The sequence below is a fragment of the Amia ocellicauda genome, chromosome 3 (genome assembly GCF_036373705.1).
Source record: "Amia ocellicauda isolate fAmiCal2 chromosome 3, fAmiCal2.hap1, whole genome shotgun sequence".
Taxonomy (NCBI): Eukaryota; Metazoa; Chordata; class Actinopteri; order Amiiformes; family Amiidae; genus Amia; species Amia ocellicauda.
In genome coordinates, this window is record NC_089852.1 from 45,313,126 (window position 1) to 45,385,214 (window position 72,089).

At 38.6% G+C, this 72,089-nt stretch overlaps 4 protein-coding genes across 4 annotated transcripts; all 4 read right to left on the reverse strand.

The window, feature by feature from the left end:
* Positions 1 to 13,669: 13,669 nt before the first annotated feature.
* On the reverse strand, positions 13,670 to 14,641 carry LOC136747184 (olfactory receptor 1E16-like). Its single transcript, XM_066700138.1, has one exon. It carries the CDS (start codon positions 14,639 to 14,641, stop codon positions 13,670 to 13,672), a length of 972 nt encoding a protein of 323 aa, XP_066556235.1.
* An 8,532-nt stretch (positions 14,642 to 23,173) lies between these two features.
* LOC136746860 (olfactory receptor 1M1-like) lies at positions 23,174 to 24,151 on the reverse strand. The gene has a single exon (XM_066699693.1). The coding sequence runs from the start codon at positions 24,149 to 24,151 to the stop codon at positions 23,174 to 23,176; it is 978 nt and encodes a 325-aa protein (XP_066555790.1).
* A 12,534-nt stretch (positions 24,152 to 36,685) lies between these two features.
* On the reverse strand, positions 36,686 to 37,663 carry LOC136747185 (olfactory receptor 1E16-like). The gene has a single exon (XM_066700139.1). The coding sequence runs from the start codon at positions 37,661 to 37,663 to the stop codon at positions 36,686 to 36,688; it is 978 nt and encodes a 325-aa protein (XP_066556236.1).
* Positions 37,664 to 58,555: 20,892 nt separating this feature from the next.
* On the reverse strand, positions 58,556 to 59,533 carry LOC136746857 (olfactory receptor 1E16-like). Its single transcript, XM_066699691.1, has one exon. It carries the CDS (start codon positions 59,531 to 59,533, stop codon positions 58,556 to 58,558), a length of 978 nt encoding a protein of 325 aa, XP_066555788.1.
* Positions 59,534 to 72,089: the final 12,556 nt, after the last annotated feature.

Here is a 72,089-nt window from a genome sequence, read left to right on the forward strand (position 1 = left end):
CCTCTTCACAGTCTTTCTGTAGCTGATCGAGGTCAGTAGTTTCTGGTTCTAGGATACTCGCAAGTTTACTAGAGCAGGCGAATCCTGCTAATGTCACATGACTGCCTGTCTCTGCTGCCTTTTTCGCAGCTAGGTCTGCAAAGTGATTCCCACGGCTGCGCGGGCATCCATCATCAGAAAGACTCTGATGAGCTTTCACTTTAACTACTGCTACCTTTTCTGGAAGGTGTGCTGCCTCAGCTAGGGCTATAACATACTCATAATTTTTTATTACTTCTCCTGCTGTTGTTATAAACCCTCTACGTTCCCAGGTTGCCTTATAGTCGTGTACTACTCCAAATGCATAGCGACTGTCAGTGAAAATGTTAACTTTAATGTCTTTCGCTATTTTTAATGACTCAGTTAGCGCCACGAGTTCTGCCACATGTGCTGAACAGTGTCCTGGCAAGGATCCAGATTTTACGACGGTGCTATCATCCAATACCACCGCCCACCCAGTGTGGGGGACTCCATCTATTATTTTCCTGGATCCATCAACATATAGTTCCAAGTCAGGGTCTGTGAGGGGGTTTTCTAGGAAGCGACTGTGGTCCTCCTGGAGCACCAGCTCAGAGCATGTATGCTCTTCTCCCTCCCCTAACATCCCATCTGCTGGGTTTACTCGTGTGTCTTTTATTATTTGTATGGAATTATCTCTGGGGAGCAAAACAGCTTCCCATCTAGCTCGTCTACTATCGGAGACTGAACACAATTTGCCTCTGTGTAATAACTCCACTAACGTGTGTCCTGTATGCAGAATCAACTGTGTGTTCATTACAATCGGCTCGCATGCCTGCACTGCCCAAGAGGCGCAGTCTACTGCTGCCATACAGCGATGCATGCCTGCTGCTACTGTAGGTTGCTTTGTGGAGTAATAGGCGACTGGACGTTGCCTATCCCCATGTTCCTGTGTCAGGACTGCTGTATAATAGATCCCATCTTGGGAACAGTAGAGGTGAAATGGTTTACAATGATCTGGTAACCCGAGGGCGGGGCCATTGCTGAGAGCCTGTTTTATTACACGATAGGCTATTTCCTGTTCATGTCCCCAGTCTATGGGGTCCAAGGGAGACGGGCTCCCTTTGATTAGCGCCTGTATCGGACCTGTGCCCCATAACTTTACGCACAGCCCTAACATTATGTGGTTTTGGCATATTTAGAATGGCTTCTTGCCTATTATGCGTCATAGATTTTTGTCCTTGTGAAATGTTGTGTCCGAGATATTGAACCTTAGTTAAGCCTATTTGTGCTTTCTTAGGGCTTGCTTTAAATCCTGCCTTTTGTAAGACACCGAGGACTGTAATTAATTCGCCTAAGTGTGCGGTCTCATCAGGAGATGCAATCAAAAGATCATCCACATACTGGATGATTAAACTATTCCAGGGTGTCAGATCTATTCCTTCTAAAGTCTTGGCCATTGCCTGGTGAAAGAGTGTCGGGCTGTTGTGAAATCCCTGTGGCACTCTAGTCCATGTGTACTGCTTGTCGCATACAGTAAATGCAAATTTATCTTGGGAATCTGAGTGGAGTGGCAGGCTCCAAAATCCATTGCTAATATCCAGGACCATAAAAATAGAGTGTTCGGGTTTCAAATAATTTAATATAGTGTTGGGATTGGCTACAATCAGGTGTAACCAAGGTGTAACTTTATTCAATTGTGTGTAATCAATTGTAAGTCGCCATGAGCCGTCTGGTTTTGCCACTGGCCAATTTGGAGAATTAGTGGTTGAATGCGTTTCGCGTAAAATTCCTTCATTTTGCAATGTTTGAATAATTGTCTGAACTGCCGTAAAAGCTTCTGGTTTAATAGGATACTGTTTATGTGCTTTGTGTACTGGACCTGGGATAACTATAGGTTCAATTTGTGCCAGACCACAATCTTGTTTGTGTGTTGCCCAAACATCAGGAAATGCCTGACACACATGTCCAAATGGTGTGTCTGGCCATATATGAGGTGCTGACGGTGTGAGTGAGATACTAGTGCAATTTGTTGCGTATCTTTGTGTATCCTTTTTATTCCCGTGTGTATTGGTCCATATTATGCGATTATTATTAGCATCCACTAGTGCGCCGGCTTCTCTAAGGATATCTATACCTAATATTGTCCCCTCTGGGCTTTTACAAACCCAAAAAGACACTGGTATTAGGAGATCGCCTATTTCTAGAAGTTGAGGTGTGCTGAGTGTGGCTGTGATACATGCGCCGCCTACACCTGAGATCTGTAGTCTGCGTTTAGTCAGTGGGAGGGGGAGATCGGTTATCGAGACAGAGGCGCCTGTATCCACCAACATTGAACACAGCCGACCCCCTAACAGTGCGGTTATGTGGAGGCGGGGATCTTCCCCTGTACCGACCTCGGGGGCCGAGGCGACCTATTTCCTATTGAGTTTCTCTGTCAGATCTCGGATGATCTGCAGAAGCTCCGCATTTCCTCTGGGCTGATCGGAGTTTGTTTTTGTCTGATTCCAGGGCGCTTGGTGTTCACCCAGAGCGCCTGCCTTCCAGCACTTGTCCCCCGTGTGCCCTGTCCTCCCACAGAAAGTGCACTTAGGGCGGGTTGATTTAGACCGACAGTCTTTAGCAATATGTCCTATTTTTCCGCAATTGTAACATTTACCTCCGTTTTGTGTTATGGCAGATATAGTTGCCACAGCATTTATTTTAGCTTTTGACTGCTTGTTTTCTACATCTGAAGCCCATTGTACAATCTGCTGATATGTATTTCCTACAGGCACACCCATATTTAGGATATCTTGGTGTGCTTTACTAAACCCTTCCTTTAATAATTTTAAAAAGATCACATTATCACGTTCGGCGTCCGGAGTGTTCTCTAAAAGCAGTGTACTTTCGTTCCCCATAATCGTAGCAAGTCTCTCCTGGCTTCTGTACGAGGCCACAGACTATACTCCAATTTCCCTGTCCTGCTCCGAGAGCTGTCTTTACAGCCGCGATGAAGTTAGTGATCCTTAGATTATTATTATCATTTCCAACTGTTGTCCAGGTACCATCCTGCTAGGCGGCGGTTAACCCGTCCCAGATCGGCCTTGGACATTTAGTTTTAATTATTATGTGTATGTCTTTAGCGTGCATTTGGTGTACATCTAACATCTCATTTAGTTTTTCCCAAAACTCTAGATTCCCATGATTGGGTTTAAGTTTTGGAAGGTCGCTTAATATTGTGTGTTTCTCTCCGGGTGTAAAGGGGCGATGCACCGATGTTGTTAATGCATGAAATTGTCTGTCGGCAGAGAGATGTTGTCTAGTGCGCGTCTCTATAGGTGCTAATTTTACTTTCTCTGACTTGAATGAACTCAAATCTGGGTAAAGTTTAGACTCTGTTCTATTATCAGTGGGGTTATCGGAGTGTTTATATGGTGGAGGGACAGAAGCACCAATTCCATATCCCCCATATTTTTTGCATTCATGTTCCCAGGCTTTTCGGTCTAAATCATCCCAGTCGGGTTCATTGCCGTCTATTTGTGCCCCTAAGGTGCTTGCACATCGTTTCCCTACATTATTAGTTTGTTCTTTATTTTTCTCTTCCTCATTTCTAATTCTTTTCTCATTATCTATCTCTATTTGCATCTCAGCGACTTTCTCTTTTAATTCTTTTATTGTTGCTGTATTTTCCTCATCCATTGCGATTAGTTTCTTCTCTAATTTCGCACTATATTGACAAAGGATTACGGAAGCTTTATTGGTTTTCTCCCTCTTTTCCTTATTCCACCATTCTCTATGCTGCTTAGGAACCCAGTTAGGATCCCATCCTGCCTTTTCCATCTTAAATTGAAGTTTTTTAAACTTCTCTTGTAGGTATTCACATATAGACACGTCTTGTAATGCCATAATGCCAACCCTATCTTTGCCAACGATGGGGCTATATCGTTGGACTTTACAGTACCTCCGGTTCCATCTGTTTATTGACTGCCACTAACTCTGGCCCTGGCGTACAAGGGTTTCCTTGCTTAACCTGGGGCTCAGTAGGCCTCGTCGTACCTTTCGGTTCCTTTGGTATCTCTCCCCGCAGATCTGTCTTACCTGGAGTTCACCCTACTGTGAACCTCTGCTGTACAGTCAACCTTTCTGTTTGTTTTACCTCAACCTCTCCACAGGTTCTCTTTAAATTACAATCTGAGAGCGTCACACAATCCCGAGATCAAATCTAAATATACAGGGTGGTCATTTTAAAGGTACTCACCCTTGCTTTGGTCCCGGGAGTGGAGGCAAGTTCAGATCCTGTTCGTGACGCCAAGTTGTAGAACCGTGTCGGAAATAAGTGGAGAAGTCGCAGAGACAAAGCAAACAGATCCAGGTCCGTTTTACGATCTGTCCTCCCGTGAAGAGGTGATGGATACAAAAAGCAGATGTCCGTCTTTGATGTGCACTAGGAAGATGCGATCCCACGGTGGTCATTTACCTAGTGTCAATCGCTCATTAACAGAAACATTCCTGCCTTATCTGGAGAAACGATTAAGCCATAAACAAATTCACAGCAGACATCTGTAGGCTATTTCGGTACTGCATAATCTTTCATTACTGACGGGAGTTTCTAACAAATCGACCTTGTTGACCCTTTACTTGTCCTGCTAAATCAAATCTGGTACCAATGCTAGTATCAATACAAAACATTAAATAATTATCACAAAACACTTTCTTCAACTTCATATACAGAGTCTTCAGGGAACAATTAACACAGACAAGAAAGTAGCACCTTTAAAAGCAAAATCTCACAAAGAATGTTTGTAAATGATCTCTATATTTCCATTAGAAATCAAATGTTGTACCCCCTGTTGAACTGTTTAGTGATAGATTTTTTTTAGTTTGAGAAGAATTATATCAGAAAGTTTCTATAAATTAATAAAACCTTCGTCTTCAACAGGTTTCAGGATCTCTGCAAACATAGCCGGCAACATGGGTGCAAGATTGAAGTCTTACGGAATATAAGGCAAGGTCAGATCACCAATCGTAACTGCACTTGAACACAGAAAGTGGAGTTAGTTATTCAACATTCCAAATTATTGTACAAATAAGAACGGTCTGTTGTAATGCACCATGTGTGATTGCCTACTGGTCGTGCTTGCAAATATCCTATTTTATCCACAGGTACAGCATGTAAGGTTGATAACGTGGTAATGTTATTAACCCTAAACTGTAATTAATTTGATCCCCTGCTGATTTTGTACGTTTGCCCACTGACAAAGAAATGATCAGTCTATAATTTTAATGGTAGGTGTATTTTAACAGTGAGAGACAGAATAGCAACAAAAAAAATTCAGAAAAACGCATTTCAAAAAAGTTATAAATTGATTTGCATGTTAATGAGGGAAATAAGTATTTGACCCCTTCGACTTCGTACTTGGTGGCAAAACCCTTGTTGGCAATCACAGAGGTCAGACGTTTCTTGTAGTTGGCCACCAGGTTTGCACACATCTCAGGAGGGATTTTGTCCCACTCCTCTTTGCAGATCCTCTCCAAGTCATTAAGGTTTCGAGGCTGATGTTTGGCAACTCGAACCTTCAGCTCCCTCCACAGATTTTCTATGGGATTAAGGTCTGGAGACTGGCTAGGCCACTCCAGGACCTTAATGTGCTTCTTCTTGAGCCACTCCTTTGTTGCCTTGGCTGTGTGTTTTGGGTCATTGTCATGCTGGAATACCCATCCACGACCCATTTTCAATGCCCTGGCTGAGGGAAGGAGGTTCTCACCCAAGATTTGATGGTACATGGCCCCGGTCCATCGTCCCTTTGATGCGGTGCAGTTGTCCTGTCCCCTTAGCAGAAAAACACCCCCAAAGCATAATGTTTCCACCTCCATGTTTGACGGTGGGGATGGTGTTCTTGGGGTCATTCCTCTTCCTCCAAACACGGCGAGTTGAGTTGATGCCAAAGAGCTTGATTTGGTCTCATCTGACCACAACACTTTCACCCAGTTCTCCTCTGAATCATTCAGATGTTCATTGGCAAACTTCAGACGGGCCTGTACATGTGCTTTCTTGAGCAGGGGGACCTTGCGGGCGCTGCAGGATTTCAGTCCTTCACGGCGTAGTGTGTTATCAATTGTTTTCTTGGTGACTATGGTCCCAGCTGCCTTGAGATCATTAACAAGATCCTCCCATGTAGTTCTGGACTGATTCCTCACCGTTCTCATGATCATTGAAACTCCACAAGGTGAGATCTTGCATGGAGCCCATTCCAGCCTTGTGTAGGTCTACAATCTTGTCCATGACATCCTTGGACAGCTCTTTGGTCTTGGCCATGGTGGAGAGTTTGGAATCTGATTGATTGATTGCTTCTGTGGACAGGTGTCTTTTATACAGGTAATGAGCTGAGATTAGGAGCACTCTCTTAAAGGGAGTGCTCCTAATCTCAGCTTGTTACCTGTATAAAAGACACCTGGGAGCCAGAAATCTTGCTGATTGATAGGGGATCAAATACTTATTTCCCTCATTAACATGCAAATAAATTTATAACTTTTTTGAAATGCGTTTTTCTGGATTTTTTTTGTTGCTATTCTGTCTCTCACTGTTAAAATACACCTACCATTAAAATTATAGACTGATCATTTCTTTGTCAGTGGACAAACATACAAAATCAGCAGGGGATCAAATACTTTTTTCCCTCACTGTATCTGGAGGTTGGACTTCTGCCTCCTGACTGCTTTCGGAGTCCTCCAATCCCCCTTTAAATTGCACCAAGTTTTCAAAACCTGGGAAGTCTCTACCAAGGATTATGGGGTGGGGCAGACTGGGGATGACTCCCACACGTAAAACCAGCTCAGTGTTATTACAGCAAAGTCTGGCTTCTGTGATGGGATAATAATGTACATCCCCATGAATGCATGTTATTCCAGTTATGAAACCTTCTTCCAGTTTACTGGTTTCTACCAAGTTTGGGCATACCAATGTAACTGAGCTGCCCGAATCAGCGATAGCTTTGGCTTCCTTTCCATTTACTGCTATGTCTACAAGGTATGGGGTATTACTAATAGCCACTCCTGTCACAGAAACACAGCCAGAATAACTATGCCCCACGTTACACTCCATAGGCTCCTCATTACATTGTATTGCAATATGTGGTTTTACTAGGTCTTCCAAAGTTGTCTTTTTTTTTTTTTTTTTTTTTTTTTTAAGAATGGTATGTGACTGATGTTATTTCAGCTGTTGATATCCCACTACTGACAGCATATGTGACAAGATGACCGTAGTGGTAGCTTGGGCAGCCACTTTTCCCCAAACTCAGTAACCTCAAACAAAATAAAGCTAAACTCAGAACTTGCAAACTCAAACAAAACAAAACAAAACCTTCTTGAACTATTTGCACTACTAAACACTTCTCCAACCACCATTTCAACTCCACACTTCCTTCCCCCCCCCTGTGCTACCCCAACCACTGGCCTTTTATAGATGACCACCTTCCAGTTCCGGGTCAGAGGGCAACTGCCACTGTTATTTACGCTTCTAGAGTGCCTGGTTCAGAGCTCTGACCAGGACAGTGAACAGCGCCACCTCCCTGTAGTGTTCACACAATGTAAATACATAGCCTCATCATCCATAGCACCCAAACACAACACTAACCCTGCGATACAGTCAATGTACCCCCACTGTACCCTGACTGTATCGAACTCTTACAGCAGAAGTAGTACTATCTGCTACAACTGGTTACCCTGTGATGTTTTGGCTAAAGGACCAATGAAATCAATTTGAATATGAGTCCAAGGATCTTCCAGTGGAGTTGATAGTCTGAGTTTGGATTTGTGTGTGAAAGGTGCAGGACAGTGGTTACATACAGTGGTCATGTCAGCTTTCATATTCGGCCACCAGTAGTACTGTGTAATCTTCTCTAGTGTCTTTTCTACAGAAAAATGATCTCCTACTGGTGAGTTGTGAAATAGGTCAAAAATATCTGGAGCTAATTGTGAGGGAACACAGACTACAGGGTATTCAGATTGTGGAATGTTTACCATGAGGACTTTGTCAGAATCACCTGCACCCACTAGAGTAGTTTTGTGAGACCAAAATGTAGGTTGTGGAAGTGGTTTCTCCTGCAAATGCCAGTGAATATTAGTCTGGATATTTGAATCAAATTTTTGAATCTCAAAAAGAGACTGCGAGTTCACCAAGGCAGAGACATTTTCATTGGTAGGCAATGGGTCTGGCAAATGCCACAGACCACAGTGTCTAGCAGCAAATTTAGCACACGATCAGCTTAATCATTTCTGATATGATGTTCATCTCTATGATCCTTTCTCACATGGGCCTTAACTTTCAAAACAGCAATTTTGCCTGGTCTAGACTAAATAGAAGACCAGATATGTTGTAGTAAGGTAGCATGTTTCAAGAGGCAATCATCGGATGATCGGAAATTGTTTTTGGCATAGAGAGGTAGCAAGGTACATGCAGTAACAACATAAGCAATATCTGTATAAATTTCTGCAGAATCATCAGTTATCCTAAGGGCTTCTAGCAAAGCTGCCAATTCAGAATATTGTGACAATTGTCCTGGACAAGAAAATTTAACAGTGTACTCAGGGAACAATACTGCAAAACCTGAGAGTTCTTACATATGTATGCTGATCCATCAATATACACATTCGGAACCTGTGAACACGGCTCAAAAACAAAACGATTAGGCAAGATATCAGTGTCAGGCAATGGAGACTCATGTGGTTAGTTTACAATCAAGGTCTAAGTCATGTTGCAACCAAAGTCCAATGCGAAAGTCTCTGTGATGAAACTAAAGTATCTGGACTTCAATAACAAGTTCAGTGGTGTATGCGGTGTGTGCAGCACCACTTTGTTCAGTCCTGTAATATAAGTGAAATGTTTCACTGCCCAAAAAGTCACTAACAAGTGTCTCAACACCCTGAAGACACCGGGAAGTGAAGGTTACTGGTTTCAGCACACCATGGCGTTCTTGACAAAGCATGGTAGTCAGTGCTTCTTTGGAGGAGCCCACCTCTAGGTGAAAAGGTAGTGTAGGGTTTGGAGTTAGCAGCACAGTAGCTTGCACCAATGCTTGTTTTAACTGTTCAACAGCTTTAGTGTGGTTCTCTGTCCAAATTTCATTAGTGTAGAAATCTTTAGGCACCTCTTTTCGTAAAAGTTCGTATAGTGGCTTTGCAAAAGTAGCAAACTCTGGAATAAAATCTCTTTGGTATCCCATCAAACCTAGGAAAGAACGCAATGCAGTTCTAGTGACAGGCAAAGACAACATTATGATTAGCTGAACTTTGGCATTGTCAGGTGATTTCCCCTCTGGAGTGAGAGTAACACCTATATATGAAACAGAGTCTCGAAACAATTGCACTTTCTTTGGGTTGATTTTCAAACCTGCTTGTAAAAGGAGACTTAAGTGTTCATCAAAGAGCTGAAGATGTTCTTCTTCTGTAGTTGTAGCAAGCAGTAGATCATCGATGTATTGGACAAGGCACTCAGGTCTGGAAAAACCTTTTATAGCCTCAGCCATCCGCTTGTGAAAAATGGTTGGAGAATTATGCAAACCTTGCGGTAAGCGAGTCCATGTGTATTGTTGATTGTCAAAAGTGAAACCAAATTTTTATTGGCAATTTTGAGCAAGTGGAACGCTCCAGAAACCATTGGAAATGTCCAGCACTGTGAAGACCTTACTGTCAGTTGGGACACGGGACAATAGAGTGGCAGTGTCTCTTCCAATTGGTGCACAAGTAGGTGTCACAGCGTTGAGTCGCTTGTAGTCCACAGTCAGTCTCCAGGATCCATCTGGCTTCCACACAGGCCAAATAGGAGAGTTTGTTGTAGAAGTACAATGTCTTATGACTCCTTGCTGTAACAGAGAACTAATAACAGTTGCAACAGATTCATGACTTTCAGTAGGGATCCCATATTGTTTTTGAAATTTGTGAGGACCATTAATGTCTTCCTCCTGACCCACATTACCACAATCATGCTTATGCCTGGCAAACACATCAGAGTATTTTGCTATTATTTGCCTCACTGCATAATTTTCATTGAATGGAAGCGGTAATTCACCTGGTGACTTAATAGTACATACTGCATGTGAATCGCTAACAGTGTACACATTTCTGCCTTTGTTAAACCAAATCTGATTATTAGCGTAATCAAGTATTATACCTTCTCTTCTCAAGACATCCGAACCAATAATTGACTCACCCTCAGGTAATTATTGTTTGATAATCCCCTATTTTCAAATTACATTTAATACCCTTCATAGCAGTAGTCATGTCTCCCTTAAACCCAGATACTTTAGCTGTAATACCTGTAGATAATGTGTGTGTGTGTGTGTGGAGATTGAGCATGTAGGACAGATACAGAAACACCAGTGTCTAAGAGCATGCATTGCTGTGGGCCTCCATCAACAGCTGCTCTTAAGATCGGCCTATTCCATCTGTCCCGGTAGGGCTTTGTTTCTACCTGCAGGTAGTTTGTTAACTTCGCTAAACAGGACTCTAAGTTCTGTAATGAAGTGCTAGGACACTTTTCTATCGTGTTTTTAATTCGGTCTTTATGTACACACCCGCTTGCCTTCTGACACAGATGCTCCATGTTTGTCTCTGTTTACAGAAGGTGACTTTTCAATCACTCACCCACAATTTATGTGGCTTTCCTCCTTGGAGTTGAAATTACTACCCACTCCTAAGGTTAATGATACAGTTCATACAATCCTGGCTATGCTGACGACACACGCAAGGTTCGTCTTTCAGGCAAGAGTCGGATATACAGCGCTATTCTGTCTAATGCATGCACATTAATACACTCAGAGCAATCCGTGACTTGTAGCAAATATCCGTCATCTCCCCGTACTGGCCACCACTATGTACGAGAATGTGATATGCTTGGTTTTTCAGTCAATCTAAAAAAATAGTTGAACTGAAAACTCATGGTCAATTGGTTTCTCTTTTAAGATTATTTTTAGAGGGAAGATGCGGTCAAGTCACATATGTGCAATAATCATTTATTTCGACAAAAATAGGAAACTAATATAATTCAATTCTATTACTGAAAATAAGTAATATTAAGCTTCTGCTGGATTACAGTAAGAAACAGATAATACCCATTTTCTCCTGTGTCCTCTCACAGGGCAGCTCTAGGTCAGTCTGGTCTGGCAGAAAGGCATCAATCATTACAAATTCAACTTAGCTAAAACATAGCAATTCAAAATACATTTTACAAATTCCAATTACAATTTACACAAGTACAGTAAGAGACTTCCTACATCCTGGACGGTGAAAGCTAAGTGCTGTCAAGATGTAGGGTTACAGACTAGGGCTACGGGAAAGGGGGCAAGGAGGAAAACAATCAAGAATGCGAGGAGCATAATAAGCTGAAGTGATATCTAGCAGGGATAGAGGACTAATATTACAAGTGCTGTTGGAATTTAGAAGTGTGGGGTTCCTTTGGTCTTCTGAACTATCAGAAAAATACATTCTAACAAATAATATCTTACAGTATAATACAGAGAAGACATGTCTTTCCTTCTTAATACAAGCCTGACTAATATGACTTGAGTTGAGGTTCTTTCATTTACCTCTTCAAATTACAGTCCATCATTAGATCCCAAAAGCCTCTCATCACTTTTCATCAACTTCAAGTTATTAAAAACAGAACTGTCATCACTCAGAATTGGTTTTTCCAACAACTCTCCAATGTTCTAACACACATTTGGACACAGCTAATTTTTTGGGTCATTCCTTCCAGATCAGAGCAGCATCCTCTGTGGCTCACCAGGGAATTACAGACAAGATCATCAAAAGTCTAGTCCATGTGGCTAACTGATGGGTGATGCGGTGACACAGTGGTTAACACTGCTCCCATGTAATTCCTGGGACCCAGGTTCAATTCCACCCTTGGTTTCTGCTCCCTCCCTCAAGATTTGATTAGGTGTAGGTTGATTGGCTGCTCTAAATTGCCCTGTAGTCATGTGAGTGTGGTGTATGCAATGAACTGGCATCTTGACCAAGGTGTACCCTGCCTTGTGCCCTGTGGCCCCCAGGTAAGGCTCAGGCTCACTGTGGCCCAGCACTGGTTGAAGTAGGTATAGATTGGTGTTTAATTGATAATGTCATTTTTCTTACTGTTTTGGATCACATTAAAAGTTACCAAGCAGTTTACTGCTCCAAATAATTTGCCCCACACAGCAATGAAAATGCCTGGTTTGTTTTACTTTATTCTTATAACATCAAATGGCAGATACATTTATTGTATCATTTAAATGCATTATTACAATTTTTACATTAGATATAGATAGAAGTATAGGAAATTAGTATAATCAGCAGAGAGTTTATATGTAATCCTGACAGGGACCAGATTATGTCACACACCTGATGCAGCTGCTCTACAGTCCTGCAGAAACTAAACTTTAGCGTAACACAAATATGTTTATGCTTAAGTGTAGCCCGTGGTATTGTCATGTTGTCTTTAATTAAAATTCTGTGAAACCTAAGATGGACTGGTTTGTAACTTAAATGTATTATTTAATATTTGTGTTTTTATGATCAGTAAATGTGACTTGGGATGGAATAACTAGATTCTAAATTAGATCATATATATATATATATATATATATATATATAGAGAGAGAGAGAGAGAGAGAGAGAGTGAGAGCGAGAGAGAGAGAGAGAGAGACACACATCTGCCAAAGGTCTCATTCTTTCTGAATATGTGCATGTATCTTGTTTCTTCTGTAAAGCTTCTTAATTGCTTCCATAATCTCTTCTGTGTATAAACAATAGGATTAATCATTGGAGGAATAACAGCCTTGGCTCAAAGTACATGAAAGACTACAGTTTGCATAGGAAATAGTTCATTCCAATAGGGATCATTCAGTGCCATTAACGTCAGGATTCTGAGTAGGATGACTATCAAGGGAAGCATTGGGGTGTCATGATTACATTAAATTATTTAACAATATGTAAAGAAGCTAGCTAATCTATACCACTAGCACCTCTGATTTCTTGCACAGTACACTGCAAAGTTATATGCAAAGAGGGGTAAGGTCATTTTAATTTAGTACAGGTACTCCTACATTTTCATGTTGCCATTCCTTCCAGAACATAATGTATGTATTACAAAGTTTTCACTCTCAATAATACAGGAAACGATACGTATGCAAAAATCAATACATTAACATCTAAAATGACAGTGTGAGTAAGAGGTTAGATTACATCACAAAAGCATGTTTTTTTATGTTATTACAAATCTTTTGAGTCATAGTTTATCTGTTTTCTGTTTGTTATTTTTGAAAATGTCTTAGAACTACTAAGAATTAAGGGATGGGAAAGATAATTAAATACATGTATGTTTGTTTATTTTTTTTTAGTTGAGTCCATACTGATGTTTAGCAATATACAGTATTTTGTTTTATGAATGTATTTATCTATTTCTCATTTCAATGCTCTCCACCACTGTGGTTCCTATTACACATACATACACCTAACATACACCTAACGACATACACCTAACTTATGTAAATTTGACTTTATGTAAAATGTTCCAATACGCACCCATTATGAAAATTTCAGAGTTACAAAATGTATACATTAGATTTTTCCCTTTGAGTACATGTAACCAGTTGCCAGAGTTTTAGGATGCACTATGAAGATTTAAAACCACATACAAAAAATAAAATTAAATAGCTTACTTTTCCATTGCGTGTAACTTTCTTCTTTGATAAAACATTTTAATGGCTTCCATAATCTCCTGGGTTTTTAATGTATAAATTATAGGATTCAGCATAGGTGGAATAACAGCTGCCAAAGATGTATTTATGATCCTGGCATTGGGATGAACATAGCTGGTAAGTGAGGCAAGATATGTGCCACACAATGGGAAATAAAACAGTGCCACCAAGATGAGATGAGAGGTGCAGGTTTTAAGAGCTTTCCAGCAGCCACTTGTTGAGGCAATTTTTAGCAGAGCAGATATTATGCACACGTAAGATAATACAATTACCAACAATGGGACATAAAACAGCGCTGCAATTGAAATCATTGCAAAGACCAAATTTGGAGAAAAGTCATTACAGGCCAACCGAATCACAATTCCATGATCACAAAAATAGCCATTTATCACGATGGATTTACAAAATGACAGTCTGGTAAAGAAAACAACACCCCCAATTAATAACACAGCTGTGAAAGCCCATGCTACTATTATCATCATAACCATCAAAGTGTTAGTAACAAAGACGTGAAATTTCAGGGGAAAGCATATAGCAACAAACCTGTCATAGGCTAGTAAAACAAGGGTAAATGATTGCATTAAAGAAAAGAAGTGTACAAAAAACATACTGGTCAAGCAGGCTTCATATGTGATCAATGGAGAATCAAAGAGAAATGTCTCAATTATCTTAGGAATTAGTGCTGTGCTGCCACACAGGTCAACTACAGCTAAATGGAAAACAGCCACATACTTAGGGGTATGAAGACTTTGTGCCATGTAAATAATTAACATGATGAATGAATTCCCTATTATAGTTACTGCATAAACAAGGCTCAAAAAACCATAATAATATTTCACATATGGAATATTGGAAAACCCATTGATATGAAAAAAAGAGGGTCGAACAAATGTTCCATTTAGAGAAACTGATGAATCCAATGAGCTCATAGCTTACTTGTTTCTTCTGGTGTTGTTTTTCTCGGATCTGTAATTATAAAAAATACATAAAAATGATTACCTCATTTAATTACTCATCTTGAAAAAGAATGTGTATCTGAAAAAGTTGAAAATAATTCCCTTACTCTACATGCATATAAAATAAAATCCTAAAACATAAACACACTTCTCTCTTTTGAGGATTTTTAATTCTGCCCTTCAGAGGAGTAATATTAAGCAACAAGTCCATGTGCCTTGACATGAAAAGCACTTTGTTACATAGTTATTACATATTTGTAATATAGTTGTAACTTGGTTACAAAAGCAGTTCAATGTTTTCTAATGGTGTCTAGTTTTGACCTTAGTAAAAGAACAACAGCTATAGATTAACATAGAAGATACAGATATTATCAGTGTCTTGTTTAAAGCTCCCACTTTATTTTTAGATTTAAAAATGTAACCTAAAAATGAATGTGATAAAGTAAACATTCACCTCAAAATGAATAATCTCCCTTGATTGATGTTATATGCAGTTCAACAAATGTTTGAGTTGTCTTTATAAATTATAATTCACTGCTTTTTAGTAGTGCTAACATACATTTTAAAATTATGTATTCAACAGTCAAACTGTAGTATATGCAGACTACAGATATGTTCTGAAGGTAATTTGTATTGTACCTATAAGGATACTTCTTGGCTGTATGCATTTCTGAATAAATAATATAAAGCATGAAGTAAAGCCTTGAGTATGCATACTGACACTGAGAGGAGGTGGGAGGAGAGCATAGTTCTGTGACAAGTGTATGTTAAAGTGCACTATACTTTGGGTAATGGTTTCCCACAATATTCTTAGGAACATGTATTATTTTACTTACCTGACTTTAATGGCAGGATTGTGCAGTGCAGGAAAATGTCACAAAATAAAATAAACACATATTACAAAATGTTGTTTCATACAGCTGCAGTTAATGCTTCCTTCTGAATGTTGTAATTTAAAATAAAATTCTACAGCAGCCTGTTTTTGTTGGTCCTGTAATTGCCTCCATCATTTGGATTGTATGTGTTTCTGTAACAACAGACTAGGGCTTTTTATATAGGTCGCAGTGTGATGCTACAATTGACATGAGGGTTGCAGTGCAGAAATCTATTCCAGAGAGACATAAAGATGTTTTTCTGGTACCGTTGTGTGTGGTTGTATCTAAGAATAAGAGAAAAGGTTTTGAGGAGAAACAGTGTCTTAATTATTATTATATTTTTCTTAAGTATGGCCAAAGTTCTTTTAATGATCATTCATTCACATATTGTTTGCTTCAGCAAATCATAGGATAATGAATGGGGGCAATTACATTTGACTAATGGCAGTGTGAAAATGATATTTTGAAGTTGCATATATATTTTCTATGTTTAGACAAAGATACAGTGTGTATTGACACAGTAAAAAATATATTGTACTGTTATATAGAGTATATATTATATATGTTTTACTATAATTACTTTGATTTTAAAATGATAAAATGCCTAAACATTACAAGAAAAAAGCTCTATACCCTTCTAATGTATAGTTTCCCATCTACCACCCAACATTCTCCACCTCCTGCCCCTTGCTCCCTTGATTTTCTCAACTCACTGGACTTCCATTATTATAATTATAATTATAATTATTATTATTATTGTTAATATTTATTTCTTAGCCGACATCCTTACCCAGTGCAACATTACAAAGTGCAGTATATACAATTAGCACAAAATACAGTAAGCATACATCCTAGTTTCAAATCAGCTAAGAAGTACAGACGTAATACAGTTAAGTCCCGGTTTAGATGAAGGAGACATTACAGTAAAATTACAGAAGTGCTAACAGTACATAAGTAAATCAGCAGCATACTCCCTGAAGAGCCGTTATAATGTTTTATATTAATAATAGTATGCAGACTGAGCAAATTAGATTTATCGAGCTAGCGACAGACACAAAGGCAGTTGTTCAGGGCATACCCTCTAGACATTCCTCTCTCCACCTTGACTTCTGTTTATTATGATAAGAGGAACACCCAAACAGATAAATAGCCCACAGTTTCCAGTTTGCTTAGTATCTGTTTGTAGATTTGTTGTTTCTCCAGAGAGGCAGGAGCTGTCTTTGATAATGATTGATTGACAGTTGTTAATGATGACTGTGGGACCAGAGTTCATGGAGTATATCAAAGGAAGCCATCTGGTTTCTGCATCCCACACCTTCCCCCAGGAAGACAACCATGAACAATCCGAAGGCGAGAGACCTGACCTTAAGCAACACTTCTTGGATGCATGTGACTGACCCTGCCCACAGAACCACATCATGCTTTCTATAAAGGCTGTTACATTTTGTTGTTCAGAGAGACTCTGCTCAAGTGGAGAGCTTCCATGTCGGGGCCTTCCAGGCCGGGCATGTTAAATAAATACATTATCCTCTGTGCTTCAAAGACTTCAATTCTTTACTGGGTTCTTCACTTCCATACTTCATTGACAGGTTTCAGTTGCTGCAGCCAATTAGGTTTTGAATCACATCAAGATTTTTCTGCTAACCCACTAAGACCACCATTAATTTGGACCAGATTATCACTTTAATGTACTAACCCTCTTTCTTTGCAACAGAGATCCACAAATGCTGGCACACAGTTACACTCAGTGTGACTGAAACTAATGTAACTAAGGACACCTACACTCTGCAACTTTCTCCTGAACTTTCTGTATGTATCCTCTGGGATGTTTATTCTCAAACAAATGTGTGTCTACACTTGGTATTGTTTTCTCTACCTGTAAATCAATCGCCAGGTTCTGTATGATTTGTGAGCTGTATGTGATTGAATTGGTGTAAAATCTATACATATATATTTTCAGCTTATGTTTGCTTTGATGGTACTTTGTGTTACATTTCTATTGTACTTTAACTATGAGCTAATACAGCTCTGGAAAAAATAACAAGACCACTGCAACATTATCAGTTTATTCTGGTTTTACTATTTATAGGTATGTGTTTGGGTAAATTGAACATTTTTGTTTTATTCTATAAACTACTGACAACAGTTCTCACGAATTCCAAATAAACATATGAATGGAATGGAATGGCTGCCATACATGTAGAGATGCTGATTTAAGAAAAAAGTTGCAGTTGTCTCTTAATTTTTTCCAGAGCTGTCTATAATGGAAAGCTTAGACACTTCCATACCTATAGAAGACAAAGCTAAGGAAATAAATAGGAATAGGTGACAATCCTAAAATAGAGAAAAAGTCCAATAGGTTCCTGACTTTTGAATAATTTAGCTTCATCTTATCACACATACACACACACACACACACACACATATTCCTGACGCATGGAGTTGCATGAATTTAAAAGCTGGCAGTGTTGTTTGTCAAACCACCAGAGAGATAATTCACTGTACCCTTCAGATACAAGTCTCATTATAGCACCGCTGCACCTACTACTACTACTATGGCATTCAAAACCTGCCAATTTCCTTGTCACAGGAACATGACATGAAAAATAAAACTGAGAATAAAGCATTTGGCAAAACAATATAAAAAGAGAGACATAATATTTACAATGATCAACTTTTATTTGATAATATAAAGGAAGGGAGTAGCTTGACTCATAACAATTTGGCCTACTGCACCCAGCAGCAATGCACTCCTTAGACAACAATAGTATTGTGCTATTCTATTGTTATAATGCAATGTTTTGAGACTGGAGATTATTGAGAGTCATCCTTGAGTTGTTGAATGCTAAACAGTTGTCTGTACATTTTGCTCAGTAAACCAGGTAATTGAGAACTGCAAATATGGCTATGCTTCTGTTGCCTTTGTTTGAGCAATTGTGAGCCCTTCTGGCTGTTTCGAGATCCCCCCCTTTTTGGTCTAGGGGTAGAAAGTGTGGGGGGGGAACACGCTACATAAACGTGCCTGCACAAGTGACTGGGGACAGTGTGGTGAGAGGAGCGATCAGTGGGAGACAGATGGGGCCACAGACAATGGTGTATAATAATCAATATTTATTGTTGGGACAACAATAACTGAAGCATGACAAATACCCCGGATAAAACACAATCATTAACAAATACACAGATCCAAAGGGAGAATGAACACAGGGGTGCCAAATCAAATAAATAAACAAAACCCCAACCTACTTAAGTCCTTACGGCAGCACCCACATAGTACACCCAAAAATACACATTGCGCATCCTGCGATGGACTAGCCTGGTGTGTTTCAACAAATGAATATGTAAGCCCTGGGTCTTACCTACCTACCTCACCCTCCCCAGGCTTACTACAGGGATGGGTGACAGTGGGATTGACACAGATAAGATGTACACAAATCAATACAAATTAAACCCACAGGTATAACAATAGCAAATGCACAAAGCACTGAACAGCACAGACAACACATTCAGAATGACGAGCCTCCTGCGGGATGAAATGGGAGGGTTCAAGTAGTCATGGAGCCTCCTCTGATTGGATGACCAATCCACTAAGAATTAAATGTGGTGTCAATGATTATACATTTTTTGTTGAATTTGTTTCTTCCTAAATACAGTGTGCTAACATAATTTTTCTCTCTCTATGTCTGATTATTAGCACAAAACCCCAACCTTGCTCCAATGTGTACTTTTGTTGTTTTTGTTGTAATTAAATATATACACCATATACAAACAATTATAAAAAAAAACTAAAAACTGTGGAAGTTATATTTGTATGAAAGCATTTATTTGTACTGTGTTGTAATCGAGGGGCAAAGGAGGACACTATGGGGAAAGATTGCTTTACTAATTTGAACAGAAGAAAAGAAGTGGCCCCTAAATCTACATTATGTGCACAGTAGTGTTTGTGTGTTGTTTAATTATCACAATAATCATATGGATTCTCACACTATCTCACTAAGAGCTTCTAAGTAACACATTTGATGGGTAAAGACACTGCCTTCCAACCACCAAGCTTCCATTTGTCTAGTGTAGAAACAAGAAAGACACCAACATATAGAAGGATGTAAAATGGTCTATTTTTATTCAAGCTGGCAGGAAACTTTGGACAGGACATTAAACTCTGGCAGCATCACATATCCTTTAACTTGACTTAGTGGAAAGCAGATAGCAACAAACCTGTCATAGGCCAGAATGACAAGGGTAAGTGACTGCAGGGAGGTAAAGAAAAGTACAAAGAACATGTTGGCCAAGCAGGTTTCATATGTGATGAACTGAGAATCAAAGATAAAGGTGTGAATTAATTTAGGAATAAGTGCTGTGCTGCCACAGATGTCAACTACAGCTAAATTAAAAACAGCAATGTACTTAGGGGTATGCAGACTTCCCTCTATGTATATAATTAACATTATGAATGAGTTAGCTAACAGAGTAACAACATACACAAGGCACAAGAAGATATAATAGTACTTCACATAAGTAATGCTGGAAAACCCATTGATATAAAACCAATGTGGATGAACAAATGTTGAATTTTGAGTAATTACCAAGCCAGTTAATATTAATCTATAGCAGGTGTGGAAAATCTTATTTCATTCTGAGGGAAACTAAGTGTAATTAAGTAGGAGTTCAAAGATGGTAACAAATATATAATATTATATGGAAGTTTTTATATAACTATGTTAATATAGGACAATAAACTAATACATTAAAAACTGCTTATTAAGTAGCAGATTCAATTGATATGTAAGACATTCTCCTCAGCTGTACTTCTTTTACTTATATCTTTATACATTCCCCCTTTGTTGACCTATTTTTAATAAGTCAATCATATCTCACCTGTGACATTAAATTATCATAAAAAAGTAATTTCTAGGAATTGTGACCACTGAAAGAATATATTTCAAATACTCACCTTAAATTGATGCTTCATACTTGTCTACAAAAACCTTCTCAGTACTGAGTGATGATTAAAAGAGAGGAGAGCCTTTTATAAAGTGATTTATTACTCCATGGTGCTCTGAGTTGCTGACATTGGGGGACATATAGCTGGGAATCATCTCTACAGTGACACTCACTGTACTCTAAAGAAGGGGATTTGCTAATGGAGATGCTCGTACTTGAAACATATAGAATGTAAATCAAACAAACAAAAACAAAGAGTTGTCATCTCACTCCAGGTCTATTGAAATTGCAATTTAAATTTAGGCTGAGATTAAATTAACACTTTAATCACTGTGCACATTAATGCTATTTAAAACATGGCAAACTATGATCACAACATGGTTAGCTTTGAGGTATACTTTCAAAAATCAAGGACAAAACAATGGCCTACAATTTAAGAAAAGCAAACCTTGAAGGTATGAGGTGGCACTTAGAAGAGGTAGACTGGAGCACACTGGATACCGATTCAGTTGAAAATGGATGGTTATATTTTAAGAACATACCACTTGAGGCTCAGGAGAAATTTAACTAATTGAGGACCAACAAACATTGGCCAAAATGGTTAAATAAAACTATGCAAAAACATATCAAGAGAATGAAAATGTTATATAGCACATACAAAAGGGATAGAGATTAAACTAAATACAAAGAATATGTTGAACTGCAAAGAGATCTTAAGAAAGGGATTAGGAAAGCAAAGAGGCAAATAGAAAGAAACATAGCTCTTGGATGTAAAACTAATGCAAAGAGCTTTTTTCAATACTACAACAGCAAGAGGTCAATAAAGGAGGAAATGAAACAGATAAAGGGCAAAAACGGAAGTATCTTGGAAAATGAACAAGATGTGGAAAATGTTCTAACACATCACCTGGGCCAGATGGTACATTTCCAACAGTACTTAAAGAAATTAGGGAAATTATTTATATGCCGCTAACTCAAATATTCCAAATGACACTTAGAACAAGGGATGTGCCAACTGACTGGATGATGGCAAATGTCAAACCAATCCACAAGAAAGGGGACAAAACTGAGCCAGGAAATTACAGACCAATCAGTCTCAACTGCATTACTTGTAAATTTTTTGAACAAAATTGTTAAACAGAAGCTTTTGATAAGGTTCCACACCAAAGACTGATCCTCAAATTGGAAGCTGTTGGCATTCAGGGTAATGTAAGTAGATGGATTGTGAACTGGTTGATGTATAGGAAACAGAGGGTGTCGATTAGAGGAGTCGTTTCTAACTGGAGTGAGGTTGTTAGTGGAGTTCCACAGGGATCAGTACTAGGGCCTGTGCTTTTTCTAATCTATATTAATGATCTGGACTCTGGGATAGTTAGCAAACTTTTCACATTTGCAGATGATACTAAAATAGGTGGCTCAGCAGATACAATCTCGGCAGCACAGGCTATTCAAAGGGACTTAGTTAATAAATTCAATGTGGACAAGTGCAAGGTATTTACATGCAGGCAACAAAAATGTCCACTATAATAAAAAATACACAAGTAAATGTGATAAAGTGATTGACCTTACATTTTAAAGATGTACTGTCTGTAGGATGTGATTTTGCTTTATCAAGAGGAAAGTGTGCACTACATTGCAAAGTCATGAGTGTGGAGGTAATTTACAAGAGCTTGTTAACTCAGCTGCATTTGTCCTCCTCCTCCTCCTCTAGTACAGGGGTGTCAAACTCAAGGCCTGCGGGCCAAATATGCCCCCCCAATGGTTTTAATCCGGCCCCTGTATAGGTGGTGTATCATTACGTAATTAGGCCCGCGACAGCTTGTGAATTAGGAAATTGTGTGTGAAAACTACAATTCCCTTCAGCCATTTCGAATGTCATTGGCGTGAGGTAGGGTTTTAACAGCCAATCATAGGCTGAGCTACTGTACACATTCTTGTTCTTTCGGTAATCTGCAATAAACTCAACTCACAATGGCCAAGAAAATAAAAATCTACAAGGAAGGTAGAGTGTTTCAGGAAAGGTGGGAGTGGGAATATCTCTTTGTGAAGTAGAATTTAAAACCTGTATGCCTCGTTTGTAAGGAGAGTTTAGCAGTGATGAAAGAATGAAATATACGGCGGCACTACGAGATTAAACACAAAGAGAATTATGGGTGTTTGGAGAGAGAGCAAAGGCTGCACAAAGTGGCTGAATTAAAAAATGGAGGGGACTCTGTCAATATTGGGGAGATGCTGTCAATATTGGTGGGGACGTGTCCCCCAAGCCTATGAGCCAGGCATACAATGTTGCTGGGGACAATTTAAAGTTCTCGCAACACTGGGGGGGGGAGGTTTCGCCCATGTCCCCCCTATACCTGTGTCTATGATACCTGGTATTGCTCCAAACTCATCCTTACCAGACAAATGTGTACTTACATATACTGTTAATCATTATTTCACATTAAGTACATGTTAATAAATGCATAACTGCACTTAAGAGTAACTAAGATGTAGTTACTGAATACCTACCATGTTAAAACATTGTAACTAGGCAGACCTATTGTATAGTGTTACCATTATACTTATCTTTCATCTAACTTTTCACTGGATCAGCAAAATTACTTAAACAAATTTTTTTACATACTTTGTAGTATCGTCATTATGTTCACATTATACTATGTTCTTGTATTTGATCTTTAGCTACATATATTTATTGATTAACTACAGCTGTGATTATTGTATTTCTTTTGTAAAGCTTTCTAATTGCTCCTATAATCTCCTCTGTTTTTAAGGTATAAATGATAGGATTCAGCATTGGAGGAATGGTGGAGGACAAGGATGTACATATTATCCTGGTATTTGGATGAATAACAGACATTAATGCAGAAATGTATGTGATGAAAAATGGCACATAATACACTATCACTAACATAAGATGGGAGGTGCAGGTTTTCATTGCTTTTAACCGTTCCTCACCTGATGCTATTTTTAACAGTGCCGATATTATACACACATAAGACAGCACAATCAGAGAGAAAGGTACAAAGCTAAATACTGCAATACAGATTTTTGCATGAATCGAATTTGGGGAATTGTCATTACAGGCCATATGATACATAGGTCCATGATCACAGAAATAGCTCTCTATGATAATGGATCTGCAAAATGTTAGTCTGGTGATTAAAAGTACAAGTGTTATGATTATGGTTGCTGTGAAAACCCAGATGCATGCTATAATCACAAGCATTGAAGAATTTGTCATAATGACGTGATATCTTAGTGGAAAGCATATAGCAACAAACCTGTCATAGGCTAGTACAACAAGAGTGAGTGACTGCATGGCAGTAAATAAATGCACAAAGAACATATTTGCCAAGCAGGCTTCATAGGTGATGAACTGAGAATCAAAGAGAAAGGTATCAATTAACTTAGGAATAAGAGCTGTGCTTTCACAGATGTCAATTACAGCTAAATTTAAAACAGCAATGTATTTAGGTGTGTGAAGAAATTTTTCCTCGTATATAATGAATATGATGAAAAAGTTTGCAAACACAGTTACAGCATAAACAAAGCACAGAAAAATGTAATAGTACTTCACATGTGGGATGTTGGAAAAGCCATTGATGTAAAAGAACTGAGGCTGCACAAAGGCAACATTGGGAGAAACTGTTGAATTCAAGGAGCTCATGACTGTTTTGGCTTTTCTTTGACCTGCAAACAAAAAAGTTAACAGATTTAGCGCTAAACTGAAAAAAAGAAGTAAAATTTTATAGCAATCGCTTGCTTTATAGCATTCTATAGCTCTACTTTTAATGATTTATAAAATATACTGTATATACTGTATACCCTGTGACCCTGTGAAGGATCCGCTCTCATTTCTAACCAATTGGGCACACTGTGTATGTCCAACCCAATATCTCCACCACGGGACTTTGATATATATTTTTTGTGCAACGTGAACTATTTTTTCTGGTATATGATATATCCACTTTGGTATACGATTAGTTTTTCTCTACTATATGAAATATCCACTTGGGTATATGATTTATATTTTTGTGCCCTATGATTCAAACATTTTGGTATATGATTTTTTTGTTTTTCTGCTATATGCTATATCCACTTTGGTATATGAATTATTTTTTCTACTATATGATATATCCACTTTGGTATATGATATATCCATTTTGGTATATGATACAAATTTTCTGGTATATGACATATCCATTTTGGTATATGACTTATTTTTTCTGTTAATTTTGAACTGAATGGCCCCTCATAGTTCTTACTTTAAATACAAGTTTAAGTCAAACTTAGGGCAAGATTAAATCAAAAATGTGCAAGCGTGAAAAGTCGCAGAAGAGTCTCAGGAGGGGATCTCGCAGCTCAGCTCCTCGCTGAATTAAATCTGAAATGTGCGGACCTGCGCACTGGGAGGAGTCTGTGTTTCTGGCGGGGCTTCTGGGGTGGGCGGGCAGCACGAGAGAAACTGTGAGCCAATCACAGTGTCTGAAACTGGAGAGACAGCGGAGCCAATCACAGTGTCTGCAATTTGAGTGACAGCGGGGGGCGTGAGAGCAGGATGTGCTGCGAGAAGAGTGACGCGTCAATAAAGCATAGAAATCAAAACTGTGACGCCCGCGAATAGCAAATTACACAACTGTACTGAGCTGCGGCTACCTGCCGAAACACAATTACAAACCTGTACTTTGTAGCGGCTACAATTATGAGTAGAATAAAAAATAATACAATAATAAAAACAAAAGCCGCCCTTGATGACAGCTGTGTATTTTCATTTTTGTATGTCTTCGCAGACAACCTTATCCAGGCGTTATCTATTAGATATGGATATGGATCAATGCTGATGTATTCGGTTATATGTGAACAAGAACAATGCAAGTCTCTTATTCAGGGTCGCTTTACATCAGCATTTACTTGTCTTGTGCACTTTGTATTGCTCTGTTTTGTAAGACGCCCTGGATAAGGGTGTTTGCCAATAAATAAATAAATAAACAAATAACATAGTAATAATAATAATAATAATAATAATAATAATAATATGTGCTGCGGTGCATTCAATAAAAACTGACCCACTGGCTAATACAAAACAAAATGAACATCATAGTGGTTACATTAATTAATAAACAATCAACTGAAGAATGAAGCCACAACTGTAGTTTTGTATTATCGGGGGGTCAAAGATTTGATTCAGTCCGGCCCCTAGTTTGCCTGCATAATGTCGGTTGATGTGTGATTGTTCACTGGATGTGTCCCATTGTGATATGTGGTTGTGAAGCAAATACACTCACCTAAAGGATTATTAGGAACACCATACTAATACTGTGTTTGACCCCCTTTTGCCTTCAGAACTGCCTTAATTCTACGTGGCATTGATTCAACAAGGTGCTAAAAGCATTCTTTAGAAATGTTGGCCCATATTGATAGGATAGCATCGTGCAGTTGATGGAGATTTGTGGGATGTACATCTAGGGCACGAAGCTCCCGTTCCACCACATCCCAAAGATGCTCTATTGGGTTGAGATCTGGTGACTATGGGGGCCAGTTTAGTACAGTGAACTCATTGTCATGTTCAAGAAACCAATTTGAAATGATTCGACCTTTGTGACATGGTGCATTATCCTGCTGGAAGTAGCCATCAGAGGATGGGTACATGGTGGTCGTAAAGGGATGGACATGGTCAGAAACAATGCTCAGGTAGGCCGTGGCATTTAAACGATGCCCAATTGGCACTAAGGGGCCCCAAGAAAACATCCCCCACACCATTACACCACCACTACCACCAGCCTGCACAGTGGTAACAAGGCATGATGGATCCATGTTCTCATTCTGTTTACGCCAAATTCTGACTCTACCATCTGAATGTCTCAACAGAAATCGAGACTCATCAGACCAGGCAACATTTTTCCAGTCTTCAACTGTCCAATTTTGGTGAGCTTGTGCAAATTGTAGCCTCTTTTTCCTATTTGTAGTGGAGATGAGTGGTACCCGGTGGGGTCTTTTGCTGTTGTAGCCCATCCGCCTCAAGGTTGTACGTGTTGTGGCTTCACAAATGCTTTGCTGCATACCTCGGTTTTAACGAGTGGTTATTTCAGTCAAAGTTGCTCTTCTATCAGCTTGAATCAGTCGGCCCATTCTCCTCTGACCTCTAGCATCAACAAGGCATTTTCGCCCACAGGACTCCGCATACTGGATGTTTTTCCCTTTTCACACCATTCTTTGTAAACCCTAGAAATGGTTGTGCGTGAAAATCCCAGTAACTGAGCAGATTGTGAAATACTCAGACCGGCCCGTCTGGCACCAACAACCATGCCACGCTCAAAATTGCTTAAATCACCTTTCTTTCCCATTCAGACATTCAGTTTGGAGTTCAGGAGATTGTCTTGACCAGGACCACACCCCTAAATGCATTGAAGCAACTGTCATGTGATTGGTTGGTTAGATAATTGCATTAATGAGAAATTGAACAGGTGTTCCTAATAATCCTTTAGGTGAGTGTATATATTTCATGGAGATATTGATATAAGTTGTTCAACTCCGAAATGACTCAGAATCGCTCATTTCAGGTATTTAATTTTCTACATTTTCTGGTGGAGGACCCCCAGACCCCCGCCGTGAATCCATCATTATGCCTCGCCCTCATTTTCCTGGCTATGCCACTGATCCATATAAATACTCTTTACAGTACACGTTGTAATATGACAATGTAATATAATTGTGTATATGTCAGTTGTATATATGTCAATCTACATCATTGATTTTCCACAGTGCCAGTTGTGATAGCGGTGCTGATAGTGGCTTGGCGCTCCCACAACGTCCCCTACTGTAGTTTGAAAGGAGCCTGTAGCATTATAGGTTAATGCGGCACATAATTGTCTCTACAGTGAGAGGATGGTTGCGTGTAAATCTATTATTACATTTATCCTTCAGCATGTGACACAAGAACTCTATGCTGTGTCTATCAAACCGATAACGTCTTATTAAAAGGTGATCAGAAGGTCTGGAAAGTTCCGATGGATCTGACAGTGTAGGGCTGGCATCGTCTTCGACACCTTCGGGCATCGATATCTACCATTATAATTGTAACTGTCATAATAGTCCACTTTCTCTTGTATAGATGGCGATATGGTGCGCATTCAATCCAATTGCGTCATGCGTGTGTGATCTGTGATTAGTAATGAATGATTGACTGATGCTACATTATTACAGGTTTCGTTATGCTGTTGCGTAAATGTTATATATACAGTGAGGGAAAAAATTATTTGATCACCTGCTGATTTTGTACGTTTGCCCACTGACAAAGAAATGATCATTATTTTAATGGTAGGTGTATTTTAACAGTGAGAGACAGAATAACAACCAAAAAATCCAGAAAAACGCATTTCAAAACAGTTATAAATTGATTTGCATGTTAATGAGGGAAATAAGTATTTGATCCACTATCAATCAGCAAGATTTCTGACTCCCAGGTGTCTTTTATACAGGTAGCGAGCTGAGATTAGGAGCACTCTCTTAAAGGGAGTACTCCTAATCTCAGCTCGTTACCTGTATAAAAGACACCTGTCCACAGAAGCAATCAATCAATCGGATTCCAAACTCTCCACCATGGCCAAGACCAAAGAGCTGTCCAAGGATGTCAGGGACAAGATTGTAGACCTACTCAAGGCTGGAATGGGCTACAAGACCATCGCCAAGCAGCTTGGTGAGAAGGTGACAACAGTTTGTGCGATTATTCGCAAATGGAAGAAACACAAAATAACTGTCAGTCTCCCTCGGTCTGGGGCTCCATGCAAAATCTCACCTCGTGGAGTTTCAATGATCATGAGAACAGTGAGGAATCGGCCCAGAACTACACGGGAGGATCTTGTTAATGATCTCAAGGCAGCTGGGACCATAGTCACCAAGAAAACAATTGGTAACACACTACGCCATGAAGGACTGAAATCCTGCAGCGCCCGCAAGGTCCCTCTGCTCAAGAAAGCACGTGTACAGGCCCGTCTGAAGTTTGCCAATGAACATCTGAATGATTCAGAGGAGAACTGGGTGAAAGTGTTGTGGTCAGATGAGACCAAAATCGAGCTCTTTGGCATCAACTCAACTCGCCGTGTTGGGAGGAGGAGGAATGACCCCAAGAACACCATCCCCACCGTCAAACATGGAGGTGGAAACATTATGCTTTGGGGGTGTTTTTCTGCTAAGGGGACAGGACAACTGCACCACATCAAAGGGACGATGGATAGGGCCACGTACCATCAAATCTTGGGTGAGAACCTCCTTCCCTCAGCCAGGGCATTGAAAATGGGCCGTGGATGGGTATTCCAGCATGACAATGACCCAAAACACACAGCCAAGGCAACAAAGGAGTGGCTCAAGAAGAAGCACATTAAGGTCCTGGAGTGGCCTAGCCTGTCTCCAGACCTTAATCCCATAGAAGGGAGCTGAAGGTTCGAGATGCCAAACGTCAGCCTCGAAACCTTAATGACTTGGAGAGGAGTGGGACAAAATCCCTCCTGAGATGTGTGCAAACCTGGTGGCCAACTACAAGAAACGTCTGACCTCTGTGATTGCCAACAAGGGTTTTGCCACCAAGTACTAAGTCGAAGGGGTCAAATACTTATTTCCCTCATTAACATGCAAATCAATTTATAACTTTATTGAAATGCGTTTTTCTGGATTTTTTTTGTTGCAAAACACGTCGAACCACTCTCTCCCCCACAGTCCTTTGTGCATCCCAGAATGCTTTGCAGAGGAAACGGTGACGTCACCCCTGGTGATTGGTAACCCTACACTCCAGAGGAAGTAGAGAAGCAAGGACCGAGCCAATCGACATGTACATCCGGGACACTGCCCTCTGCTGATTGGACATTATTCACCTTTTGTTTAGAACTGTATAAAAATGCAAACCCGGAAGATATCTGTAAGAAAATCTGTTTGAACCCAAGTCCGCCTCGTGTTCGCTCTGTTTTCCTTCCGGGCCGGCCTGATTAAAGATTTCTTTACCATTTGCAACACAACTCCTGCACTGCCGTTTTCGACAATTCAAGAGGGTTTCTTCAATATATATATACACTCACCTAAAGGATTATTAGGAACACCATACTAATACTGTGTTTGACCCCCTTTCGCCTTCAGAACTGCCTTAATTCTACGTGGCATTGATTCAACAAGGTGCTGAAAGCATTCTTTAGAAATGTTGGCCCATATTGATAGGATAGCATCTTGCAGTTGATGGAGATTTGTGGGATGCACATCCAGGGCACGAAGCTCCCGTTCCACCACATCCCAAAGATGCTCTATTGGGTTGAGATCTGGTGACTGTGGGGGCCAGTTTAGTACAGTGAACTCATTGTCATGGTCAAGAAACCAATTTGAAATGATTCGACCTTTGTGACATGGTGCATTATCCTGCTGGAAGTAGCCATCAGAGGATGGGTACATGGTGGTCATAAAGGGAAGGACATGGTCAGAAACAATGCTCAGGTAGGCCGTGGCATTTAAACGATGCCCAATTGGCACTAAGGGGCCTAAAGTGTGCCAAGAAAACATCCCCCACACCATTACACCACCACCACCAGCCTGCAAAGTGGTAACAAGGCATGATGGATCCATGTTCTCATTCTGTTTACGCCAAATTCTGACTCTACCATCTGAATGTCTCAACAGAAATCGAGACTCATCAGACCAGGCAACATTTTTCCAGTCTTCAACTGTCCAATTTTGGTGAGCTTGTGCAAATTGTAGCCTCTTTTTCCTATTTGTAGTGGAGATGAGTGGTACCCGGTGGGGTCTTCTGCTGTTGTAGCCCATCCGCCTCAAGGTTGTACGTGTTGTAACTTCACAAATGCTTTGCTGCATAGCTCGGTTTTAACGAGTGGTTATTTCAGTCAAAGTTGCTCTTCTATCAGCTTGAATCAGTCGGCCCATTCTCCTCTGACCTCTAGCATCAACAAGGCATTTTCGCCCACAGGACTGCCGCATACTGGATGTTTTTCCCTTTTCACACCATTCTTTGTAAACCCTAGAAATGGTTGTGCGTGAAAATCCCAGTAACTGAGCAGATTGTGAAATACTCAGACCGGCCCGTCTGGCACCAACAACCATGCCACGCTCAAAATTGCTTAAATCACCTTTCTTTCCCATTCAGACATTCAGTTTGGAGTTCAGGAGATTGTCTTGACCAGGACCACACCCCTAAATGCATTGAAGCAACTGCCATGTGATTGGTTGATTAGATAATTGCATTAATGAGAAATTGAACAGGTGTTCCTAATAATCCTTTAGGTGAGTGTATATATACTTATTTATATATGAAATTGGACATATCTCCCCTTCGAAAACCTAGGAAACATTACATTCAATTGTTTTGCGGTTCTTGTGGCAATTAAATTGACCAATTAGCGGCAATTGCTATTAACATTGCAACCTTCTTTCTATATTGTGTGTCAATGTAACGGTGCAGAACAGTACAGTAGTGTATCGTTTTCATTTCAATGTTACATAGGCTACTGTGTCTAGGATAAAGGCATAACGTTGGCCACCTGCTACTAATTGATTGTTCAGACAGTTCATATATATATATATATATATATATATATATATATTGTGTTTTTGCACCCAACGTGCAGTGCACAAACATCACACACTTGTATGTGTACTGGCTTGCAAGTTATACAACCATATATGCCTATAACAAAATTCTATAAATGTCATCCAGAGTCTCCAGATGCTTTACCTTTTTGTGTACATATTCATCATAGGAATTATACATTTGCTGACAGTGTAATTCGATGTAGTGTTCGTGCCTTAAAAGTCGCCTTCATTCCCAAATATACATATAGCCCCTGGGCATCGCTAGACCCTATTCTGTGGGGCTTCAGCCCCCCTATATTTTCTGTCAGCCCCCCTAAAAATATTACGATCAAAGACGTACGAAGCAACGGAGAACCCATTACGCGACTGTAGAAATACCGTTTTCCAGCCCCTATAACTGTCAGACGAGAAACATCCCCGAGCCGCCTATAGAGAGAGATGAACTGTAGAAATACTGTACTGTCCAACATCGGCTACAACATGATCCATAAAAATCCACATTCAATCCGTGTGAGTGCGCTGTATCCAAATGTATCAAGCATGGAAACATCACCTTTATATAGGGTATAGGCTGAATATACATCATTGTAGTACGAGTGAGGTGTAATATGCACTCGATAGTAGCACTTTTCCCACGACAGAAGGATAAGAAGGAATCAATTGTTAAGACATGAGAGGAAGAAAGCAAGAGCAGAATAAACGACTTAAGTCATGAAACCGAAACGAAACGAACACTGACACATTGCTGAACAAAACACAATATAAAATGACATTCAATATCAAAATATTTTCTCTCTGTGCACGAAAAATAAGCAACATCTAATGTATGTTGAACATCTGGCTGTGAATGAAGCCGGAGCTTCGCTTTCTCTCCAACTGCGCCTCAACCGCACAGGCTTCAGACAATCCGCAGTGTCTAAAGCTAGAGCAGCGCAGCGCATTGTCAGCGGGTTTTCTCGCAGATATTTTCTTGATTTAATGCAGCGAAAATGTAACCACTCCCACTGTATTGTTGGGTGGGATAAACTACAACTTTAACCAGCCGCTAATAGCAAACGACACAACTGTACATCATGGGATTTACTTTAAAAAGAAGCATGTAACTAAAAATGAAAGCGCTGAGTACAGTGGTGTAGTGTTGTAGTAGTGGCTGTGAAAGCTGTGTTTTATTCTCTCGCACTGTGCAGGAAAGGAGCTGCGAGAAGGTGGTTTTGCAGCGCAAATCATGTCAGATTTAATACCGCGATAGTTTAGCAGCGGGATTTCCATTCGCAGACATGCGCTAATGCTTCTGCGAGCGACTCGCAGCGCCAACACTTTTGATTTAATCCTGCCCTTAGTTTAGCAAATAGGCTACATTATGTTTATTCATGAGAAATCCATTCACATTACATGAACAACAATAACCTTGGGTCATGCACCCAAAAAACTAAAAACCCACAAAAAACATATTAAACAAAATTGGATATTGCGGGCATATCCAATTGCATCTCTCCATACATCCCCTCCAGACCACTGCACTCTTCCAGTGCCAGAAGACTAACTCTACCTCCTCTCCACTCTCCTTCCTCCAGAGTTGCTCCTTCTCATCCCTGGCCCCTAAATGGTGGAACGACCTGCCCACCGAAGTCAAAACAGCAGAGTCCTTGACCTCCTTACGGCGCTTAGTCAAGACACAACGTTTCAGACAGTACTTGTAATATTAGTCCTTTTAATCCCCATTATATAGCACTTCACAGCATTTTATCATGCTTCTTGTGTTACTAATACTTGTATTATTGATTTCCCCCTTGCTCCCTTTCCCGTAGCCCTTGACTGTGACCTACCATCTTGACAGCAATTAGCTTTTACTTTCCAGGATGAATGACCTCACTTATTGTATTTACTTGTGTAAATTGGAAGTTGTAAAATGTATTATGCTTTGAATTGCTTTGTATAATGTAAATTTGAATTTGTAATGTTTGATGCCTTGTACTTAACTGTATTCTTGCACTTTGTTTTGAACTTATGTTATTCTCAATAACTGAACTCTGCTGGTGTTGCATCACTCTCAGGGAGCAGACCACCCCATTTAATCGCTATCTTCCTGAAGCAACAGTAAACTGAACTAATAAATAAATATATATATATATATATATATATATATATATATATATATATATATATATACACTCACCTAAAGGATTATTAGGAACACCTGTTCAATTTCTCATTAATGCAATTATCTAACCAACCAATCACATGGCAGTTGCTTCAATGCATTTAGGGGTGTGGTCCTGGTCAAGACAATCTCCTGAACTCCAAACTGAATGTCTGAATGGGAAAGAAAGGTGATTTAAGCAATTTTGAGCGTGGCATGGTTGTTGGTGCCAGACGGGCCGGTCTGAGTATTTCACAATCTGCTCAGTTACTGGGATTTTCACGCACAACCATTTCTAGGGTTTACAAGGAATGGTGTGAAAAGGGAAAAACATCCAGTATGCGGCAGTCCTGTGGGCGAAAATGCCTTGTTGATGCTAGAGGTCAGAGGAGAATGGGCCGACTGATTCAAGCTGATAGAAGAGCAACTTTGACTGAAATAACCACTCGATACAACCGAGGTATGCAGCAAAGCATTTGTGAAGCCACAACACGTACAACCTTGAGGCGGATGGGCTACAACAGCAGAAGACCCCACCGGGTACCACTCATCTCCACTACAAATAGGAAAAAGAGGCTACAATTTGCACAAGCTCACCAAAATTGGACAGTTGAAGACTGGAAAAATGTTTTCGATTTCTGTTGAGACATTCAGATGGTAGAGTCAGAATTTGGCGTAAACAGAATGAGAACATGGATCCATCATGCCTTGTTACCACTGTGCAGGCTGGTGGTGGTGGTGAAATGGTGTGGGGGATGTTTTCTTGGCACACTTTAGGCCCCTTAGTGCCAATTGGGCATCGTTTAAATGCCACGGCCTACCTGAGCATTGTTTCTGACCATGTCCATCCCTTTATGACCACCATGTACCCATCCTCTGATGGCTACTTCCAGCAGGATAATGCACCATGTCACAAAGGTCGAATCATTTCAAATTGGTTTCTTGAACATGACAATGAGTTCACTGTACTAAAATGGCCCCCACAGTCACCAGATCTCAACCCAATAGAGCATCTTTGGGATGTGGTGGAACGGGAGCTTCGTGCCCTGGATGTGCATCCCACAAATCTCCATCAACTGCAAGATGCTATCCTATCAATATGGGCCAACATTTCTAAAGAATGCTTTCAGCACCTTGTTGAATCAATGCCACGTAGAATTAAGGCAGTTCTGAAAGCGAAAGGGGGTCAAACACAGTATTAGTATGGTGTTCCTAATAATCCTTTAGGTGAGTGTATATATATATATATCTGTCTTTGCCAACAGCATTACATCAGTAGCATCAGAAACCACTTGCTACTGCAACACCAGCTTATATACAATAATAAAGAAAAATGTATATAATACAATTTGCAAATAAACATTAATTATACAGCTCTGGAAATAAATCAGAGAACACTCCAAGTTCAGAAATCAATCTTAATTGGTTTCTTATTTTTTTCCAGAGCTGTAAGTATGTTGCTGCACTGAAAAGGTTTTTCTAATTTTAGCCTTTAGAAACAAACAAGCAAAATCATTAGTCCTGATTCAAAAGACAGCCAAATCATGTAAGAATCTTTGTGTGATACTCACCAGGCTGTAACAAGAGGGTTATGACAATGCAGGTACAATAATAAAAATGAATCTAATTAAACACAATTATCTTTAAAAGCTGCCCATTTGTTTTCTTTGTAACGCAAATAAAAAGTCCTGTCAGATCAGCAAAGTGAATGTATTTGTATCAGCAGACCAGAACCTATTTTAAAAACATCACTTGATGACACATCACATTGCAATCCTGCAGGGAAACAGTGTGGAATTCTCTGGTCTCTTTGACCTGTACTCCTGAGACATTAGTTTGTTGATTCAGATGTGTGTAGGTGTAAAAGGGGAAATTAGAATGTGACTCAACTAGACATTTAACAGATACAGGATACAAGTCTTGTGAAGCTTTTCCCTGTTGTGTGAGACTCTCTATGGAACCAGGATTTATTGAGCACAACACAACTCTCTTCAGGAGTGTCGTATGTTGTAAATCTCATAATTTCTGTTTCTCCACAGTATTCTGACTGATCTGTCAGAGCTTTGATCTGCCCTCAGAACTGGTAACAGGCACATTCTCTGCTGTCCTTGTTCTTGAGCTGAGTTGAGTTACTGGTTCACTTTAGCTTGAAATGTCAATTCAAAAATAAATTTCCTCTGAGTATAATCAATGCGTTTCTGGCAAACAGGGAGCCATCATCAAGTAGCTTGATTATGATTTCTGATTGGCAGATGCTTGTGTAAGAGAATTTGGAATGCTTGGTTTTTCAGTCAATCTAAATAAATAGTTGAACTGAAAACTCATAGGTCAAATGGTTTCTCTTTTAAGATTCTTTTTAGAGGGAAGATGCGGTCAAGTCACATATGTGCAATAATCATTTATTTTGACAAAAATAGGAAACTAATATCATTCAATTATATTACTGAAAATAAGTAATATTAAGCTTGTGCTGGATTACAGTAAGAAACAGATAATACCCATTTTCTTCTTTCTCCTCACAGTACAGCTTATAGGCAAGTCTGGTCAGGCAGGAAGCGGTGTGTCTCTCTCTGTCTCTCCTCTCCAGCTCTGTCTTGTGTCTCGTTGCAGGATGAAGAAGTTAAGATAACTCAAATTCTCTTTGTTTTCCCTTTTATAAGGTTTCCTTCCAACCAATAGCATTTTGCCACCACCATGACTTGGGTGTCTTATGCTAAAGTAATCTAGAAGTGGGGGTCATTTCGAATTTGGCTAGGAGACAATCAGAGGACAGGTCCCTTTTGGTCTCTGGTCATAAAGATAGGGTTACCAGGGCTACCATGGGCTACCAGGGGCTACAAGGAGGAGATCTGTTTCCTCTAACAAACCAGATGGTATAGAATTTCCCATAGAAAAATACATTCTAACAAATAATATCTTACACTTGGAAGTTGTGATGTAAGGCATGTTCTCAAATGTACTTGGCATGGTCTCACCAGCACTGAAGTAGATCAGGTATGAGTGAGAAAATGTACTCCTTCCAATTGTATTAAATCTTTTGGAAAATCACCAACAGTTGATAGCAATGCCCTGACTGTATTTTTAACAATAAAAACAACATCTTTATTATCAGTAACATTTTATTTAATCTCAAACAATGTCCTTAAATCTTAAATCTTCACCATTTAATTTTGATCTCTAGGATCTTGATCATTAGTTTCTGCAGTGAGGGCCAGAAACCAGGTGGCTGGGGACAGCCCTCTTTCCCCTTTCCCCCCAGTGCAGTGGGATGGACTGGAGGAGTCCAAGGATTGCTGCCAGGTGTTCCCCACTTACTGGATTAGATGCCACTCCTTTAGCTCTTTGAGGCACTGGGATGTGGTGCCAGAATGAATTAGCAACTGTCTGGAGAAGAAACCAAATCACTTGAACTGCAAAGGGATTAATTCTGTAATTGTACTTTACATTTCATCAAACTTAGCACAGGATCAGTAGTATTTATTGATTTACTACAGCTGTAATTCTGTTGTTTATTTTGTAAATCTTTCTTATTGTCCCTATAATCTCCTCTGTTTTCAATGTATAAATGATAGGGTTCAGCATTGGAGGAATGGTGGAGGACAAGGAAGTACATAATATATTGGTATTTGAATTAAAAATGGACATGAATGCAGCAATGTATGTGATGAAAAATGGCACATAATACACTACCACTAACATAAGATGGGATGTGCAGGTTTTCATTGCTGTTAACCGTTCCTCACCTGATGCTATTTTTAACAGTGCAGATATTATACACACATAAGACAGCACAATCAGAATGAAAGGTATAAAGTTAAATACTGTGATACAGATTTTTGCATAAATGTAATTTGGGAAAATGTCATTACAGGCGATAAGATACATAGGTCCATGATCACAGAAATAGCTCTCTATGACAATGGATCTGCAATATGATAGTCTGGTGATTAAAAGTACAAGAATTATGTGTAGGGTTGCTGTGAAAACCCAGACGCATGCTATAATCACAAGCATTGAAGAATTTGTCATAATGACGTGATATCTTAGTGGAAAGCATATAGCAACAAACCTGTCATAGGCGAGTACAACAAGAGTGAGTGACTGCATGGCAATAAAGAATTGCACAAAGAACATATTTGCCAAGCAAGCTTCATATGCGATGAACTGAGAGTCAAAGAGAAAGGTATCAATTAACTTAGGAATTAGCGCTGTGCTTTCACAGATGTCAATTACAGCTAAACTGAAAACAGCACTGTACTTAGGTGTGTGAAGACTTCGTTCTGTGTATATAATGAATATGATGAAAAAGTTTGCAAACACAGTTACAGCATAAACAAAGCACAGGAAAATGTAATAGTACTTCACATGTGGGATGTTGGAAAAGCCTTTGATGTAAAAGAACTGAGGTCGAACAAATGCAGCATTCGGAGAAACTGTTGAATTCAAGGAGCTCATGGCAGACTGTTTTGGCTTTCCTTTTATCTGCAATCAAAAAGTTATCAAACAGTTCTAAAGGTAATCTGAATTAAAGCATTTTTAGAAGTAATAAGATTATATAGCAATTGTTTACTTTATTGCATTCTACTTTTAATGATCAATAATGTGTATATAAAATAATGTAATATATATATATATATAGGGCAGTCAATTGATTAATTATTTTAATTGTGATTAAATTGTGATCTCAAATATTCACTAATTAATCAAGATTAATCACATTTTTGTCACATTTTAAAATGGTATAAAAGATTTACTTGTGTGAGTGTAATTCTAGCAGATTTGATGTACGATAATCCTGGGAATTCTTCATTCAGATCTTGATTTAATAATTCCAGCAATTCAGTATGAAATAAAATAAAGAATAATAATAATAAAAAAAATATTACAAGAAGTTACCATATTCTCGAGTTTTCTGCTTATTCATTTTAAATGTACAGGGAGGTTGTGCTTAACATGGTTACAGAACAGCATAATAGATTAATTAAGAAACTAATTCAGTTAGCATGATCAAGTATTTTAAAGGTAAATGATCATACAACATTTGTATATTATTAATTAATTTAACCATTTTACATGGTTTCAGTTAGCATGATAATTTTCAGAAATGTATTGACTGTGTTAAGTGAGACTTGTACCCTGTAAATGCAGTAAGATAATCAGATTAATGTAACTGAACTGAAAATCTAAACTGACTTTTATAGACATTTAAAGGCATTGACTTAATATAGAAACTAAAACCATAGTACTGCAGGTCACATATTTCTTCTCACTAAGACAAACTAATCTGTTCACATTTGCAGAAGATAATGTTGCTCTTTTATATTATTATAATTGATGCTGTAGACCGCCCTGACTAGCACTTTCAACATTAACATGTTTGGCATTTAGGTGATAGCTCAAACCTGATGTGCTTCTATGATACTGAAATTCACCTTCACAGAGACTACATATCACTTTGTTTCTGTCCATTGAACCATCCAAAAGTGTTTTAAAAGGGAAACAGCCATTCATTAAACCACCTTTCTTCTCCATCACAATCACACCTGTGCTTCAACACGATTAATTGTATTAAAACATATTAAGAGTGCTATTAATTTTAATGCTGACAGCCCTAATAATATATGTATACAGGAGAGTTACTCTCAGTGAGCAGAACACTATCTTCCTGAAACAACAGCAAACTGAATGAACAAATAAATACATATAAAGATCTGTCTTTGTCAACAGCATTGCATCAGTAGCATCAGAAACCACTTATATATATATATATATAATAATATATATATATATATATAATAATAATAAAGTAAAATGTATACAATAAACTTTGCAAATATACATATAATGTAAAAAATCTGCCTCCCTGTAGGTTTATTTACTGTATTAAGCCTGTAGAGTCAGACATATTTGTAAGTTTATTTTAAGAACATTCAGATAAATTATTGCTTTCAACTATTGAAATATCTCAAAAGATAAAGCTGTTTTGAAGAAGAAAATATTTATTAAGGTAGATGATTGATATGATTTTTGTCTTCATAACCAAAAACTATTGCTTTATTTTGTCATTTATTTTGTTTAGATAAAACATGTTATGTTAACATTGACCCCATTACTAATTGCAAATTACAACCCAATACTGCATATTCCTTTAAAACAAATAAAGCAAAATCCCTAGTCCTAATTAAAAAGACATCCAAATAATTAAAGAATCTCTGTCTGATACTCACCAGGCTGTAATAAGAGGGTTATGACAAGCAGGTACAATGATACAAATTAATCTAATCCAACACAACTATCTTTAAAAGCTGCCAATTTGTTTTCCTTACAAAGCAAAAGCAAAAGTCCCGTCAGATCAGAAATGTGTATGTGTTTGTATCTGCAGACCAGAAGCTTTTATAGAAAATGACTTTATGATGAAGCACCACATTATAATCCTTCAGGGAAACAGTGTGGAATTCTCTGGTCTCTTTGACCTGTACTCCTGAGACATTAGTTTGTTGATTCAGATGTGTGTAGGTGTAAAAGGAAAAAATAGACTGTGACTCAACTAGAAACTTAAGATACAGGATAAAAGTATTGTGCAGCTTTTCCCTGTTGTGTGAGACTCTCTATGGAACCAGGAAGTATTGAGCATAAACCCAGCACAACACAACTCTTTTGAAGAGTGTCCTGTGTTGTAAACCAGATCATTTCAGCTGCTCCACGGTGCTCTGATTGAACTTTCAGAGTTTTGAACTGACCTCAGAATTGATAAAAGGCACATACTCTGCTGTTCTTGTTGTGAGTTACTGGTTCACTTTAGCTTGAAAAGTCAATACACAAATACATGACTTCTGAGTAGAATCCATATGTTTCTGACAAATAGGGAGCCATCATCAAGTACCTAAATTGTGATTTCTGATTGGCAGATGCTTGGAAGATGTGAGCTACGGCATGTTCTCAAATTTACTTTTTCCTATATTTATTGATACTTTTGGTTTTACTATAGTTTTAGGGGGGGTGTTATTTAATTGTGGGCTAGTTATATAATACTTTTCATATAGGAAGTGATTTTTATATTTTAGTGTAGGTTAATATAGAAATTTTTGTAGTGATGTGTTTTGTAATTAGCGACCCCCCCCACACACACACATCTCCATCCATGCGGATGAAAGGAGGGAAGATTTTCTTTCCCTGTGTGTCTTAATTGTTTGATGTATAATAAATGCAACTGATTGAATGACACTTCTGTAATTACAATTGGTGTAGTCGGCAGGATTTTGGTTACAACCACTTTAACAGACTGGGTTCAATTTGAAAATGTACAGTCGTTGGGACAACAATGGACACATTAGGAGGTAGTGTCACAAACATTGTAATAATTGCATTGAAAGCCCTTATGACAACTACGATACCTATCATTGACTAATAATTAAATGATCTTTCAGTGGAAACCATATGGCAACAGATGTGTAATGGGCTAAATCAACAAGAAGAAGTGACTGCAGGGAGGTTAAGAAATGCACAAAACATATATTGGCCAGGCAGGCTTCATAGGTAATGAATTGAGAATCAAAGAGAAAGGTGTTAATCAATTTAGGAATAAGTGCTGTGCTGCCACACACGTTAACTACAGGTAAATTAAACACAGCAATGTACTCTGTGCATATAATAAATAGGATGAAAGTGTTTCAAAATACAGTTATAGCATAAATGAAGACCAAGAAAATATAATAGTATTTCATGTGTGGAACCCTGATGAAAGCAAATATGTGTCAAAATGTCTGCTTTTTCTTTAAATACATATTTAATTTTTGGAATTGCAAATTGAGTGAGTGGATATCATTTTATGATAAAGTGATTTGTTGTCACTGGCCTGCACCTCATCTACACTATTGGTGTGCATACTTTCTTTCATTATGTGGAACATTAGAAAAGCTATAAACTTAAACAAATTTGGTTGAAGAATATGGGGCGCTAAATATAAAACAGTGCACATGTTGTTATCTACAGAAAACAGAAGTATTTACAAGTTGCCACAGACAGAGACAGGAAAGTACATGTGACTGGCAGTCATCTTGTTGTTTGACTAGTTTCAGACCAGTCTTAGCATTGCTCATTTTGTTTTAAGTTTGCCTTAATTGAAATAAGCATTGTCTGTAGTTTGCCTAAATTGAAGTCAATTCAGTTCAACTGCTGAGTTGGTGAAAGTAAACAGGTTGTAGAAGGGAGTTTCTGTCTAGGACTAGCAGGAATTCTGTTGCAGGAGGAGCCAGGTGGGGCCAGTTAGGTGTGAATTGGGGGTAGGTAGACAAAAGCTACTTAAAGCAGCTGTTGAGAAAGAGCTGCGTTGTTTCTCGGTCACAAAAAGTTGAGCAGTTGTCTGGGGATCTGAAACCAAGAGACTTAGGGGAATAAAAAGTAAATTTAGAAGCATGTGGCCACTACAGTGTCAGCTTTGCAGAAAGATTGCCTTCCTGGATGAACTCATCCAAGAAGGTTTCGTTTGTGATTGTTGTTGGTAGGCTGAAATACTAGAGATCAAGGTTCGTGACCTTGAGGCTGAGCTTGTTGATCTGCGGTGTATTAAGAAAATAAAATAATTGTTCAATCAGCGCATGAGAGAGATGGTGTGCATGACAAAACCTAGGAGAGTTGAGACTGTAGAGCAGGAAAGTGGACAGAACTGCTGGGTTACAGTAGGTTGTAACTGCAGAAAAGGGCGTGCACAACCCCTAGAGACACCCCAAGAGCTTGAATTGCCCAACAGGTTCCAACTGCTGGACACAGAGTTGGACAGTGACAGCTCAGAGGGTGATGGGAGGGCAGCTGAGCACCAGAGCACCATGGTGCCCACTCCCACCCAGAAGCGGGAGGTAGTTATAGTGGGAGACTCAATTCTTAGAGGTGTAGATCACATAGTGTGTTCTAGTGATAAGGATACCTGCTTGGTATCTTGCCTGCCTGGTGCTCAGGCCAAAACCGGGGGAAATCCACTGGTTATGGTCCACATTGGAACCAATGACATAGGAAAAGGTAGAACAGAGGTTCTGCAAGACAAATTTAAAGAATTAGGAACAAAACTAAAGAGCAGAACCTCCACGGAAGTTTTCTCTGAAATACTCCCGGTACCACGTGCCAGGCCAGGGAGACAGGCAGAGATTAGAAAGTTTAACACGTGGTTGAAATCTTGGTGTAGGGAAGAGGGTTTTAGGTTTATGGAGCATTGGACTTTCTTCTGGGATAGATGGGACCTATACAAACTGGACAGTCTACATCTAAACAGAAGGGGAGATAATGCATTGGGAGAGCATATGTGCAGTGAAATTGAGAATAATTTAAACTAGGGACCAGGGGGGCAGGGAGCTCTGACAAAGGGAAACTGCTAGTAGGAAAGTCCTGAGATTATTATTATTATTATTATTATTATTATTATTATTATTATTATTATTATTATTATTATGTATTGGCAGACACCCTTATCCAGGGCAACTTACAACATAAGTGCAAAACAAAGTGCAAGAAATGTTTGTACCTCAATGCCAGGAGTATAAGGAACAAGATGTTAGACATAGAAACCACAGTGCTGGCATGTGACTATGATGTTGTAGGAGTGACAGGAACATGGCTTACACATAATGATGGGGATAAATACAAGTTGAAAGGATTTACACAGTTTAGAAGAGACAGGCGGTGGGGTAGCATTATATGTGAAAATGACATTGAGGCAGATGAACTCAAATTAGATCACATTAATGGAATAGAATCTTTGTGGGTCAAACTTTTGAATAAAAGATCCGGATGATTAGTGGTAGGAGTGTGTTACAGACCACCCAACTCAGATATTCAGCAAGATATTGCATTGTACAGTGTAATCAGGACTGCATGTAGCAAGGATGTGGATGTTGTAATGGGGGATTTCAATTTCCCAAACATAGACTGGGAAAGCCCAGTTGGGACTACATAAGCAGAAATAAAAAATTGTTGAGATGGTAAATGACTGGTTTCTAACTCAATTTGTCAGGGAACCAACCAGGGAGAGTGCATGCATTGACTTGATATTTTCAAATGACCAAGATAGAGTCAGAGGGACACTAGTTCAATGGCAATAGAATCAATGGCAAACTGTGATCACAATATGGTTAGCTTTGGTTACAATTTAATGGTTACAATTTTACAAACGCAAACCTCGAAGGTATGAGGCGGCACTTAGAAGAGGTAAACTGGAGCACACTGGATACAGATTCAGTTGAAAATGGATGTTTATATTTTAAGAATATACTACTTGAGGCTCAGGAGAAAATTGTACCAAAGCTTAGCAAATTGAGGACCAACAAACATTGGCCAAAATGGTTTAATAGAAGTATGCAAAAAAATATAAAGAGAACAAAAATGTTGTATAGCACATACAAAACGGATGGAGATTAAACAAAATACATAAAATATTTTGAGCTGCAAAGAGACCTTAAGAAAGGGATCAGGAAAGCAAAGCTCTTGGAGCTAAAACTAATGCAAAGAGCTTTTTACAATTCTACAATTGCAAGAGGTCAATAAAGGATTAAGTGAAACAGATAAAGGGCAAAAATTTAAGTATCTTGGAAAATGAACAAGATGTGGCAAATGTTCTAAATGAGTATTTCACAGAGGTTTTTACAAAAGAAAAAACAGATAACATGCCATAGATTAACAATCAGTCCAGTCAATCCATAAGAGAGATCAGGATAAATGAGGAGGAGGTACTAAAGGGACTAGCAGAATTAAAAACAAACAAATCAACTGGGCCAGATGGCATATTTCCAACAGTACTTAAAGAAATGAGGGAAATTATTTATAGGCCGCTAAGTCAAATATTCCAAATGATACTTAGAACAGGGGATGTGTCAACTGACTGGAAGACAGCAAATGTCATACCAATCCACAAGAAAGGGGACAAAACTGAGCCAGGAAATTACAGACAAATCAGTCTCACCTGCATCACTTGTAAAATGTTGGAAAAAATGATTAGACAGAAAATAGAGGAGCATCTTAATGAAAACCATATTCTTGGATATAGTCAACATGGGTTTAGATGAGGCAGATCATGACTTACTAATTTATTTGAATTTTTTGAACATGCAACTGTAGCTGTAGATCACATGAAAGCATATGATATGAAACTTAGATTTTCAGAAAGCTTTTGATAATGTTCCACACCAAAGACTGATCCTCAATTGGAAGCAGTAGGTATTCAGGGTAATGCAAGTAGATGGATTGTGAACTGGTGGATGTATAGGTAACAGAGGGTGTTAATTAGAGGAGTTGCTTCTAACTGGAGTGAGGTTGTTAGCGGAGTTCCACATGGATCAGTACTAAGGCCTTTTTTTTCTAATCTATATTAATGATCTGGACTCAGGGATAGTTAGCAAACTTGTAAAATTTGCAGATGATACTAAAATAGGTGGCTCAGCAGATACAATCTCGACAGCACAGGCTATTCAAGGGCTTCAAGGTATTCAAAACAGAAAACAGGAGACATTTCTTCACACAGAGAGTTGTCACAATCTGGAACAAACTCCTCAATGTGGTAGATGCTGAAAGTTTGGAAACATTTAAAAATAGACTGGATAGGATCCTTGGATCACTCAGTTATTAATGGACACCAAACAAGCACAATGGGTCGAATGGCCTCCTCTCATTTGTAAAGTTTCTTAACTTACATCTTGTGTGTTTTTCTAGATTTAGTTAATTATTAAGCTGTTTTCCCCAGATTTATAACTATTTTATACATAAATAATTTTACTAAATATTTAGCTAAATCCTAAACATGCAAACAAACATTTAACTTTGAAATAAATATCTCTCTAAATTTAGTCATACATTAAATAAATAGCTTTTAAATCAATGTTTAGTTTAAATTTAAATGTTAAATCTAAATCTAAATGTTAAATCTAAATCTTAAACATAAATGTTTAGATTTAATGTAAATCTAAATGTCAAATCTCAATCTAAATCAAAGTGTTAAATCTGGAATTTTCGAAATAAATATATAGCTAACATGCAAATGCAGTCCCATCCACGTGGTGCAGGTTAGCATTCTCATAGCAGTGGTGACATGATATTGGAGTTAATTGGGTAAAACTTCATTTTACCCAAGTGTCCATTATAAAAAATCTATTAACATGTTATTAATTATGTTATTAATTCTTATATGATTATTATTATTATTAGCTATAATACTTTATAATATTTTAATAACATACTTAATAAAAGGTTTTATAACATAACATTTTCATGCAGACATCAATCTGTTATCATAATCTGCCATGCCTTTTATTAGCTGTTATTAAACATCTTATAATGCTATTTAATTACATATACTATATGATGACTGCATTATACACTCTTAGAAAAAATGGTTCTTTGGGGTTCTATATGGCACCGAAGGCTGCTTTGCCCACATTTATAGAACCATTGGCTGTGAGAGGCGCTATATAGAACCCGTGTGCAGACTGTCCACACCATGCCCTGCTCTTATTGGTCCAGATGGGTTTCACTGCGGTTGGACAAGAGCTGTAAACGGAATTTGCGCAAGGCTGCCAGTGAGTGAAGAGCTTCTAATTTCTGAGGTAAGTATGAACAGTGTTATATTTAATATTTTTTATTATTATAATTTGTATTAACATCGTTAAATTAAGTCACTTAATTAGCTAGAATATTGACTATGTAAACTGCCTTTCAATACACATTATGTCAATATCTTGTTTATCTATCTATGGATAACATATTAAAATGAAAAGTGATCATATACGGCCTGACTTTAAGTTAATACTAAGTTAGAAGATGTTGGTGAGATTTATTTTACATGCGTAATTATGTAACCAACCATTATTCAGAAAATGGATACAATCTATTTCCTAGCATAAAAATGGCACGTGACATTTTGATGACATTGCAAAGCACACATGGTAAGATACACCAATGTATAAGTAACCTACATGTCATATTCTCTATTGGAACAGGCATAGTGATACAGGTTTACCAGTATTCATTTCAATATATTAGTGTATATGACATCAGAACAATGCAGAGGCTTATTACCTTACTTTAACAATCATTATTTATTCTACACACCTATTTAATATGAAATAATGGCACTATGCGTCATCATTGATAATTCAATTTTAGTAATGATTATATTAATATTTATTTCAGGTATCCAATTCACAAAATGTATTCAGATGTCCAGGGCAGTGTCATTACCAAATTTCAATTTCTAGGCGATGGAAGCCACTCTGAGGATGTAAGTGTTACATGTTACAATTTCCTTAAATCCAAATGCTATGTTTCACTTAATTGTTACTTTTTATTCTATTATCCTTTTTTTATTATTTAAGTAGACTTTGCTAGCATACCTCAGAAATGAATTTATAAATGAGATAAAAATTACTACACCTCAACACCCATTAATGAGATGAAGGCAAAATATAGCATCAAAAGAAAAAGAAGCCTTGAAACAGTCTCAGATTCTGAAACATCAAGGACATCACAACAGCAGGTCTTCTTATTGATGACAGCATTTTTATTTTAAATTGGAATTTTAAAATGTTGTAAACTTCAACCTATGTTCTAACCACAATTTACAGCAGATGTGTGCAATTCTAGTAAAGTAAGGTTGTTTTTGCATTTATAGGAATTTTGTTTACATCTGCATATGTAATTTCCTGCAGACTGTGCTAAGGTTGGAGGACTTTGGAGAGGATGCCCATAGCTTCAATGAGCACATTAAAGTAATGCACCTAGAGATGGAGAAATGTAGGCCAAAACCAAAATGAATTCAAGTATCAGCAAAAACAAAATTACAGCAAACAATAGATATCTCTGCGTATGTGCATTTCTCCCGCTTATCCATTCTTATATGTCACTATTTGAATTAAATGCCTAAACGGCGTTTCAGCTATGAACTCCTCAAATGTAATAAACACTTTCTTCTCCAACTGCGGAACCTGCAGTTTACGCGGTAGGATATACTGAATACAATACAATATAGCCGACAATCTGGGCTTGGTAATAACAATTAGTCATTGTGAAAGGGTTATAATCGTGTTGATTGCTGAAACATGATTTTCTACAAGTATATTAATATATTATTGTCATTATTTATTGTATTAGCAGATTTGCACCTGCTATAGGCTCTCTCGTCTGCCTGTCCTGTGATCGACTCAGTGAGTTTCTATCTTTCCTTTGGAATTCAATTTTGATCTCTGGATCAGTGTTTGATCAGTCACCTGGTTGATGCTAATTATTTTATATTATACGGCACTGTAGTGTTGAAAATCGCGTTTACTGCATTGATGTACGCATCTGTAATTGAAATGGATCTATTTCAATGCGCTTTCACGTTGCGTAATACTATAGGTTATGTAATATTTCAGTTTCCTGCTAATTTTATAACTGGTTCTTCAGGTTTTATAATTATATATGTCTGTTAAGTGCATACCGATTAATACAATGTATTGTGTAAAGTTTGTTTTATTATAATTTTTATTGTGTATGTATATGTGCACGTTTTGATACACAGTTGAAGAATGGTAGGTGTATACAGTAGCTCCTGTCTGCCTGTCCTGATCGGCTCAGCGAGTTTCTAAAGTACCTTGGAATTCAGTCATGACAACTCCAGAAAAAGTGCTCATGCAAATCTAGAACTACTTAAAGTCCATTAAATTGTGTTTCATAAGCCGTTATTCTTAATTTATTGTTAATACTGTTATTGTTTATTTCCTGGCTGGCAGTGTTAAAATAATTGTTCGATTTTTGTCAAGAAAGGTTAATAATTTAGAGAGAAGTGAGTGAAGAAAAATTACAAATAAAATCGAAAATTGAACCGAATCAAAAATGTGTGGAATCGTTACAGCCCTATTAGTGAGCAAACATTTGAAGAGCTTCATGACCAAATGTGATAATTAAGTCAATTCCACACATAGTTCAACTATTGCTATGGATACTCTTAGAGGGTACCTTTTTCATGTAGTATACACAGTTTAATCTAAACCGAGTTATATGTTTTATAATCCCAATGTAAAAAAATTGTGAAATTTGACTTTTTATATCAAAACACAATATATCCATTATGGTTGAGTGAGTACTCAGCTGATACAAGTATCCGGTATGGATAATGTACTTTTTACGAGCACGAGTATCATCCGAGTGAAATGTGTCAATATCCATACTCGTGATGAAGAAAAATCCTCATTGTGTGGTACTACCAGCCGCTAGCTGTGTCTGTCCACATAATTCTGTGATAGGCCAGCTACACAAAAGAGCTCCGTCTCCTCGCCTACACAGACTGCTGTAGTTCTGCTACCCACACAGACGCGATCTCGCGTCGTCACAGGCATCCTCTCTGTCAGCTCACCACTCTTCTCTCTAAAAAGGTAATCTATCATGAATTCAGCCGAGTCACTGTGAGAACTGGGCTCGAACTGGGCGCGCTGCAGTCGCAAGTTATAGCTCGGGACTCTCACTGCTTCTACCGGCTCACTCCTACCTCGGTAAAACATATGACTTCATGAATACTGCCGCAAGGCTGAATGCTGTGTCTGTGTATGATTCACCCATCTATATATATATATATATATATATATAGTGATCGAAAAAAGTATTTGATCCCCTGCTGATTTTGTATGTTTGCCCACTGACAAAGAAATTATCAGTCTATAATTTTAATGGTAGGTGTATTTTAACAGGGAGAGACAGAATAACAACAAAAAAATCCAGAAAAACGCATTTCAAAAAAGTTATAAATTGATTTGCATGTTAATGAGGGAAATAAGTATTTGATCCCCTATCAATCAGCAAGATTTCTGGCTCCCAGGTGTCTTTTATACACCTTTATACACCTTCTTAAAGGGAGTGCTCCTAATCTCAGCTCGTTACCTGTATAAAAGACACCTGTCCACAGAAGCAATCAATCAATCACATTCCAAACTCTCCACCATGGCCAAGACGAAAGAGCTGTCCAAGGATGTCAGGGACAAGATTGTAGACCTACACAAGGCTGGAATGGGCTACAAGACCATCGCCAAGCAGCTTGGTGAGAAGGTGACAACAGTTGGTGCGATTATTCGCAAATGGAAGAAACACAAAATAACTGTCAGTCTCCCTCGGTCTGGGGCTCCATGCAATGATAATGAGAACGGTGAGGAATCAGCCCAGAACTACACGGGAGGATCTTGTTAATGATCTCAAGGCAGCTGGGACCATAGTCACCAAGAAAACAATTGGTAACACACTACGCCGTGAAGGACTGAAATCCTGCAGCGCCCGCAAGGTCCCCCTGCTCAAGAAAGCACATGTACAGGCCCATCTGAAGTTTGCCAATGAACATCTGAATGATTCAGAGGAGAACTGGGTGAAAGTGTTGTGGTCAGATGAGACCAAAATCGAGCTCTTTGGCATCAACTCAACTCGCTGTGTTTGGAGGAGGAGGAATGCTGCCTATGACCCCAAGAACACTGTGGATGCTTTGGGGGTGTTTTTCTGCTAAGGGGACAGGACAACTGCACAGCATCAAAGGGATGATGGACGGGGCCATGTACCATCAAATCTTGGGTGAGAACCTCCTTCCCTCAGCCAACTACAAGAAACGTCTGACCTCTGTGATTGCCAACAAGGGTTTTGCCACCAAATACTATGTCGAAGGGGTCAAATACGTATTTCCCTCATTAACATTCAAATCAATTTATAACTTTTTTTAAATGCGTTTTTCTGGATTTTTGTGTTGTTATTCTGTCTGTCACTGTAAAAATACACCTAGCATTAAAATTATAGACTGATGATTTCTTTGTCAATGGGCAAACTTACAAAATCAGCAGGGGATCAAATACTTTTTTCCCTCACTGTATATATAGCCTACGTGTTTGACTGCGCAGCACACACACACCAAACAATTAACATTGTGTCTTACTTTGTGTAGAAATAAAAAATACCGTTCCCCCCAAAATAAAAACATTAGGCAGTGAAAAAAGTAATCACACACCGAAACATTACAATGTTGAAATTAAATTTTTAAAGAGCAAAAATAAATACAAAAAATAAAGTTATGTTGACTATAAAAACTGTAGTTCATGCTTTTAACTTTTATTCATTCAAGTTTATAAAGAAATTGTAAATAGTCTCTCTAATTTGATCAAAAACATTGCTCTGAAGCTCAGTTCTGAGGCTGTTCTGTAAATAGTTTTTTACTAAATATAGCAACTTCTGATCAACCCATATCAATTTCAGGCTCAAATAAAAAACTTCCGGTCTTCTCCACCCACTTCCTGATTAAACCACGCCCCTTCCGAGTACGGATACGGATACAGATAATTTAGTTGGTTGAACAGATACAGATACAGATAATGGTTTACTCGCTCATCTCTAATATCCATTTTAGCCAATCAGCATCATGCTCAGTTTTGAAAATAACACTGATCTCTGAAACAGTAAACATTCACACGATCATAATGAATACATCATTCTTCAATGTTGACAGCATATCAGACAATATCACAAATTACAAACCCGTACTTAATAGCAATTTGTTTTTTGGAAAGAGATGTTTCTGTAAAATACAGGGGACAGACTAAAACGCATGACAGAACAGAATGCCCAATGACAGTCTATATCTATAGACATAAAAGTGGAATGACATGGAATGACAGCTGCTTTCTTTGGAATGACAGGCCTGGAATGGCTATAGAATATATACACTCACCTAAAGGATTATTAGGAACACCTGTTCAATTTCTCATGAATGCAATTATCTAACCAACCAATCACATGGCAGTTGCTTCAATGCATTTAGGGGTGTGGTCCTGGTCAAGACAATCTCCTGAACTCCAAACTGAATGTCTGAATGGGAAAGAAAGGTGATTTAAGCAATTTTGAGCGTGGCATGGTTGTTGGTGCCAGACGGGCCGGTCTGAGTATTTCACAATCTGCTCAGTTACTGGGATTTTCACGCACAACCATTTCTAGGGTTTACAAAGAATGGTGTGAAAAGGGAAAAACATCCAGTATGCGGCAGTCCGGGGGGCGAAAATGCCTTGTTGATGCTAGAGGTCAGAGGAGAATGGGCCGACTGATTCAAGCTGATAGAAGAGCAACTTTGACTGAAATAACCACTCGTTACAACCGAGGTATGCAGCAAAGCATTTGTGAAGCCACAACACGTACAACCTTGAGGCGGATGGGCTACAACAGCAGAAGAGCTCACCGGGTACCACTCATCTCCACTACAAATAGGAAAAAGAGGCTACAATTTGCACAAGCTCACCAAAATTGGACAGTTGAAGACTGGAAAAATGTTGCCTGGTCTGATGAGTCTCGATTTCTGTTGAGACATTCAGATGGTAGAGTCAGAATTTGGCGTAAAGAGAATGAGAACATGGATCCATCATGCCTTGTTACCACTGTGCAGGCTGGTGGTGGTGGTGTAATGGTGTGGGGGATGTTTTCTTGGTACACTTTAGGCCCCTTAGTGCCAATTGGGCATCGTTTAAATGCCATGGCCTACCTGAGCATTGTTTCTGACCATGTCCATCCCTTTATGACCACCATGTACCCATCCTCTGATGGCTACTTCCAGCAGGATAATGCACCATGTCACAAAGTTTGAAAAATTTCAAATTGGTTTCTTGAACATGACAATGAGTTCACTGTACTAAACTGGCCCCCACAGTCACCAGATCTCAACCCAATAGAGCATCTTTGGGATGTGGTGGAACGGGAGCATCGTGCCCTGGATGTGCATCCCACAAATCTCCATCAACTGCAAGATGCTATCCTATCAATATGGGCCAACATTTCTAAAGAATGCTTTCAGCACCTCGTTGAATCAATGCCATGTAGAATTAAGGCAGTTCTGAAGGCGAAAGGGGGTCAAACACAGTATTAGTATGGTGTTCCTAATAATCCTTTAGGTGAGTGTATATATATATATATACACCGATCAGTCATAACATTATGACCACTGACAGGTGAAGTGAATAACACTGATAATCTCATTATCATGGCACCTGGCAGTGGGTGGGATATATTAGGCAGCATGTGAACATTTTGTCCTCAAAGTTGATGTGTTAGAAGCAGGAAAAATGGGCAAGCGTAATGATCTGAGCAACTTTGACAAGGGCCAAATTGTGATGGCTAGACGACTGGGTCAGAGCATCTCCAAAACTGCAGCTCTTGTGGGGTGTTCCCGGTCTGCAGTGGTCAGTACCTATCAAAAGTGGTCCAAGGAAGGAAAAGCGGTGAACCGGCAACAGGGTCATGGGCGGCCAAGGCTCATTGATGCACGTGGGGAGCGAAGGTTGGCCCGTGTTGTCCGATCCAACAGACAAGCTACTGTAGCTCAAATTGCTGAAAAAGTTAATGCTGGTTCTGATAGAAAGGTTTCAGAACACACAGTGCATTGCAGTTTGTTGCGTATGGGGCTGCATAGCCGCAGACCAGTCAGGGTGCCCATGCTGACCCCTGTCCACTGCCGAAAGCACCTACAATGGGCATGTGAGCATCAGAACTGGACCACGGAGCAATGGAAGAAGATGGCACCAGGATGCACTATGGGAAGAAGACAAGCCGGCGGAGGCAGTGTGATGCTTTGGGCAATTTCCTGCTGGGAAAAATTGGGTCCTGCCATTCATGTGGATGTTACTTTGACACATACCACCTCCCTAAGCATTGTTGCAGACCATGTACACTCTTTCATGGACAGGGTATTGTCTGATGGCATTGGCCTCTTTCAGCAGGATAATGTGCCCTGCCACAAAGCAAAAATGGTTCAGGAATGGTTTGAGGAACACAACAACGAGTTCAAGGTGTTGACTTGGTCTCCAAATTCCCCAGATCTCAATCCAATCGAGCATCTGTGGGATGTGCTGGACAAACAAGTCCGATCCATGGAGGCCCCACCTTGCAACTTACAGGACTTAAAGGATCTGCTGCTAACGTCTTGGTGCCAGATACCACAGCACACCTTCAATATATATATATATTTGTAATATTTTGAGGATTTCAATTTTGCCTTTCACATTTAAGCTTTGTCAGTGATACCTTAATCTTAACCACAGTTTAACCACCTTAACCTAATTTAGACATGATGTTGTATGTATGTATGTATGTATGTATTTATTAATATTAATTATTATTGTTATTACCCTCTGACTAATATTTCAAGGTTGGTACATCTTATTCCTGTAGAAATAATAAAATACTTTCTAATCCTTTTTATGTGTCCTTTTTTGTATTTTTTTTAATATGGCCTGTTTTCAAAAATACACATTTAAAGTGCTGTTATAGATTAAAATAGTGCATCACTTTAGTTTAGGGGTCACAAAATGTTTAATAAATGCTTAACAATAGCAGCACTATAGCTTTATTATTAACTTAATTATGAGACAGTTTGAGATATATATCAATAGTGCTCTTATACATTGAAATTGTGCACTTTAGATTACGGGTTGCAAAACAATTTATAAATGGTTAAGGAACAGCTTATTACTTGTTACATTCATTTATAGCATATTTTGATTTAGGTGCGTCTATGCTTACAATGCTGTTATAGATTAAAAATGTGCACCACTTTAGGGGTTGCAAAATGGTGTATAAATAATCGACAACAGTTTAACAGTTATTTTAAATGTAGGGTATGTTTTTAATGGGCCAGAGAAGGTTTAGCTGTGCAGTATATCCACCACACCCTCCATAGTAAAAAGATGCAGGATGTGATAAAGATCCAACAATGTAAAACATGTTTGATGGCTACGAGCAAGCAATAGCAGTTGTAATAGGTGTCTTTTGTTAAATAATTATGATGGTGACTTACCTGGGTTATGTGTTACCTCTCAAAACACGTTGTAAGATGTAGAAGAAACTACACAATTCAATGACATTTTAATTCACATGGTTATCAATTATCCACAGGTCTGGATGGAAGGTATGGACATCATCTATTCATTGGAATTTGTAATGTTTTTATCCCAGTTGCATGTTTTGCAGGATATAAAAAGTGTAGACAAAAGTTGCTGACCCTATTTATTTTCTTTGTAATGTGTCAGAATACCTGGCTATGTAATGAGAAACATACAAATAGAACACAATGATATACTATATCATAGAATAGACTTAGAGCAAAAACATATCACACTTGTAAAATGTATTAATAAATGGTACTTATAAGCTTACCTTATAGGTAGAGCTATAACATATAATGCAGTCTTCTTATAGTATATGTAATTAAATAGCATTATAAGATGTCTAATAACAGCAAATAAATGGCATGGCAGATTATGATTGATGTCGGCATGAAAATGTCATGTTATAATATCTTTTATTAAGTGTTATTAAATATAATGTATTATAGCAAAACAGTTTAAATAAAAATATCTAAAATTTACAATTTTGTAATAATAATCTTATAACAATAACATAATTAAGAATGTGTTAATAGATTGTTTATAATGGACACTTAAAGTGTTACCATTAATTGTGTTATCTGAGTTCTGATTTCGTGCATTGTTCCAGGCATCAAATTGTTTGTGTCATTATGATGCGGTTAGTGGACCTAATACTATTTATTTGGTGAAGGATTTTACATTTTCAAAATTAAAACATACAAAGGTTTTAATACTTATGATTAAAATCTTTTTTTAAATACAATTCTAAAATCATTTCTAAAACTTTTAAAATCCTTAAAGGTTTTAAACAAAACAAGTGAATTTAAAAGTGCAATAAATATTAAAACAATCAGTGTTAATATGGAAAACTGCCAAACTAACTATAATAAAATCAAAACAAAACAATCTGATGTGTTGTTTCAAATAAACGGTAAATGCATTAGACAAAATAATAAACCAAAACATATCACTAAAACAAACAAAACTGCCTAATACATTTCTTTTCTAATATTTTTAAACAGCCAACACATCAGACAAATCATAAACATAAAAATAAACAAATCAAAACCTTGTGCATTTAAAAACATTTCAAACAAACAAAAGAGCAAGAAACTAGAGGCAGGTGGGGCTGATCCCAGCCGGTGGGCTGGTGTCAGCAAGGAGGTCTGACCAGCATCACTGCTCCAGTGGGCTGCACTCCTCCCTCTGGGGCCTGGTACTGGACTCCCGGGGGAACGCTGCCTTCCTGAAGCCTGGTCGCCAATTGAGGTCCTTCACGCTCTTCGGTTCCACTGGTCCAGGGAGGTGTAGGTCCTCGGCTGTTCCCCTCAGGTGTTTCGTCCTCAGCTGGGCCTCCCTCGCACCGGAACAGGAACACCGCTGGATCAGGAACTCCAAAGGATTCTGGGTTGCCTCCACACTGCCTCTGTTGAAACAGAAAAACAAATGTCAGTCTCTGCAGGGTCTACTCCAGGTCCCCCTTCTGGTAACGAAGGGAAACTCAAGTCCAAGGTTAGTGGACCTAGTAAAATACTGTTTATTAAGTAAAGTACTTTACATTTTCAAAAATGAAAACACACAATTTTAATGCTTATGATTACAATTTGTTCAAAGAAACAGCTCTAAAATCACTTAAAACTTTTAAAATCTTAATGTGATTTAAAAAAGAAACCAAATTACCAAATCAACTCAAACTTAAATCTGGCAAACTGCCAAAAAAAACCCTAAATAAAATTAATTAAATAAAATTGTCAAATGCATTGAAATTAACGAAAAATGCACCAGATAAGTCATAAACTAAACAAAACCATAAAAAACAAACAAACCAAAACAATCTGATGCATTTTATAATCCTAAACTCCCCCAGATCTTGGATGTGCCAGTTCTTGAAGGCTTCCTCCTTGCCCCTCTGGTGGATCTCCAGATTGACGTAGTTTCAGACTAAGACCATGCTAAAACCAGGTTAGTGGACCTAGTACTGTTTATTAGGTTGAAGTATTTTACATTTGCAAAATATAAACATACAAAATGTTAGTACTTATGATTATTATTTTTTAAATCAATTCTATAAACACCTAAAACTTTTAAAATCTTAAAGTGAAAACCCAAAATACAGTGTTTTAAAACAATATACTTTAAAGAATCAAATCAAATGTGCTAAGATGGCAAACTGCCAAATAAAACCACATTAAACAAAATAGTCAAATGCATTGGAATTAACAGAAAATGCAACAGATAAATCATAAACTAAAAAAAAACATAAAAAAACAAACAAACCAAAACAATCTGATGCATTTTATAAATACAAATGTAAACAGTCAATGCATTTGACAAACCAAAAAAAACAAAATCACCAAACATTCAAAACAAAACTGAAACAAGTACATTTTTAAAACCAAATTCATTAAAATCAATTAAAAATCATTTTTCAAAACAACCATTCATCAATAAGAGAGATAAAAGATCTCGAACTCGGGCTCCAGCAGGGGAAGATGGCCATCCCCGGAGGTGGGGTCCCATCATGGGATCCTAAGCTTCCCCAGATCTTGGATGTGCCAGTTCTTGAAGGCTTCCTCCTTGCCCCTCTGGTGGATCTCCAGATTGACATAGTCTCAGACTAAGATCATGCCCCTCCGCTCGATGACAAATGGGTCCAGCTCCTGATTATTAAAAATACAGATGTTATTCCCTTTGCTGGACCGTAGAGGATCTGTTGGGCAGTTGACCGCACAGGAACGGCAAATCTGCGGTGGAACGGGAAAAACAGGAGCCAGACCCTGCAAGCGGAGGGGCAGTCCCTAAAGATATGAGCCTCTGTCTCCCTTCCCAGGCAGCCCTTGTAGGGGCAGGTGTCAAACGGGGCCTGGCCCCTTCTGTACATGAACATTCTATACATTTACCACATACCCTACATCTTGACAGCACTTAGCTTTCACCATCCAGGATATAGGAAGTCTCTTACTGTACTTGTGTAAATTGTAATTGGAATTTGTAAAATGTATTATTTTGAATTGCTATGTTTTATCTAAGTTGAATTTGTAATGATTGATGCCTTGTACTTCTCTGTAAGGTGCCGAACAGGAGTGGGTGTAGCTGAGGGAAAAAGAGGACTCTCTCTCTCTGGCTGGTGGGGGCATAGACCTGCCCGCCTTTATCACCCTAAATGTTTTTACTTCGAGGAAGGGTTTTTTCAGGAGTATGGCAATCCTGTCCGCTCGGGACACATTGGACCCAGACCAAAAGGATTCACCCAGGGTCCAAGTGTCCCGGAGATCTTTATATTCTTTTTGGAATGGGATGCCGCACTCCTGCAAACAGATGATGTCCGCCTTCAAAACATCGGCCCTCTTTTTCGCCTCAGCAATGCTCCTCACGTTTATAGATATAATAACTAAAGCCATAATGGCAGTGAGGGCAATTACCCGCTACATTGCAATCATGTAAAGAAACCTTCCTCTTCTCCACTTCTCTCTTCTCCCTCACTGGACCTAGTAGTCACTGATTTATTCATTAAACATAAAAATCACAGCATTATAAAAGGGGAAGTATTAAACCAACAGAAAACCATTTTCCCCTTTGATACAATGGCCCACAATCCCACCAGCATATATATATATATATATATATTTTTTTTTAAAGTACATATAGTCCTGGTCATCACTGGTTTGCCCACTGAACCAGTGCACTGGGTGTGTGGCATGGGTTCATACTAGTAACCAGATGCATTGTGGGATATTTACAGAAGTGAGTGACTATAAAATACTAAACATTATGAAAGATCATAAGATTCAGGCAAAGTTTAATTTAGAATACATCAGAAGATATGAATGTATGAAGTTTCAACATGTTTTTTACATTTTCTTCAAAGTTAATTTAATAACAGAAAACACTGAATATTGGACTCTCAGTCACTATACACTATACTTTACAGAGATCATACCACGTACCCACTGCTATGGGCACCAGATGGGCAGGACTGTATTTAAATGTTCACTATATATGTATTTTGTAAACTCCAGATTGAACATTTAGATTCAATATTGAGATTTAGATTTACTTTAACATTTATATATCATATTTAGATGTAACATTTAGATTTAACTAAACATATATTTTAAAGCAAAACATTTTCTGTGACTTTAAGATTCAAGTTAAACTTTTTTCAAAGTTAGTTTGCAAAGCCCACATTTAGTTAAATATTTGATCAACAATATCTTAAAAAAAAATAGATTTAGCATTTATTTAAGTATCTATTTAAAGCAATGAAAGATATAAATGTGGGGAAAATGGCTTAATTATTTACAAAATCTGGAAAAATAAGTGTGTGCTCTTTTGAATTTTGCATCCCATAGAAAAATTACCACAGGGTCAGCAGTTGTAGTGAAATTGATTAAAATGTCACTATTTACATACATTATAGTATATTATGTTCTTGTCTTTGATATTTAAGTACAGGTATTTATTGATTTAATACAGATGTGATTATTTTGTTTCTTTTGTAAAGTTTTCTAATTGCCCCTATAATCTCCTCTGTTTTTAATGTATAAATGATAGGGTTCAGCATTGGAGGAATGGTGGAGGACAAGGATGAACATATTATCCTGATATTTGAATTAAATATGGACATGAATGCAGCAATGTATGCGATGAAAAATGGCAGGTAAAACACTATCACTAACATAAGATGGGATGTGCAGGTTTTCATTGCTTTTAACCGTTCCTCACCTGATGCTATTTTTAACAGTGCAGATAGTATACACACATAAGACAGCACAATCAGAGAGAAAGGTATGAAGGTGAATACTGCAGTACAGATTTTTGCATGAAGGGAATTTGGGAAATTGTCATTACAGACAATACGATTCATAGGTCCATGATCACAGAAATAGCTCTCTATGACAATGGATCTGCAAAATGATAGTCTGGTGATTAAAAGTACAAGTGTTAAGATTAGGGTTGCTGTGAAAACCCAGACACATGCTATAATCACAAGCATTGAAGTATTTGTCATAATGATGTGATATCTCAGTGGAAAGCATATAGCAACAAACCTGTCATAGGCTAGTACAACAAGAGTGAGTGACTGCATGGAGGTAAAGAAAAGTACAAAGAACATGTTGGCCAAGCAGGCTTCATATGCGATGAACTGAGAGTCAAAGAGAAAGGTGTGAATTAATTTAGGAATAAGAGCTGTGCTTTCACTAATGTCAATTACAGCTAAATTGAAAACAGCAACGTATTTAGGTGTGTGAAGACATCGTTCTGTGTATATAATGAATATGATGAAAAAGTTTGCAAACACAGTCACAGCATAAACAAAGCACAGGAAAATGTAATAGTACTTCACATGTGGGATGTTGGAAAAGCCGTTGATGTAAAAGAACTGAGGCCGAACAAATGCAGCATTGGGAGAAACTGTTGAATTCAAGGAACTCATGGCAGACGGTGTTGGCTTTTCTTTGACCTGCAATCAAAAAAGTTATATACAGATTTAAAAGTAGACTGAATTCATAACTGAAGCAACAGTAGTAAGATTATATAGCAATAGTTTGCTTTATTGCATTATACTTTCAATGATTAATAATGTACATATTATAATGTAATATATTAGTGCTGCCAAATGATTATTTAAAAAACTAAAAATCACAAATGAATCACGATTAATCAGAATTTGAATCACAATTAAAATCACTTAGGCACGGTCAAGCATTTTTAAGGTAATTTATCTTAACTTTTGTTTTAATTTTTTTCAATTTGTTTAATTTATTACAAATCGTATATATATATATATATATATATATATATATATATATATATATATATATATATAAGACTAATATGTTTAGTTGTCTTCATTTCCTACACTTAATTACCATTATTTATCACATTTATGGACATTTTCAGGAATGCATCAAACGTGTTAAGTGAGATCTGTTGCATGTAAATGCAGTGAAATCATCAGACTAATTAAACTAATTGAAAATTTGAAATAAGTTAAAAGATAATTCGCACTGCCTCTTATAGACTTTTAAAGGGATAGGCTCCATAAAAAAAAAACTAAAACTGTAGTACTGCTGGTCACCTACTTCTTCTCACTGAGCCAGTTTCTCAGACTAACTAGTATGTTAACCTTTTCAGAAGATAATGCTGCTCTGTTATATTATTATAACTGACACCATATATAGCACCCTGACAAGCACTTTCAAAATTAGCATGTTTGGCTTTTATGTGATATCTCAAACTTAATGTGTTTCTATGATACTGAAATTCACCTTCATGGAAATTTCACATCACTTTGTTCTTGTCTGTTGAACCATCTGAAAGTGTTTTAAAACAGAAACAGCAAATCATTAATACACCTTTCTTCTCCATCACTATCGCATCTGTGCTTCAATGTGATTAATTGCATTTAAAAATATTATCGTGTCATTCATTTTAAATGAATCGCATGTAAACGACTGTCAATGCATGTAAAGTCTTGACAGTCCTAATATATGTATATATATATATATATATATATATATATATATACACCGATCAGCCATAACATTATGACCACCTGCCTAATATTGCGTAGGTCCCCCTTTGCCACCAAAACTGCCATGACCCATCGAGGCATGGACTCCACTAGACCTCTGAAGGTGTGCTGTGGTATCTGGCACCAAGACGTTAGCAGCAGATTGAGATCTGGGGAATTTGGAGGCCAGGTCAACACCTTGAACTCGTGATTCATCAGACAAGGCCACCTTCTTCCATTGCTCCATGGTCCAGTTCTGATGCTCACGTGCCCATTGTAGGTGCTTTCGGCAGTGGACAGGGGTCAGCATGGGCACCCTGACTGGTCTGCGGCTACGCAGCCCCATACGCAACAAACTGCGATGCACTGTGTGTTCTGACACCTTTCTATCAGAACCAGCATTCACTTTTTCAGCAATTTGAGCTACAGTAGCTCGTCTGTTGGATCGGACAACACAGGCCAGCCTTCACTCCCCATGTGCATCAATGAGCCTTGGCCTTGACCCATGACCCTGTCGCCGGTTCACCGCTTTTCCTTCCTTGGACCACTTTTGATAGGTATTGACCACTGCAGACCGGGAACACCCCACAAGATCTGCAGTTTTGGAGATGCTCTGACCCAGTTGTCTAGCCATCACAATTTGGCCCTTGTCAAAGTCGCTCAGATCCTTACGCTTGCCCATTTTTCCTGCTTCTAACACATCAACTTTGAGGACAAAATGTTCACTTGCTGCCTAATATATCCCACCCACTGCCAGATGCTATGATAATGAGATTATCAGTGTTATTCACTTCACCTGTCAGTGGTCATAATGTTATGGCTGATTAGTGTATATATATATATATATATATATATATGAACATATCTGTCCTGCAAGAGTGTTAATCTCAGGGAGCAGACATCCCATTTAATCGCTATCTTCTTGACAGAATAAATAAACTGAATTTTATTAACTGAATTAATAAATAAATACATAAAAAGCTCTGTATTTGGCAATAGCACTGCATCAGTAGCTTCAGAAACAACTTGCTAATGCACAATACCAAATATACAACCAAAATTCTTAGTCATTATTCAAAAGATGACTAAACTATTAAATAATCCTTGTCTGATACTCACCAGGCTGTAACAAGCGTGTTATGACAATGCAGGTACAATAATGAAAATGAATCAAATCAAACACAATAATCTTTAAAAGCTGCCCAGTTGCTTTCCTTGCAAAGCAAAGAAAAATTCCTGTCAGACCCGCATTGTGTATTCATTTGTATCAGCAAACCAGAACCTTTTATAGAACATAATTATAATCCTGCAGGGAAACAGTGTGGAATTCTCTGGTCTCTTTGACCTGTACTCCTGAGACATTAGTTTGTTTGTACAAATGTGTGTAGGTGTAAAACGAAAAACAGAATATGACTCAACCAGAAATTTAACAGATACAGGATACAAGTCTTGTATAGGTGTTCCCTGTTGTGTGATAATCTCTAAGGAACCAGGTCTTATTGAGCATAAACCCAGCACAACCCAACTCTCTTCAGGAGTGTCCTGTGTTGTAAACCAGATCATTTCTGCTGTTCCACAGTGTTCCACAGTACTCTCTGTGTAAAGAAGTGTCTCCTGTTTTCCATTTTGAATGCCTTGAAGCCCAATTTCCATTTGTGTCCCTGGGTGCGTGTGTCCCTGCTGATCTGGAAAAGCTCCTCTGGTTTGATGTGGTCGATGCCTTTCATGATTTTGAAGACTTGGATCATGTCCACGTAGTCTCCTCTGTTCCAGGGTGAAAAGGTTCAGTTCCCTCAGTCTCTCAGTAGGACATTCCCTTAAGACCTGGAAAATGTTTGGTTGCTCTCCTCTGAACTGCCTCTAGAGCAGCAATATCCTTCTTGAAGTGTGGAGCCCAGAACTATACACAGTATTCCAGATGAGCTCTAACTAGCACATTGTACAGTCTAAACATTATTTCCCTTGTTTTAAATTCTACACTTTTGACAATATATCCTAGCATTCTGTTTTTCTTTTTTATTGCTTCCCCACATTGCTTGGATTGAGAAAGTGAGGAGTCCACATAGACTACTAGGTCTTTCTCATGCATTACTTAATCTAGATCTGTACCTCCCATAGTGTAGTTATAGTGGACATTTTTGTTACCTGCATGTATTACCTTGCACTTGTCCACATTGAATTTCATTTGCCAGGTGTCAGCCCACAACTGAATATTATCTAAGTCCCTCTGAATAGCCTGTGCTGCCAAGATTGTATCTGCTGAGCCACCTATTTTAGTATCATCTGCAAATTTGACAAGTTTGCTAACTATCCCGGAGTCCAGATCATTAATATAGATTAGAAAAAGCAAAGGCCCTAGTACTGATCCCTGTGGAACTCCACTTACAACCTCACTCCAGTTAGAAGCAACTCCTCTAATCGACACCCTCTGTTTCCTATACATCAACCAGTTCACAATCCATCTACTTACATTACCCTGAATGCCTGCAGCTTCCAATTTGAGGATCAGTCTTTGGTGTGGAACCTTGTCAATAGCTTTTTGGAAATCTAAGTATATCATATCATATGATTTCACGTGATCTACAGCTGCAGTTGCATGTTCAAAAAATTTGAATAAATTAGTAAGACATGATCTGCCTCATCTAAACCTATGTTGACTATCTCCAAGAATATGGTTTTCATTAAGATGCTCCTCTATTTTCTATCTAATAATTTTTTCCAACATTTTACAAGTATATCTTTACTATCTTCTACTTGCGGACAAAAAGCCATACATCCGACGTGGCAACAAGGCCAAGTGACTCAACTATGCATGAGAACATAGGAACTGGGGTGCAGAAAAATGGCAGCAGGTGCTCTGGACTGATGAGTCAAAATTTGACTCGCCGTATTTGGAGGAGGAGGAATGCTGCCTATGACCCCAAGAACACCATCCCCACCGTCAAACATGGAGGTGGAAACATTATGCTTTGGGGGTGTTTTTCTGCTAAGTGGACAGAACAACTGCACCGCATCAAAGATACGATGGACGGGCCCATGTACCATCAAATCTTGGATGAGAACCTCCTTCCCTCAGCTAGGGCATTGAAAAAGGGTCGTGGATGGGTATTCCAGCATGACAATGACCCAAAACACACAGCCAAGGCAACAAAGGAGTGGCTCAAGAAGAAGCACATTAAGGTCCTGGAGTGGACTAGCCAGTCTCCAGACCTTAATCCCATAGAAAATCTGTGGAGGGAGCTGAAGGTTCGAGTTGCCAAACGTCAGCCTCGAAACCTTAATGACTTGGAGAGGATCTGCAAAGAGGAGTGGGACAAAATCCCTCCTGAGATGTGTGCAAACCTGGTGGCCAACTACAAGAAACGTCTGACCTCTGTGATTGCCAACAAGGGTTTTGCCACCAAGTACTAAGTCGAAGGGGTCAAATACTTATTTCCCTCATTAACATGCAAATCAATTTATAACTTTTTTGAAATGCATTTTTCTGGATTTTTTTGTTGTTATTCTGTCTCTCACTGTTAAAATACACCTACCATTGAAATTATAGTCTGATCATTTCTTTGTCAGTGAGCAAACGTACAAAATCAGCAGGGGATCAAATACTTTTTTCCCTCACTGTATATATATATATATATATATATATATATATATATATATATATATACTCACCTAAAGGATTATTAGGAACACCTGTTCAATTTCTCATTAATGCAATTATCTAACCAACCAATCACATGGCAGTTGCTTCAATGCATTTAGGGGTGTGGTCCTGGTCAAGACAATCTCCTGAACTCCAAACTGAATGTCTGAATGGGAAAGAAAGGTGATTTAAGCAATTTTGAGCGTGGCATGGTTGTTGGTGCCAGACGGGCTGGTCTGAGTATTTCACAATCTGCTCAGTTACTGGGATTTTCACGCACAACCATTTCTAGGGTTTACAAAGAATGGTGTGAAAAGGGAAAAACATCCAGTATGTGGCAGTCCTGTGGGCGAAAATGCCTTGTTGATGCTAGAGGTCAGAGGAGAATGGGCCGACTGATTCAAGCTGATAGAAGAGCAACTTTGACTGAAATAACCACTCGTTAAAACCGAGGTATGCAGCAAAGCATTTGTGAAGCCACAACACGTACAACCTTGAGGCGGATGGGCTACAACAGCAGAAGACCCCACCGGGTACCAGTCATCTCCACTACAAATAGGAAAAAGAGGCTACAATTTGCACAAGCTCACCAAAATTGGACAATTGAAGTCTGGAAAAATGTTGCCTGGTCTGATGAGTCTCGATTTCTGTTGAGACATTCAGATGGTAGAGTCAGAATTTGGCGTAAACAGAATGAGAACATGGATCCATCATGCCTTGTTACCAATGTGCAGGCTGGTGGTGGTGGTGTAATGGTGTGGGGGATGTTTTCTTGGCACACTTTAGGCCCCTTAGTGCCAATTGGGCATCGTTTAAATGCCACGGCCTACCTGAGCATTGTTTCTGACCATGTCCATCCCTTTATGACCACCATGTACCCATCCTCTGATGGCTACTTCCAGCAGGATAATGCACCATGTCACAAAGGTCGAATCATTTCAAATTGGTTTCTTGAACATAACAATGAGTTCACTGTACTAAACTGGCCCCAACAGTCACCAGATCTCAACCCAATAGAATGTCTTTGAGATGTGGTGGAACGGGAGCTTCATGCCCTGGATGTGCATCCCACAAATCTCCATCAACTGCAAGATGCTATCCTATCAATATGGGCCAACATTTCTAAAGAATGCTTTCAGCACCTTGTTGAATCAATGCCACATGGAATTACGGCAGTTCTGAAGGCGAAAGGGGGTCAAACAACAGTATTAGTATGGTGTTCCTAATAATCCTTTAGGTGAGTGTGTATATATATATATATATATTGTAACGAGGTGAGGGGCTGGGTCTTCGATCACTGCTATGTGCCTGCCCTAATGCCCTCCTTTGCCATGGACAGGACCATGGACAGCAGAGCAAGACCCTCCATGGATCAGGACCATGGACAGCCGGTGGAAAAACACTGGCAAGGCAAGCAGAACAGCCACACCTGCCTGTGATTACTAATCACCCAGACTGCAAGCAGGTGTGGCTGATCAGTGCAGGATATATAAAACTCACCCTGTGGTTACTTCTTTGACTTGGAAGGTGGGGGGGGGAGTGGATGGAAAGACAAGGAGGGAGGCTTGAGGAGCAAAGAATGGACAAACTAACGGAATTGAAATCTGGATGTCAACTTGGACTGGCTGAGGACCTTGAGCGGCGTTTGGATTGATTTGGAAGACTACGACCCTGGTGAAGACCCCTGGAACCCTTTTGACCATGAGACTGCCTAACCCCTCAAGACTTTTGTTTTTTGTTAACCCTGGGAAACAGCTTAGCTGTCCAAGGCTAGTTAGGGATTTTGTTTTTGGTAGCAGACCATCCCTGCTACAGATCGCGCTCCTTACAGAGAGCTAGGCTTTTGTTTTCACTTTTTTTTTTTTTTTTTCCCAAAATCCGAGGTGGAACTAAAATAAACCAACAGCCTGGGGCTGTATTTGCGCACTTCCTTGGTTTGTCTTCCTGTGTTTTGACATTGTTCCCGCCTAACATTCATTGGCTGCAGTAGCCCAACCCAGCACCTCGTTAATAAATATATATATATATATATATATACACACACACACACACGCACGCACGCACACCAAAAGGTTTAAGCTTGTCATAGCCGTCCACACACTTCTAAGTTAAAGTCCACTGCACTCTTTCAAGTTGGTAGCCTATATTACCATAAGGGGGTTAAGAACTACAACTGTCTGCCTGGCTTTATCTTACGACTACTCATTGCTGTGTGTGTGTTCAGGGGTTGTGGGAAATAATTCTTACGCTGTCGGTTTCAACAATTATAATAAACAGAGATGCATGCAGTAATGACTAGGGGCCAAGTACCCACATACGTGACCATTGATCAATAATTAGTGTAATGCTATTTTTTTTTTTTTTAAACAGACATTTGTTATTATGATGTTCAAATAACTTTTACGGTTAAAAAAATACAAACATAATTTGGTTGGGGGATGCATGTCCAACATTATTAGTGCAGTGGACTACAACTTAAGTGTAAAAAAGTGATCATATTACCCCACATGCAGAGCCAGTGACAATTATTATTTATTAAATGCACAATATTTCAAATATAATTCACTCAAAATAATTTAGTACACGAAACAGTAACTTGCTGCACAGAAAAACACATACAAAAAATAATTAGCTGAACTACAAAACCGCGTGAGCAAAACGGACTGCGCTTATAGCTTATCGATCATTGTTCAACACCAGTGACAGCGCTATACTACAGCCTCCTGATTATTGAATCAGCACCAATGACGGCACTGCCGCCACTATGAAATAACACACGATCAACGATGGGAAAGGAAAAAAAAAAATAGATAATAGGCAATTTGACTTGGGTTGTTTAGCCTGCACACAAATTAAATGCATTACGTGAAAGTAAATAGACTAACACAAAATAAGACTAGAATCGTTCTTCATGTCCTGTAGGCTATTGAGTCCTTTTCAAATGTTAACACTTCTGATCACTTCTTCCTCTCTGGTCTGTCTAAATAACTCTATTGCTCCGCTTATGAGCATCGCTTGCATATTTTCTTTTATTCATGTCTGCCGCCACCTAGAGAAACACAGCTTACTGATTTGCAATTTCAGCTCAAACAGATTTGAAAAGCAGCAACACACTTCACAGCCACTCCTCGGTGCATGGTGTGTTTGTAATTGACAGATTCGTTCGTCCAATCGCTGAAGTACAATCTGTTTGACTATGTACCCTCCTTTTCCGTTATTGCTTCTGAATTTTTCACATCCTTGGATTTGTTTTTCAGGTCCCTGTATTTATTTTTTCATGTCCTAGGATTAGTTTTTCTATGTCTTGGAATTTGTTTTTTAGGTCATCGGATTTGTTTTTCAGGTCTTTTATTTTTTTATGTCCTCAATTTATTTTTCATGTTTTGTAATTTGTTTTTCAGTTTTTCATTTTGTTTTCAGTTTTTCATTTTGTTTTTCGGGTTTGCACTTCAAGGTCACCGTAATCTTCAGCGTAAAGAAGAACAGGGAGTCCTGGAAGTGATGGTATGGCCCCCACAGAGCCCAACATCGAGTCTGTCTGGGATTACATGAAGAGAGAGAAGCAACTGAGGCTGCCTAAATCCACAGGAGAACTGTGGTTAGTTCTCCAACATGTTTGGGCCAACCTGCCTGCCGAGTTCCTTCAAAAACTGTCTGCAAGCGTACCTAGAAGAATTGATGCTGTATTGAAGGCAAAGGGTGGTCACACCAAATATGGATTTGATGTAGATTGTTGATGCAGATTTTTGATGTAGTATAAAACACTGACACCTTGTGACAATAAGCTTCATGTATTGCCAGTGTTTTATACTTACAAGTAAGGCTAGGTCAGATTTGTGATATGTTGCTGATTGTTTTGCAGAGCTTTGCCAAAGGAGACATTTAATAACCTGTGATTAATTAAATAAATGTAACATTTTAAAAAGTGCAAATTAGAATGCTGTGAGTTTTCCTTAACACAATATAGTTGCTGATTGTTTACTTTTTTAAGTTTCTTGACTGCCTCCATAATCTCCTCAGTCTTTAGTGTGTAAATGATCTGGTTGGAGGAATCCATGGGTGTATTTATTATCCTATTATTTTGGTGGATACTGGAAGTTATTGCAGCAATGTATGTGGCAGATATTGGAAGGTAAACACTGCTACTATAATTAGATGGGAGGTGCAGGTTTTCAATGGTTTCAAACATCATCCTCATGATTTAATCTGTGAGTCGTGGAAGGCACAATCATCACTCCAGGCAACAATGCGATGCACCAGGGTGACACTGGTGGAGAAAGCGGGCTCCAGCAGGAAGAATGACCAGGTTCAGCACCGGCAGCTCCTAGCTCCTGCCTGGTGAAGGCTCCCCTATATCAATAGCTTCAGCACCATGGAGAGATGCTAGTGACCAATAAGGAGCAGCTAAAAGCATTCCTCCTAATGCTAATGTAAGCATCTCCTGCTCTCTCCCAGTCAGTTGGTATTCACCACTGCTGCTGAAAAGAGTACTTGCTGTCTGCTCTATAAACTTGCCCTTGCACAGCGTCGGAGGAGTCCACCTGACAGAAGCTCTACCCTTCGCCTGGACCAGCAGGAGCTGGTACATAGGAGAGATAACTGCTCCAACTAGGACACCTCCTCCACTCTTCTAGAGGCCCTAAAGGAAGAGGGCCTACTATTCACTTCAAATAAAATGGATTTGAACCATGCCTATTACACCTTATCTCACTCTCTGGTCTCTCCTTCAGTGCCAGGTCCACCCACCTGGCACACAAATCTTTAACATAATAAATATGATACACAAATATGGTAATATAATCAGAAGCAATGGTGCAAAAGGCAATATTATGATACACAGAATAGTCATTGTAGAATTTGGAGAATTGTCATTGCAGGCCATACGATACACAGGTCCATGGTCACAATAGCTGTTTATTACAATAGATTTACAGAATGAGAGTCTGGTAATTAAAACCACCGCTATCAGTATTATGAAAACTACAATACCTGTCATAGAAGTATGACTAATAATAACATGATATTTCAGTGGAACACATGGCAACAAATCTGTCTTAAGCTAAATCATCAAGATTAAGAGACTGCAGGGAGGAACTGAAAATCAAAGAGAAAGGCAAAAATAAAACACAAGAAAATGTAAAAGAACTTCACATGTGGAATGTTGGAAAAGCCATTGATGTACAAGAACTGAGGCTGAAGAAACATTGTACTGGGTTATGTTGTTGCATTTAGGGAGATCCTGGCAGACTTGATTCTTCATGATGTTCTTAGATCTGTAACTGTAAAAGTCATGTTAAAAATTAAAATTCCCTTAATTGAAAACGGTAACCCACAATTTAAAGTGCAATAAACAATTTAGTGTGCCTGAAATTCCAGGAAGGTTTTTTTTTTTTACTTTTTTGTCTTTAAAAAGATAAAATGCATTTACAGTCTAAATTCTAAAGTCTAAAATACTTTTTTCTTCTCTTCTGCTTTTGCAGCACTATACATACATGTCAGGGTTGGTACTGGGAATGACAGAAGGGAGTGGGATCCAGTAGCAGTGTCAGGCAAACAGACTTATCAGACAGACAGTCAACCAAAACAACGACGATTTGGACAAGGATTAGTTGGGGTCACAGAAGGTAGGTCGAACGATCAGGCAAACCAGGTTAACAAGGAAGATCCGGAGATGTAGAACAGAGAGAAGGCTAGGGTCGATACACAGGTAAACAAGATTTGTGCAGTAATGCTTGGAAATGCTGCTGCAAGACTCATTTTGTGAGGGGAACAAATTAGTATATATACAGGGTTTAATTAGTGGATGAAACAGGAAACAGGTGAGAGGGTAAACGGGAGGAGCCAGGATGACAGGGATGTACAGCTTTTGTTTATCATAATTTAATACTCAAAGTAGTGATGCTGATAAGGAACACTATCTAACTGCTTTAGGACAGTTTGGGATAACAATACATACTCAGAGTTCAGCCAGAAACTAAAGAAAATGATTGTCTTATTAAAAAAATATGTAATTTGGATTTGAATTGCCTCTCATGGTTAGTACAGGAGTCTTAGCAGTGAGTTAAAGACTATAGATCAAATGCACCTTTGAACTTGTTTTCGGCAAAGATTTATAATAGTCCATAGGCTGTATGCTGTATCGTTTAGGTTCGTTCCCATAATCAGGGGTCCAAAAACTAATACTTGTACAATATTCTAAACATACTATTTAATGTTAAACTATATTTACTGATCTCATCACACTCAAAATATACAGGTAGAGGGCTGTATTGAGCAAGTTCTCACATAGAGGGGCGAGATGAGAGCAAACATGGCTGTGATCATGGGCGAGCATGACTCTCCTAAACAAAAAGCAAAACGCAAGAAACAATCTGATTATACATGTATCATACGTACCACAACAGAGTGGTGAATGAAGTAGTACAGCCTCTTACAGCACTACAGTGGAGTAAAGTAGTTAAAAGCACCCTGACATGGATAGAAATCATTAGTGTTGACCAGACATTAGCTGAAGTGGAATGTAAACACAATGTCAATGAAGATCACCTTGTCATGATTGATTCTACAGAAACTTGCACCAATGAAGGTGATTTAATTGAATCAAATAAGATCATCTGTCACCTGACATGCTATAGACGATTCGTAGACAAGAAAAAGATAAGTGCTGAACATTTGTCTGTAACCCTTGGATGTCATCATAGGGACCCCATCTTGTCATTGGCCACTTTTCACCACAAGCTTCTCCTCGCCAGGGACAACTCATCACCAATGGACATATTCTTCACCTATTTGATTATAGATAATATTTTTCATGTCCTAAAATTCCCAAACGGTATTTTATTAAATCCTACAGTTAACCACACCAGTTGTAGTCTGCCATTCAACTCTTTCATTTCACCCCTTTTTATTGATAATGCTAATGCATCACTCTTTCGGCTTGTTTACATGGGGTGCGTTCACCTCGTACAGACTGTTCCCATTCTGCACAGAATATGACCATTTATTCAATGAAGGCTCAGACTGTCCGCAGTCAGCATGAAGGAAAACTGTTTACGTGATCTAATATTCCAGTAATACATATTGGGAGGAATACTTACATATGAACCAGCATGTAAATGCAATGTGCAGAACAGTTGTTGTACTTGATGCATTTATTTTTATTAGCTGATATATTAACGTTTAACAAAGGAATGGCATATTGCACAATTATGTAACTTTGGGTATTGCCTGTTGACCTTAAAATAAAAAAGATGCAGGTAGGGAACCAAAAGTGTTTGTGAGAGAGATGAGAAGGAGGGTGTGTGTTTAAAATAGGGCTATAGCACAAGTGACACATTATATTTTAGAACTTAACACAATTGATACATAATATTTTAATAAACTTGAAATCTGAAATACATCCTTTACTTTTAGCTGAAATAGTACTAGTTAGTACTGCAATAAAAATAATGCCAGCATGAGAGGTGTTCATGCCCAAAGGCAAAGGTTTCATGCTCTCCACTTTGTCAATGTGTGGATTGTGAAGATTGTGATGTGATGTGTTAACTGATTCAATAGATGACTGTCAGTCTGACAGGTGAAAGTGACACTGATTAATGATTGTGTTAATTCTAATGATCACTGACTCACCTTGCTGATAATTTTGCCCCGCAAATTTTGCCCTGCAAAATTGATAAAGCCAATGACCTATACACTTAAAAACGTATACAAACTTATTTTGTATTAATACAATTAAATCAGTTTATTATAGAATTGACAATATATACAATTGATATAAGTTTGTTTGACTTCAGCAAGTTCTGTTGTACACCTATATTGCATTAGATCACAGAATAA

Excerpts from the sequence above, each read along its gene's own strand:
- LOC136747184 (XM_066700138.1), bottom strand. The coding sequence starts at position 14,641 with ATGAGCTCATTGGATTCATCAGTTTCTCTAAATGGAACATTTGTTCGA.
- LOC136746860 (XM_066699693.1), bottom strand. The coding sequence starts at position 24,151 with ATGAGCTCCTTGAATTCAACAGTTTCTCCCAATGTTGCCTTTGTGCAG.
- LOC136747185 (XM_066700139.1), bottom strand. The coding sequence starts at position 37,663 with ATGAGCTCCTTGAATTCAACAGTTTCTCCGAATGCTGCATTTGTTCGA.
- LOC136746857 (XM_066699691.1), bottom strand. The coding sequence starts at position 59,533 with ATGAGTTCCTTGAATTCAACAGTTTCTCCCAATGCTGCATTTGTTCGG.